The following is a 60,313-nucleotide window of genomic DNA, read 5'->3' on the forward strand; positions in this document are numbered from 1 at the left end:
CATTCTTTCTGAAATGAGGTTGAAAAGGAGTCTCCTGGAAATTCATGGCGCCTGTGTCATGCTCACGTTTTTAGAAGTGACTTCGTCAGGAAGGAAGGGTCTCGTTCCGTCCTGGGAGCCTCACCGTGGGTGTCAGGACATTTCCGAGTCTGGGTCAGAGCGGTCCTCTGCGTCCCCAAGGTTGGTCCTTTACATTTATGAATGGGAGATTTGCACAGAGAGATAGTTACCTGTTTTCAGCAAAAGGAACAGGTTTTTCATGTGAATACATAAAATAATGCTGAAATTCATTAAATGACTATTGATTTTTTTGAGGTTCTTGTGGATTCGTGGACTATGGGGAGCAATCAGTGCAGTTTCCTGTTCTGAGCACCTCTTGTGTGTGCCGAGCACTTAAGATGATAAAAGAAAAACCAGTATTGCTGCATGTTCTTAATCTGATAGCTTGTCATTCAAAAGAACGTATAATTTAAAACAGTGTCTGTTTTTAAGAGTTCAGATTATTTTCTCTGCGAAACAGCTTACTCTATGCTATAAGTTATGGATAACCCAGTGTAAAATGACATTGCGCCCTAGCAATGCAAAATGCTGCTACATTTTTAAGGTCGTTTCAAAGCCTGTAGAGTGGAGGCAGGTGGGCGAAGTGCCGAACCCGCCGTGGCACTGGCGTGCTGGAACTAGCCTAGGTAGCGTTTCCATCAGGTGACCCTCTCTGGAGGAAGAGGTTCAAGGAAAGAGAAGAGACAGGAACAGCTGGAACTCTCTCAGCAGCAGGGGACACTTGCTGATGCCGCTGATGAAGAGCAGACAGCGGGGCGGGCGGCTCGTCGGGGCCAGCACCGAAGCGTCCCCAGCAGCAGCTCCTTCACGTTCTGTTCACGCTGCCTCCGCCCGCTCGGGAGGTGTCTGCCCTCATGCCCAGACGCCTAAGTGCCTTGCTCAGAGTGCTGGGCGAGGCCTGGAAACCAGTGAAGACAAACACGTGTGGAGCACCTACTGTGTGTACTCGCTGGGTGTTTCGATACAGATACAGCAGTGAATGAAAGACGAGGACCCAGTGAAACTTGTCTTCCTGTTGAACACGACAGACACACACAACTTGAGGGGGTGAGAAGGGCTTTGAAGAAGCAGCGAGGGAGGGAGATAGAGCAATGACAAAATTCTTGCACAGGGTCTAGCAGAGCACCTGGCACACAAACCCTTGATAACGGGGGGGGGGGGGGGGGGGGGTAGCGGCTAATGATAGGTGTCAAGGTCGAGCCCTGGAAGCGGCCCAGGGAGGGTTTGGTGGCCCTGGAGAGTGAGGGGGGGGTAGATTAAGAAGCAGATCTCTTTGCGTAGCCTGGACCAGAATGTGATGAAGTGGAGGGGAGAGCAGGAAGAAATCAAATCTCAGTCATTCTGCAGAGTCACAGTTCAGTTAGTTTCTGGAATTTGACCAGGGGGACATTGTGACCCTACAGCAAGGGAAAATGTCACCTGTGGCTTTCGCAGATGACCCGGATGAGCAGTTGGAAGCAGCCTTTCCAACCCATGAGGGTCGGGACTGGAGCCGTGTGGGCACCTCTTGGGAGACCTGCACTCAGCGCCCCATGGACAAAGCGCGTGAGCGCAGCTCTCCAGTGTGGGGTGAGAACTGTTCTCAGTCACCCCGTCCTTGCCTCCAGGTTATGCTGTCTCTGCCCAGCTCCCCTTTAAAAGTGACAGTAAAGGGGGAAAATGTTATTTGGCAAAAATACAGAAACTGAGTCGCACTAGTAAACTATGAAATCCTAATGAGACAGCCATTAATATTCTGGAAAAAAGTTTTTAACTGCACTAAGAATTGTTTGGGATATACAAATGCAAAAAAATGAATCATGACCTCATGTCCTACATAAACATGAACTGCACATGGATCGTGGTCCCAAGCATGAGAAGTAATAAGCTTCCACGGAAAACAGACAATCTTGGCCTTGGACTAGCCAAAGGCTTATTAGAATGCAGGAAGCACTAACTGTAAGGGTAAAAATGTAACAAGTTGATTATCATTACAATTAAGAACTAAATCAAGTTACCGTTGAGAGTGCAAAGTCAAGCCATGAAGTAGAAGAAATCTAGCAAAGAATTCAGGAGACTACTGTTAAACAGCTATAGGAAAAAGGTAATACATTTAGAAGCAAGCAGAAGATTTGAACAGGCACCTCACAGGTGTCCGGCTGGTTTATTAGCATTTGACAGCCAAGTTCATTCCGTTTCCATCTTCAGGGAAATGTGACCTAAAACCGCAGTGAGATGCCACTAGATGTCCACCTGGGCGGCTAAACCAATGACAGGTTGTCAGCCCCTGTGTGAGGACGCAGAGCAAGTGGGGTCTTCCTGCCAGCTTCCTTCCAAGCAGCCTCCCACCAGAGACGAGCCAAACGCCCACCCACAGGGCAGTGGGCCGGTTGTGGCCACGCCGTCTGTGCTGCGGGACTCTTCCACACAGCACAGTTGGCACTCAAACGTGAAAGTGGGCCAAAGCAGCCAGGCGACACAGAAGCCCATTTACGTGAATGTCAAGACAGGAAGTGGGGGGTGGGGGGCGGGGTCAGGGTTGCCTCTGAGCTGATGCTGCAGACCAGGAGGGCCTCGAGGTTGCCCCCCGGGGCTCTGGAAATGTTCTGTCCTGAGCGGAGTGATGCTCTGCTGAATGCACCATTTGGAAAAGTCACAGAGCCGTACATGTAAAGTGTGTGCTCTTCTTTGTACTTAACTGTTTTCATTACACAACAAACAGAGAAAAGGGGACAATGAGAAACCTGGGTCCAGGAGTCTCAGGGTCACTGTGGCCCCCCCGCGGGTCTGGAAGGCTCACCGTCCCTCACCTTCTGGCACCAGCCTTGGCCAGGCAGCTCCTCTTCAGGAAGCTGCTCTGTGGGGCAGCGAAGAATGTGAGCCTGGTGCCAAACGCTGGTGCTGCCAAACCCACAGAAAACAGCCCAAGATCCTGGTGGTGTGTGTGTTGGGGGGTGACGCAGGTTGTCCCTGAGTTGCCTGGTTCTGGGAAGTGGGGCCCTCTACTCTGCGAGGACCGGCAGGGGGTTGCCCTGGGCCGGGTGGGGTCTTCAGTGCTGGAGGAGCTCCCACTGCCCCAGGAGCAAGGGCCCATTATCCAACTGTCAGGGATTTTGCCAGCTCAACACAACTATTGAAAAACGAATAATATAAACTTTAGGTTGAATTATATGAAAAGCAAAAGGCATTTGCTCCCTGTTACAGTTTATTATTGTCCGTGCTTTGGGGGTGACCCGAGTCATGGAAATAGCATATAACGGGACCCCCTGCATCTCCTTCCCCCTCTGAGCAGTGGTGCAGGTCTTCACACCACGGAAATGGGCAGATGCTACCTGTCCCGGCTCCCCCCACCCCCGGAGAAACAGCTCACCAGATGGCGCTGCAGGAGCCTCTATGCCTTTCTCCCTCCACATGTGATGTGGCGGTTAGAGGACTTCAGAGATGACTTCCCACTGCTCTGTTTGGTGAGGGTCTTACCCTCGCTGCCTTGGGTGCCCTCTGCTGCCCCCCGCCTGGGCCTGGACCCCATCCTGCTCTGATTCTCTTTCTCTGCCTCCTGGAAGGAAGACACTGCACTCACTGTCCGGGGCACTTGCCTCAGCGCAGTTCCTGCTCAGCCCCTCCCAGCAGAAGCCTTGTCCCCCGTCACACCTGGTGGGGCTGCAGGTGCTCTGCTGAAAACCCTGGAGGGCACGTTTCCCGCCCCTGTGCAGGCCCCGCCCCTGTGGAAGCCCCGCCCCAGCAGCACGCAGGTAAGCCCAGCACAGGTGAGCTGCAGGGGCGCCAAACCAGAAGCAGCCCTGAGGACACCACCACCCCGGAGGGCCCTCTTCTTGCCTCCCCCGGGGGCGGGGGAGGACGGGGCTGGAGGCTGGGCCAGCCTGACCCTGCCAGGAGCCCTCAGGGCGCGGGGTGGTGGTGGTTGCTCCGCCTCTGCGGCCGGCACTTCAAAGAGAAGGCTTGCGCCCTCTAACGTGTGCCTTGGTGTTAACAGAGGCGCCGTTGTTTGCAGCCGGTACCTTGGGACTCGAGAGGATAAATACCTTTCTGTTTTCAGATTTTCTTCCCCTACATTTTTCAGAAGTTATGTATAAAGGCACGTTGCCTAATTCCTCCAGCACTGTGTCTGCTTCTATTTATTTGGTGTGATCAAAAGGTCTTAATTTAGCTCTCCCTGCTAGCCGTTCCAAGAAACCTGCCACCAGCTCCAAGCTCCATGTCCTGAAGAGCCGCCCCATCCCAGCGGGGTGAGCCAGCAGCCTCCGAAAAAAGAAGCAAGTGAACAGACGGACATTGTGCGTCCAGCCGCTGGCCGCGCCCCAGCGCCGCTCTGCTTCCCCTGGGGCCTTGCTAGAGGCCACGTTGCTTCTGCCTCCCGTCGCAAAGGCCAGACCTCTGCGAGCTGTGGCTCAGCACTTGCTCCAGCCGTTCCCTGTGACGGACGTGGCCAGGAAGCCCGGTCCCCAGGGCCTTTCAGAGGCTGCCCAGCCAACGTCACCTCCTTGTCCTGACCTCCTTGTCCTCCCTGGGGCAAAGTGGCCTTGCCCCATCCACCTTCACACCCCCCAGGGAGCCTCGTTGACCCCAGCTGTGCTCTCTGGGAACGAGCCATGCGGCCCTAGTCATTGGACGGCCGCTGAACTCCAGCGTGTCCCCTGCTCATTGGTTCATTCAGCCATCCACCAAGTCTTCATTAACACCCCTCCTGTGCGGGCCCAGTTCCGGGGGCTGGAAGTCCACGAGGGACGGGAGAGATGGAAGGCCCACCTCACGTCTTCAGCTTTCCGTGGGGTAAACAGCCATCGACTAGGATGGTCAGATACATGGTATGTTGGGGGGCGGGAGGGGGCAGGGAAATGGAGCCAGGAAAGGGATGAGGAGGTGGGGGAGTAGAGGGGCCAGGACTTTAGGCCGGGGAAGGCAACATGGGGGTGTGGCCCTGGAGGGGTTGGGAGGGGCCTGCGGAGGTAAGGGGGAGGGGCTGGCGGCCTAGGCCAAGCGGATGCGGGAAAGGAGCACAACGGAGAAGAGAGCGGGGAGGTCAGGGTTCCCCTGGGTCAGGTGAATTGGGAGGAGGTGGAGGTTCCCGGAGCAGGGCATCTGGGACCAGCAGCGGGTGAGCGCTTGGGCCTTGGGCCTGGGACCACCCGGAGTGAAGGCCGGTTGACACCTGGCTGGCAGTACAGCTGGCTGGTGAGCACTTGCAGATCTTGGTTCCACCTGCGGGCGCGGACCCCCAGGGACTGGCGGGGGGCGGGGCGGGGGGCAGGCAGCAGGCGTTTCTCATGCGTTTTCAGCTGTGCTCTTCGCGCCTCCGCACCGACCTTTGCTTCCACACTCCACAACCCCTGCCCTTCTCTGTAGTCGCCCGAAATCCTGGACCCACTCAGGACCTGCACACTCACCTTCAGGGCTGCGGGGACACCAGTGGGCCCTGGCACCCCTACTGCCCCCAGTCCAGGTCATCAGCCTCAGTCTCACTTCGCCTCTTCACGTCTGGTCTTACTGGAGCCCAGACCAGTGCTGGCCTGCAGAAGCTGCCCCTCCTGGAGTTGCTACGGGGGTCCAAGATACCCCAACCTCCCCTCTCATCCTGCCTGGCATGTGGCATCCTCCCTGCGCCCTGTGTCCCTTCAGCAGTGTGGCCTCGGTAAATCACTTAATGTTAGAGCCTCAGTTTCCATAGTTGTCATAATATGACTATGAGTGTAAATGAGTGTGCCTTGCACATAGTACCTTCTCAATAAACACATAACTTTTACCCTCATTTTACACATGAGAAAACAAATCTAAAAGGTTAAATGACTTCCCCAAGGGCACATAGCTAGAAAGTGTCTGAGTCAGGATTTACACCTGCTTGGCCAAGTCGTAACTCAAGCCATGCACCTGCTGGCCACTTCTTCCCCTTGGGCGACAGCATCGGTTTTCACGCCGCAGCAGAGTCGGGTCCATCCACGTGGGCCATGACACCCTGGGACTCTCAGCCAGCCTGCCGCTGTACCCATGCTTCGGCAGCAGGGGGTGTCCCCTGAGTGCTCCCTCGTGAGGCCAGGGCAGTGGTACCCCACAGTGACAATCCTTGTGTCACTCGCGGCTTTGTCGGGAAGAGAAACGCGCCTTCCTCACAAACCCCTCACGTCCTCCTGTGCCACTCTCCTCTGTGGGCGGGCGCCCACTCTGTCGTTCCAGGAGCCCGCTGACTCTGGTTGCAGTTAGGGGTTTTTTTCCTGAAATTTTTGGCTGCCTTTCTTTCTTTGACGCTCTCTCCTTCCACCACGGGTCTTTGGCCCGTCTTCTCGGACTCCCATCCAGCTTCCATCCCAGAACGATCTCTGCCGCTGTCCTGGAGTGGCCCCGAGCCTCCCTCGGGGCAGGCTCCTCTCCTGCTCGGGTCACAGCCCGATTCCACTGGCAGGCGTTCTGCACAGGCTTGAGCACAGGCCGGCACCGGGAGAGAGTGCTGAGGTCCTAACTGACAGCCAACTGACGAGGCACGTGACATCGCAATGCCTGTAGGGTCAAGGGTCAGGGGCCAGGGCCTGGCTTCCAAAACTGTGGCCAATTTAGTGACTACACTGTGGTGTGTCTTTGGGATTTGGGTTTGCCTTTCCTGAGGAGCTAGAGGTGTGGGGCATCTTTTCTTGTGCTGATTTGCAATCCTCGTATTTTCTTTGTTGAAATGTTTATTTAAATCTTTTTTTAAACTGTCTAAGTCCTGATACCTGGTCTTCAGGGCTGAGCTGACCTGAAGTCCTGGAGGCTCTTTAAAGACCAGGACGTCTGCTGTGTCCCATGAAGTCGATGGCATCTATGTCACAGGAAGTCCTCCTCACCCTCCCCCCACCCCCCGCAGGCCATCGGGTTTTTGAGGGAGGGGTGAACAGACAGGGGAGGGGTTTCGAGGCTCCCTGAGGTGTGGAAAGAACGCCACGGCAGCAGAAACCTGGAGCAGGCGCCGATCCGGAGGACAGGCCCTCCCTGGAACCTGCTTGCGTGTTCAGAGGGTCTGCCCTGGCGCCCGGCAGGGCACAGAGATGGATCCTGAGTCAGAGACCCAGGGGATCCAGCCGGCAGCTGCGTTACAGGAGCATTTACCCTGGGCGCCTTAGAGAGCCACCACCCCACACCTGGAAAATGACAGGAACTTGTCATCCAAACACAATGAGTAAGTGAATGGAGTACGTTTACATCCTCACTTCAAAGACAAAGGAATAGTTTCATATGTGTTTCTGCTGGGGTTTCCCACAAGCAGTCAAAGATCTTAGATTTGTTTGACCTTCCGATGTCAAACTCTCCGGTACCCTAACACGCTTCCCCTGCCACACTTCCATAGAGGCCACCTGCTTCTGCCCCCGGAAGCTTCTGCGTGCAGGTCAGCCTGGCTGCCCAGAGCGGGTCCCGGAGCCCGCTGCCCCCTCCCCCAGCACGGAGACATTGGAGCCTGTGCTCCCGACCCACAGGCGGACAGGGCGCCTGCCGACCGGGCCTTGGACGGGGCGCGGGAAGGAAAATGACTGTGCAGAATGGAATCCGCCGCTTGCCTCCAAGTTTCTGCTACTCCGGCCCAAAGCCTTTCAGGCTCTGCCAGCCTGGGGGCCAAGCCCCGTCCAGCGGAGCCTGGGGAGCGCCTAATAAGGCATTCCCACCTCTGGGGCGAGCGCCGCCACAGAGACCTGGCTGGGCCTTCGAAGGGAGGACGGAGGGCGGGCTGCCCTCCGGCCGGGAGCGGGCCCTTGAGCCTGCCAGTCCCTCTGTCCTCCAGGACTCTCTCCTTCCTTCTCGGCCACTCCCTGCCCGCCCGCCGGCCGGTGGGGGCAGCCGCGCTGTGAGCCCTGTTGGGGCCCGGGGAGCAGCTGAGTCTGCTCGTTTGAGCAGACAGAGCCAGGGTGTGCGGGGGAGGGCACAGCGCGGGGCTGAGGGGCTCCTGGGGCTCCGACGAGGGGCTGTGGAAACTCACCGGCCCCGACAATGCCTCTCTGATCCCAGGGAGGCCACGCGGGGAGACTCTGACAGTGGTGGAGTCTGGTGTAAGCCCACTAGCTGTCGGACGCCCCGCGGTCCTCGTCTGACCTCGGGGGCGGGGCAGTTGGAAGCAGAAGGTGGTTCTAGAGCACCCCGAGATGGCCTGGGCCGGGACGGCTGAGAGAGGACCGAACGCAAACAGGACCTTGGGGACGAATGAGCCCAAGTCCACACTCCGGGCTCCTGGCTCAGTGACCTGGGAGGGCTACTGCTCTGTCCCCGCTTTTCCTGCGCGGTTTCCCCGCAGCAGCCCCCACGAGAACAGGAGGGCAGAGGGCGGAGCCTGGCTCCGGGAGGACCTGCCCAGTGGCTCCCATGTAGTGGGCGTCGCTCAGGCCTGACCTGGGGCTGGTCCAGGACCACCGAGGTGGGGCGAGTGTCTGCAATAGCGCTCCCCCCCGCCCCACCCCCCCACCCCCGCCTCCACCCCTGGCACTACCTCACCGAGGACCCTGCAGGGCGTCCAGCTGATGTCCTCAGTGGCTGGGAGTCTGCAGGGCCCAAGTGGGCTTGGGTTAGTTACTTCAGCTGTTACCCAGGTTGGGACCTTCCTCTGGGCCCAGTGTCCTCAACCGTATTGCGTGTTCGACTCTCTGGAAGTATTTAAGCAGCCTGTGACCAAGGTCCGGAGGCCAACTGGGTCAGACTCCCCTGGGCTGAGACCCGAGTTACAGACCGAACTGCATTCCCTCGGAGGGTGAAGCCTTGAGCCCAACGTGACAGTGTTCGGCAGCAGGGCCTGTACGGAGGGGAGGAAGCGTGAAGGGCGTCATGAGAGTGGGGCCCTCACCCAGCGGAGCTGGTGTCCTTCTGAGAAGAGGAGATGCTGGGACTCCAGCACACAGAGCAAAGGCCCGGGCGGGACCAGGGAGGAGAGAGGCCGCAGGAGGAGCCAGACCAGACGACACCCAGACCCGGGGCGTCCAGCTTCCAGACCTGTGGGAAGGGAAACTGCGTCCGCGGAAGCCAGCCGGTCTGCGGTATTTCGCTATGGCCGCCCTTGTATGAGCAAACGCATGCAAGCCAGCGTCAGCATTTTTCCTTTTTAAAAAGAACTTTGGCTATTCCAGGTTTTTTGCATCTCCAAATAAAATTTAGAAGCAGATTGTTGTTTCCTACGTAGGGCCTGCTGGGGCTTTTGGGATTGCATTGAATCAATGGATCGATTTTGGAAGAATAAACAACAGCGTTGATTATTCTAATTTCCGATCATGATATATCCATTTGTCTAAATCATTTTAAATTTCTCTCATCAATGTTTTATCATTTTCATTTGGTCTTTCATATCTTTCATTGAAGGCAATCCTAAGTATTCAATGTATTTTGATACTACTGAAAACGCCATATTTTAAAATATTTTATTTATTTACCTTTTTTTAGAGAAAGGGGAAGAGGGGGAGAAGGAGAGGGAGAGAAAGATCAATGTATGAGATGTACAGTGATCAGTTGCCTCTCACACGCTCCCCTCTGGGGACCTGCCCTGCAACCCAGGCATGTGCCCTGACTGAATCAAACCAGTGTGACCTTTCGGTTCACAAGCCAGCACTTAGTCCACTGAGCCACACCAGCCAGGGCAAAAATATGCTATTTTTAAACTTTATTTTCTAACTGTTTTTGCTGGCACACAAAAATATATAATTTTTGTGTATTGATCTTATATCCAGCAATCTTGATAAATGTTGCGCATTCTAGTAGTATTTTGCCATTCCTTAGAATCTTCTATGCAGACGATCGTGCTGTGAATAGAGACATTTGTACTTTTTCCCTTCCAATCTTATGCCTTTTTTTTTTTTTGGTCTTAATACATTAGCTAGGATCTGCCACACAAAACAGTCTCACCTTGTTCTCAGTTTTGGGGCAAGAATTTAGCTTTTCACCATTAGGTTAACCTATTATTAAGTATAGGTTTTACATAGGTGTTTCCTTCCTGCCCTGTTGAAAGTTTTTAAAATTATTAATAAACATTGAATGTCCTTGATTTTTTTAGTGCTTGCATGATTTTTCTTTTATTCTGTGATGTGGTAAGTCACATTCATGTTCAGGTGTTGGACTTCCCACAGACTCTGCTTGCTCACGATGTGCATCTGTATGTTGCTGAATTGTGTTTGGCGGCGCTGTGTTGAAGAGTTTCCAGCTGCGTTCATGGGAGATGCGCAGTTTCTTTGAGGGCGTCTTGGCCGGGATGTGGTCTTAGGCGTTGCTAACCGCATAAACGAGTTGTACAAATGTCCCCCCTGCCGGAGGAGTTCGTGTAGATTGGTACCATTTCTTCATTAGGCTTGATCGTTTTGATTTTTCTCCTTGGAAAAGCTTTTTATAGTGAATGTATTTAATATACCTGGGACCATTCCGATCTTCCATTTCTTTTTGAGTCAGTCATGGTCATTTGTATCTTGAAAGGGGTTTTTGCAGTTCATCTAAGTTGTTGAATTTGTTGGAATAAAGTTGTTTAAATATTTTATTATCCTTTTAATATAAAAAGAACCTGTAGGTATTTATTCATTTCTACTATCAGTTATTTGTATTTTCTTCATTAGTATTGCCAATTTAGTAATTTTACTAATCTTTTCAAAGAATCAACTTTTGGCTTTGTTATTTTTTTCTGTTTATTGCTATTCCTTTTCTAACTTCTTAGCTAAATCACTGGTTTTAAACTTGCTGTCTTTTCTATATATGCATTTAAATGATAAATTTCCCTCTAAAGTGTGTTTAAGCTGGTCTTACTACTATTAGTTAGTGTTGAATTTCCAATATTTGGAGTTTTTCTAAATATCTTGTGATATATTGGTCAGTTATATTGAATTATTGTGATCTAATATAACTCCATTGTGATCTGAGAGCATACCTCGTGTGATCTGAATCTTTTTAAATGTGCTAAGATTTGTTTTACTGCCCAGCTTACAAATTAGGTTGGTGAACATTTTAGTGGTTTACACCTGGGCGACCAGAGGGGGATTGCGAACATCGTCAAGGAGGCGCTAGGGGGCGCACTGGGGGCGCAGGTGCGCCTGTGGAGCTCTGGGTGATTGGAGCGCGGAGGTGGGAGGACCCTGGGGCAAGTAGGTGGGAGCTTCATCCCATCACAGAAAGGGTGGGCCATGCCCCTCCCCCAGGCCCCCAGAATGGGTGTTTTGGAGACAGACGAAGATGGTTTGGGCTGAGGACTGGGGTTCAGGTGGCGAAGGCTCAGAGTGGGAGACACCGGGCCGGGAGCCAGATACCGCCAGCGCGAGGACCGGCCCCTCCCCCAGGAAGACTCCCCGAAGCCCCCCACCGTCCTCCGCACATCCGCGCTGCTGTGCAGCAAGTCATTCATAGCATGTGGAATTTCCCAGTAGCAACATTAAAAAAGTAAAAAAGAAGTAAAATTATGGGGACGATGTATTTTATTTAAACCAGTATACCCAAAATATTGTATCAGTGTATAATCAATATAAACATTATTAATGAGATACATTACTTATTTTTTAGTGATCCTAAGTCTAGCCCACGGCATCCGGAGTAGCCACATCGCGCAGGGCAAGTGGCTTGTGGCGACCACCGCACAGCACAGGCCCATCCCCCAGACCCTTGCTGTGTAGGCACCACCCACCTTTCGGATTGTAGGTACCGGAACCTACACCGAATCTCCCAGGAACAGGTTACTGTGCAAACAGGGGATTGAGGTTTGACTGCCATTGTGTTTTCTGGCACTTCCCAAGAGTCGTTCACCACTTTAGGAAGTGGTGTCATCCAAGGGCGCCCCCTTCCTGCCGTTGGAGGCCCCCACGCGACCGACGCCCTCATCAGCCATGTTCTTAGTGGTCATGTTCGCGGCGATTCTGCGTGTGAGCTCCCGCACCTTGCTGTTCCCTCGTTTATTTGTGTCTAAGCATATCACTGCATAATGCATTGCTTTTATTTCTTCTTTGTATTAGAGCTGAGCATTATATTGGCATTTTAAAAATTATAATTGGCCTGGCTGGTGTAGTTCAGTGGATTGAGCTCAGGCCTGCAAACCAGGCGATTGTGGTTCGATTCCCAGTCAGGGCACATGCCTGGGTTGCAGGCCAGTTCCTGGCAGGGGACCCACGAGAGGCAACCATACATTGATATTTCTCTCCCTGTCCTTCCCTTCCCCTCTGAAGATAAATAAATAAAATCTTTAAAAAAAATTATAATCTTAGGTGGCTTGTATATGTATACATTTCTTATCAGGTTTTCTTATAGGACATATTGAAACCTTCATCTAATATTAAACTATTGCTAGTCATGAAAATATTGGTTATAAATAAAAATGTCTAAAAATACTAGTTATAAAGCCCTGACTGATGTGGCTCAGTGGATTGAGTGCCAGCATGTGAACCAAAGGGTCACCAATTTGATTCCCAGTCAGGGCACATGCCTGGGGTGCAGGCCAGGTCCCTGGTAGGGGACACACGAGAGGCAACCATACATTGATGGTTCCCTCAGTCTCTTTCTCCCTTTCTTCTTCCCTCTGTAAAAATAAATAAATAAAATCTTTTTAAAAATACTAGTTATAAAAAGTAATATTGTGTCCCTGCAGTAGAGGTTTTTCAGTCTCTCTCTGTCTAGGAACAAAACAGAAACCAACACTGGTCTCGATTGTAGGAATGAGGAAAAGGCACAATTTGCTTTATTATCTTTTTATAGGAAAGTCACAACCAAACAGTGATTGTAGAAACTCTGATTGTAGAAAACTTGATTATTTTACAAGGTAAATAGCTCTTCCCAGAAAATCCATCACATAAAATGACTTTTTAAAAAATATATTTTATTGATTATGCCATTACAGTTGTCCTATTTCCCCCCTTCATTCCCCTCCACCCTGCACACCCCCTCCCCCACCATTCCCCCCTTTAGTGTATGTCCACGTGTCTCAAGTTCTTTAGATTCTACATTTCCCATACTATTCTTGCCCTCCCCCCCATCTATTTTCTACCTACTGTCTATGCTACTTATTCTCTGTAACTTCTCCCCTGTTCTCCTCCTCCCACTCCACTGATGCTAACCCACCATGTGATCTCCATTTCTGTGGTTCTGCTCCCGATCTAGCTGTCCTCTTAGTTTGCTTTTGTTTTAGGTGTGGTTGTTAATAACTGTGAGTTTGCTGTCCTTTCACTGTTCATATTTTTTATCTTCTTTTTCTTAGATAAGTCCCTTTAACATTTCATAAAATAAGGGCTTGGTGGTGAGAAACTCCTTGAATTTGACCTTATCTGAGAAGCACTTTATCTGTCCTTCCATTCTAAGTGAAAGCTCTGCTGGATAAAGCAATCTTGGATGTAGGTCTTTGGATTTCATGACTTGGAATACTTCTTTCCAGCCCCTTCTTGCCTGTAAGGTCTCTTTTAAGAAATCCGTTGACAGTCTGATGGGTACTCCTTTGTAGGTGACTGTCCCCTTATCCCTTGCTGCTTCTAGGATTCTCTCCTTCATTTTAATCTTGGCTAATGTAATTATGATGTACCTTGATGTGTTCCTTCTTGGGTCCAACTTCTTTGGGACTCTGTAAGCTTCCTGGATTTCCTGGAAGTCTATTTCCTTTGCCAGAATGGGGAAGTTCTCCTTTATTATTTGTTCAAATAAGTTTTCCACTCATGGCTATTTCTTTTCCCCTTCTGGTACCCCTATAATTTGGATGTTGGAACGTTTAAAGATGTCCTGGAGGTTCCTAAGCCTCTCCTCACTTTTTTGAATTATTGTTTCTTCATACTTTTCCATTTTTTTCTTCCTTCTGGTCCACTCCCTTGATTTGAGTCCCAATTTCCTTTCCATCACTGTTGGTTTCCTGTGCATTTCCCTTAACTTCAATTAGTTTAGCCTTCATTTGTTCCTCTAATTTGTGACTAAAATCAACCAGTTCTGTGAGCATGCTGATCACCAGTATTTTGAACTATGCATCTGATAGGTTGGCTATTTCTTGGTTGCTTAGAGTTATGGGCTCTGGGGCTTTGAGTTCTTCTTGAGCCATAATGTTTTGGTCTGTTTGCACCTGTTATGTATGAGGGGCAGAGCCCTAGGTGTTCACCAGGGTGGGGCAACCCAGGTCGCTGGGTTGTGACGCTGTATGTGAGGGTGGGGTCAAAGAGGGGTAATGGCGGCCCCCTCTGCTGCTTCCCGCTGCTGGGGCCCGCGAGGTCTGTCTCACTGCTCGCTCCTTCACCTGGTTGATCTGCGCACGAATGTGTGACTGTGGTCAGGTGGCCTCCTTGCACCCCCACTGGGTCTGCCCGTTGCCACCCCACACCTGGGATCTGCCAACCACCACCCGTGCACCTGGGTCGGTCTGGCCGAGTTTTCCTGCGCAACCCCGATCCGCCAGCCACTGACTCTGCCCCTCTTACTGGTCTGGCTGAACGGTTCGTGTTGTTGGACTTCCGTATAGTTCAATTTGTTGTGTTTGGGTTGTGTTTTTGTTACTATAGCTTTGTTGTCTTTAACCTTGGTTGTGCAAGGAGGCACAGTATTTCCACCTACACCTCCATCTTGGCCAGAGGTCTAAAATGACTTTTTAAATGCCATTTTTCTTACTAAACCAAATACTTACTTTTAAAGTATCATTCTCACAGGCGGTATCCCACTGCGGTTTTGATTTACATTTCCCTGCTGATTAGTGGGGTTGAGCATATGTCCCTTGGCCACCTGTATGTCCTCTCTGGAGAAGTGTCTGTTCAAGTCTTCTGCCTATTTAAAATTGGATTGTTTGGGGGTTTGGTGTTAAGCTGCATGAGTTTCTTATGTATTTTGGATATTAAGCTCTTATTGGATGTATCATTTGCAAGCATCTTAGCCCACTCAGCAGGTTACCTTTTTGTTTTGTTGATGGTTTTCTTTGCTGTGCAAAACCCTTTTAGTCTGATGTAGTCCCATTGGTTTCTTATAGCTTTTGCTTCTGTTGTCCAATGAGACATGTCCAGAAAGATACTGCTCAGACTAATGTCAAAGGTTTGCTCCACGAGCATATTTTTAACAGGTGCTTTAAATCTGTTGTCTGCTAATTTGACCACGTCTGGCCCTTCTGGATCAATTTCTTTGACGGACTTTCCCCTGTTATGGACTACATTCTTCTCCTTCTTGGGGTGCCCAGCAATTTTGACCGATGCTAGTGTGTTGTGTATTACACATCGAGTGTCTGAAGCTTGTGGCCTCAAGAGTGTTGAGTTTGTCGTGGCTGCAAACTCATGGCTTGCAGCAGCCTGACCCATTCAAGGCTTAACCAGTTAAGCTTTGTTGGGATGGGGTTCAGCTCCTACTGAAGCCTGACCCTTCCGGAACCTTCACTCTGGCTGTTTGGAATTCACACATTGCCAAGCAGTGTGTCAGCTCTGAGAACTATTCTGTTCACAGACACCCTGTATTTCCTCGCCTTTCGGAGTTTCACCCCATACATACACAACTAAGACTTTAGCAACACGACTTTACGACTTTCTCTACGACTATCTTGCCTTTCCAGTATTCTGATCCCCAAACTCCAGCCACCTCAGTTCCATTCCGACTCCAGTCTCTGCCTCCCCAACTTAGCAAGGACGCGCTGGGCTCAGGTTACTTGCTCCAGGTGTCATGGCCCACGTGTTCTGAATGGACTTATCTTTGTTAAGTCAATTAGCATTATTGGGCCTCCTCTGTAAGCCACAGACTACCCCAGGCACGTGGGATATGTCGGCAAGTCAGACAAAACCAAGGTCCTCCTGAATGAAGGTAGTCTGTTCCAAATTCAGGCCACAAAGTTTCTGCAACTTGGAATATATGAAAAACTATCAAACTGTGCACTTTAAAAGGGTAGATTTTATGGTCCTTGAATGATATCTCAAAGATGTTAACAAAAAAAGGTGTATGAAAGATATCTTTTGGGTGGAATAATCTAGATGATTCTCTCCCTTATATATGTTGGAAATTTCCACAACAACAAAAAAAAATGAAAGAATGCGTATTGTGTGGCGTCCACAGAGATGTCCTCCTTCAACCCACCTATGTGACAAATTATATTAATAGATGTTCTATGAACTCTCTTTTTGTCTCTGAAGTAAACCCTCCTTTTTGGTCATGGTATATTTCTTTTGTAAACACACGGAAAAATTAACTTGTGCACATCTTACCTAGGACTTTCGCATCCATAGTAGTAACTGATCTAGGTTTGTTGGGGTTTTTCCCACGTTGTTAATACTTAATTTTCCCTTGTTGTAAAACCTCTGTGATCTTAGCTGGCACGTGACCACACAGAACAATGCATTTCTTGTGTCTTTGCAGCTGTTTGTGGCCGTGTGAGCTCTTGATGATGGGACACAGGCAGAAGCCTCCTGTGGCAGCTTCTAGACCCCTTCCTGAGTAGAGCTGGCCCCTGGCCTTTGCCCAGTTTCCCAGCTCCACCCTTTCCCTCGCCCTGCGGGAGGGTGGATGCGATGACAGGCACTGCTCACTTAGACCCTGAAGACAAGGGCCACGCCTGACCGAAGGTGCCACCATGAGCGGGAAGTGGCTTGGATTGCTGAGGACGTCATGGCTCTGCGCTGCCGTGCCAGCTCCGGACTGTCTACCTGGGCGCACTTATGTGCCTCTAGTTCGGGCCGCTCGACCTTGGCTCTCCCTCACTCACAGCCAATGGCTGTGAGTCCTAATGCCAATGGCTATGTTGGATTTCGGGGTTGGGGCTAAGGTGGCCTCATACAACCAGCTGGGAGGTTTTTCATCCTCCTCGGTGACCGGTGAGCTGACCGTTTACAGAGCGGAGCAGCTATTGGGCCCCCGAGGCCGTGGGGCCCGCCACCCATTTAGTGCTGTTTCCTCACCATCCTTCCCACTTCTGTCCGAAGGCCATTTGATCAGGTCACCTACCTCCGCTGGAGTTACTCAGCACTTTACTGAAGTTCGCTAATTTATTGGCAGGAAAGGTACCTCATTTAGTATTATAAATCTTTTTTTCCCTTTCTTTTTTCTTTTGCTGCAAGAAGCTTTATTGTTTCCTTGGGGCCTTGGCAGGGGGAGGATCCAGGGGCATGAAAGGCTGCCTAGTGGCTGCAGGGAGGGGCTCGGCCAGACCCCAAGGGATGTAGACGAGGCCCCATGAAGGCCTCTGGGCTCCACAGGCTCCTGCTCCTGCCTGAGGGGGAGCCTTTGGAGGAGACACTCGCCCAGCAGGGCGCCGCCAGCCCATGGAGGGAGCCAGGTGTTGCCCATCTTCTTGGTGAGCTTCACCTGCTCATTCAGGCTGGGGCTCAGCAGGAAGTCCGGGAGCTGAGGGGCTGCGCACGCAGAACTGGGCCTGCAGGTGCAAAGAGCCTGCGTCAGGTTCTCCTCCAGGACCAGCAGCCTCCCTAGCGTCTGGTGTCACCCACTCATCCTGGGATTGCTTCTGCTCATCCAGGAAGAGGGTGCAGCTAAGGCGCTGTTTTTGCATCTTCAAAAGACGCTGGGAGCCCTGGGCTTCAGCCCACGCCCTGCAGGGGCGCAGTGGACAGAGCCCGGAGCAAGGTAGGACTGAGAGGCCCGCAAACGTGGACAGACCAGGCAGTTCGAGGGGCCTCCACCTTGGGGGATAATCCTGGTGAATTGGGGAGCTCAGGTTGGTCGGCAGTCAGGAGTGAAGGTCAAAAAATGGGGTTGGCTTCTCTGGTAGGCTGAGGGTGGCTGAGGTGGTTCTGAAGGTGGCAACTGGACAAGAGGTTGGTGGGTGGTTGGAGGCTGGAAGAAGGGGCGTCCTGGGTCCATGTCATCCAAACACTGTTGAAGCAGGAGCCGGGTCCAGGGGACCTCCAAGGGCACTGCTAATATTGGGCTGGCCAAAAAGTTTGTTTGGTTTTCCCGGTGCAATGAATGGCTCTAGTGGTGCTTGGTTGTTTTAACTTGGTGAAAAATTGGTGAAAAATCAAAATTGGTGATTTTTTTGAAACCATTTTAATATTGAAGATGAAAGAAAATATACATTTTGGCATATTATGCTTTATCATTTCAAGAAAGATGAAAATGCAACTGAAATGCAAAAAATGCAGTGTAGGAAGAAGGTGCTGTGACTGATCAAACATGTCAAAGTGGTTTGTGAAGTTTCTTGGTACTATTGACATTTTGGCCAAATAATTCTTTGCTGTGGGCTGTCTTGTGCATTGGAAGGTGTTTAACAGCACCTCTGGCCTCTACCCACTGGAAGGCACTAATGGAGATAGCTGGCATACTCAAAGTATTCAAATCAATAAAGTAGTGGTGAAAATGAAAAATACCTTTTATTTTATGGAACCCACTAAATGGATATTTTGGCCAACTCAATATAATTCTTATTGGGCTTCTTTTAATCTGAAGTTGTTCCTAGTGTTACATATTTCTTTCTTTACATTTTGTTTTGCTCTATTTAAGATCTTCCACTTGAGTTAGTCTTTTCAAAGTACCAACTGATGGACTTATTTATACATTTTTTGATAGTGTTTTTGCTTTCAAATGAATTCGTTCTTTTATCATTCTTTTCTCTTAGGTTTTTTTTTTTTTGAATGCCTAAACTCACTAGTTTTTAATCTGGTGTCATAACCACATTTAAGGCTATGAATTGTGCCGTGATTGCAGCATTGGCTATTGCTGTTCAGCGGGTTCCTTCTCATTGGAGTATAAAAGGGCCTGCAGCCCTGACCAGTGTGGCTCAGTGGGTCGAGCGTCATTCCACAAAGTGAAAGGTCACCAGTTGGATTCCTGTTAGGCCACATGCCTGTAGTGCAAGTTCAGTCCTTGATCAGGGTGCATGTGAGAGGCAACCAATTGATGTTTCTCCCCCTCTCTTTCTCCTTCCCTTCCCCTCTCTATAAAAATAAATAGAATCTTCAAAAATAAAAGGGCCTGTAAATGAAGTTTTGGATTCCTCTTTGATGGATGTTATATAATTTAAAGTGTTTATATTGAATTCTGATTTTTGTTTGGTAATTAATTTCTAATTTTATTGCACTAAAAGAGAGTGTATGGCTTGGGCAGTTTCTGCTTAAAATTTTATTGAGAGTTTTCTATTTCTTTGTGGCAAAAATATATAATTGTTGAAAGTTTTCTATAGATTAAAAATAACATATTTTCTGTAAGCTATAAAGGCACATGGCAGTGAAAATTTTAGGAAGTAAACACTCATTTCTTAAATTTGATCATGTATTGGGCTTTGAATTTGGGTGTTCTTAATGCATACTAATGTTGAAAGTATTTTTTAAATGAATATTTAAGACTTTATTTTTCGGCTGCTTCCCACGGCTAAGTCTGAGCACAGCCTTTTCTTGGTGGCCCCAAGCGGCCCAGCCACTGGCTGCTCATCTCCAGACAGGAGAGTTTGTCCCATTGCTGGCAATTAAGACCCAGAGGTTGTAGCATCGACGTCCTTGAGGAAGGTGGGCAACAGTGACCCGAGAAAGGAGTGACACCCCTGTCCGGGGACCCTCGCTCCACAAACTGTACCCCTCAGAAGCCCTCCTCTCTGGGGCTGCTTCTCCCCGGCTTCCATGCCAAGCCCCCTGCCACAGCGGGCCTGCGAAGGCCACCAGACGCAGGCCTCTTCCTGGAAGTGCCCGAGGGTGCAGAGCGTAGGCGTGCTGAGCCTTTCAGTGCCCCGCCCGGCCTTGGGCAGACGGGCGCTCCCTCCGATCTGGGGAGCATCTCGGGGCAGCAGGGGCAGATTGCGTCTCGTCCTCCTCCAGGTAACAGCCTGCTGCGTGGCTTCTGTGTGTTACACAGGAAGCCCTGGGGGTACTGGCCGGGGTTGGGGGTGGAATACCCCACAGCGTCAGAACCCGGCCTGCTGGGCGGGGGCTCAAGGCCTTCCCATTTCCCCAGCAACACCCACAGAAAAGCAGAGTGGGGTGCCAGGGAGCCTGGCCCAGTCTTCCCCCCTCGGTTTGCCGCCCCCCACCCCGCTGAGTGATGCACTGTAGCGATCTGACCGCATTTTGTGGTGGGTGGGGTCAGGGCAGCTTTGCCTGCACACGCGAGCTGCCCTTGGCGTTGCCCTTGGCACTGCCCTTGGTGTCCTGAGTAAAGGCGCGTCCTCTGACTACCACCACCGCCGCCGCTGGGAGTGTAAAGGGCTCTCAGAGGTTGGAGCCCGTTGCCCAGGAGGACTCCTCCCACCCCCACCTGTGGCCACACGTGGGACTTTTTCCTACTCAGGCGGCTCGTTTGGAGTCTTGTGGTCACAGGATTATTTACATTTAAAAGGTGGCCTTCCCTCCAGAGAGCATTTTTCTAGGCGGTTGTTCTGCTGTGCGATTTTTCATCTCCTCTCATTCGGAAACATAAACTTCCTTCAGCCCTCTTTGAAAACTAGCTGGGGGTCAGAAGGGTGGTTGGTGAAGAATGTGGTTCACGAGAGCCCCGGGGACAAGGTCCCACGCACACCTCGGTAAGGGGTGAGGGCGGTGTGGGGGACACCGGCCCACAACTCGGCTGTGACGGGGACAGGGAGGGTCCTGGCCACTCTGCTCCACGGTGAAGTGGGGGCGACAACCCCTCAGATGGCTGCTGTGAGGTCACACACTGCGCCAGCTCCAGTGCTGAGTGGGGTGGAGACGTTCCTGACACCCTCGTCGATGGAAGGAATTCAGGACTCGAATGCGATTTACCTGGGACGCTGGGGCCTCTGTCCACCCACCTCGTTCCTACACTGGATGCAGCCGCAAACACTTCCTCTGTCCCCGAACTCTGTCTTCGTTTGCTCCAGCTGATCAAAACTGAGGTGACTGGACGTCAGCAAACACAGCGAAGTCCTCAGCTCCTCTCACCAGATGACGTGTGACAGGGAAATGGAAGGAAACTGGGCCGGGGGGCAGGGGGGGGATGTGAAGCCCTGACGAGGCATGGTGAAGGGTAACCTGGACTGTGGCAGCTAGGCTGCTCCCTGGGGGTGGTGGGGACGCGTGGGGACACCGCTACCCCTCTCTGAGGCCGCCCTACCGTGTCGGCCGGTCCCCAGCACCCAGAGCAGGCCTGACCCAGAGGCACACCTGAGGCTCCCCTGGCACACACTCTCATTAGACCCACACCCGCAGTTGGTGTCCGTCAAACACCCCAGCGACTTGACCTGCCAAGGCGGAGCTCCCAGAGCAGCGCAGGGCCCACCCCTCTGGGTGGGGGGGGGGGTTCAGCCTCACCTGATGTAGGGCTTCCCGGCAAGTTCCAAAGATGCCTGGCACCAGGGGGTGGCAGCCAGCACACCATCAAGTCTGCAGCAGCAGCTGTCTTCCCAAAACGCAGGCCAGAACTGCTGCATTACAGCTGTCATCACAGAAGTTCATACTCGGTAGTAAGTTGACACTTTTTTCTGGGAAAACCGTAACTTAATCGTTTTAATTGACTGGAGAACGAGTGACTGAAAACCAGCCCATTTTCCTCAGTAACTAACTACAGGCAAGGCACTCAATAATCCAGAGGCTAGAGAGCAAGTCCCTTTTCTTTCTCTCTCCTGTGATGACACGGTGATGACAATGACACAGGTGAAGAGGTGAGGTGTTATGCTTACTTGTGGCCAGCACAGTCTAGGTTGGGATGCAAGCCTGTGGGATCTGGCCTCCAGGGGCCCACATCCTCCATCACATGACCACATGTAGCTGCAAAGGAGTCAGAAACAGGTCTCTTGCCAGGTGGGCATGGTTCCACGGCAATACAGCCATGTTTCTGAACAAACGGTGGGCAATCAGAGGGATTGTGGGAGAGTCTGGTGACCTGCTACAGCCCCAGTCACAACTGGCACATGGGAGTGACTCAGCCCCATAGCTTTTAAGGGGTGAGTCAGACTCAGATTCAGCCCCCGGGGAAGTAGAACATTCTACTTCTGTCTGGTTTGAGAGAGCCTCTGTCCCCATTTCTACCAAATGCCAGAGTTCTACCTCCCACCAGCTATCACAAAGGTGGGCTTAGGACAAGGACTTTGGACAAACTCAGGCACGATGTTTGGCTCTTCTAACATTTTACTTCTGATTAACTTCTCGGCCTTCTCAGGAATCTACAACATGTCTGAGAACTGGACCCAAGCCCTATTTCTTCTGGAACTCTGATGGCCAAAATGTGTCCCTGCCCGAAGGGACATTTCCAAAGTAGTAAATTCATAGTTCAGACTCTCCTTCACCGCCCCCCCCCCCATCCTCAAATGAGAGTCTGACAACTCCAGCCTCCAGGGGTGGACAGACCCAGCTCCACCCAGGGCAGCTGGACACCCGAGTTTCCCTTAACAGCCTCTGGTGGAAGTCCCCAGCCACAGAGGAGGCGGAACGTCTGGCCCCACGCCCTTGCCAAGGAAATGCAGCAGATGGCTGGGCTGTGGCTCCTCCAAAGATAACAACTGCTCCCTAAGGAGTCATCTTACTGGTATCTGTAAAATGGGCTTACTAAAGAATTGACATAGCATTACACATTTGAAAGCATTTCTCAAAATTCTCATTTGGCTTTTTTTTAATTAAAAATGATTTCTACCTGTGAAATATCCCCCCAAGTAGAGGCTCCTTGTTTTCCGCTGCTTTAAACACATCAAGGAGAGATGGGGCGTGAGCGGAGCCCTGTGAACCGGCCACGTGTCCTGAGGAAGCCAGCCCTGGATGGCTCTGCACGCGTGGGCTCCCTCTCCCTGCGAGGCCCTGTGGCGAAGCTGTGCCCGGGTCAGGGTCGTCTGCACTCAGGATCCAACGTGCTGTCCGAGGACAATGGCCGTCCACGTGAGCCCGCCCAGGCCAGGGACTGGCAGCAAAGGCCATGCGGGGCTCAGGGCTTCCTTCTGAGGGCTGGTCACTGGTGGACGATGGGAGGAAGGGCAGGACGGGAGGGAAGAAATGGGCTGTGACAGGCTCACCTTACGCTGTGGACCACAGAGCGGGGCTAAGGAGGAGGTGGCTCCAGGCCCAGCTCCCTGGCCAGGACACAGGCAGGGCTGGAGAGAGGCCAAGTTCATTGAGTCCAGGACACTTCTGGCCCCAGCCAGTGTAGACACGTGCTCACCTACCACCCCGGAAACGAGCCTCCCAACACGACACGGACTCATGCCCCCCACATAACGTGGCTCTGAAGGGCATTCTGGGAACGCAGTGGCACACAATTTTACACCAGGTCCTGAGACTTCAGAAATACGTCAGCCACTGTCACCAACTCCCCTCAGTCCTAGGGCAGCAAGAAAGACTGTCTTCCAGTTCTCTAAGAGCTTCAAGGTCATGAACAGTGTGGGAGAACGACAGAGCTCAGTGGAGGCAGCTACTTGGCACCCTCCTCGGAGGGCACCTGTGGATGCCACCAGCTAGGGGGTCCCTGCCCTGCCGCCTGTCCCTGCCCTGCTGTGGCTCTGCAGTCGCAGGCCCAGGACCTCGCTGCCCAGCAGAACTCAAACTGCTGTCACCGCTGCCCTCCGCCCCACACAGCGGCAGCACAGTCAGGCGGCCTGCGGAATTCTGCTTCCTGAGTGATCCTGCCAATAACGCTGGGAGACCCTGATGGATTTAAAGAGAAGGTCTGACTAGAGGCGCCCGCTGGGAGCAGAAGCCTCGAGGAAATGAGGAAGAAGGCGACTGTGATGTGAGGGGCCAGGTCTGTTTCTGGGGCAGAATCATCGAGAAAGGCGGCGTGTGCCGGGCTCCGCCTCCCCGCAGGCCCCCGCAGGTCCCTGCAGGCCCCAGCGGCTGCATCTCCATCGGCAGCTCCGCCCGGGCTACATCCTGCACAGCCTCAGCGGGAAGTTCTCCGTGATGAGGTGGTCACCCTGCAGCAGCACGACGACGTTCACCTCGAATTCTGAGAAGACAAAAGGACAGACGGCTCCACTCACCTGCCCGGCTCCACTCACCTGCCCGGAGCCGGAAGCGGACAACGAGCCCTCCGCAGGCCCCGCCCGCTCTGAGCAGCGAGGGGCCAGTGTTGGGTCCTCATGCACCCCCTGAGCTTCCGGGAGAGGGGACCTGCTGGAAGTCCCCTGAACACCTGCTCAAAGTGCATTTCTCCTCACCTGGGGACAGGCAGACATCAGCTTCCCCAACCACACTTTCCTGGAGGGGAGCTTCTGGAACCCTTCCGATTCACTTACCCTCCTTTGCTTTATTTTTACGTTTCCCACAGTTGTTAGTGGAATGGCGGACCCCAGTGGCCTGCAGCTGCTCAGGTACCGGCTCCCTCCCCAGTGGGAAACAGTGGTCTGAGAAGCATTTGGCTGAACTTGTTCTTCTGGATACCCAGAGCTTAACTGGAACACCTGCCAGTTGTCTGTCTTGGACCTTTCGGCAAACAGGGTCCTTTCTCTCTTTGGCTGCTACGTGTGGGCCAGCCTTGTCAACTAGGCAAAGGGGCTGTGGGGGGGGGGGCAGCTCCCTGAGCACGGGGCAGCCCGGCTCCCAGCTCATGGGCAGAGGGAGGTGGCAGGGCCTGTGTGGGCAGAGAAGTGGCTGGGCTGCAGGGACAAGGGTGCCCGTCCCACCCCGTGATGCAGGAGCTCAGATGTGGAAGGGGCTTGGGGTCACCGGGTCCGGGACCCCACCTGTGCCTGGAGTTCCAAGGACAATGCCCCGTGTGTGACTGTCATCTGCCCCATGAAGTGCCTCCCCTGCCTTTGATCAGTCACAGAGCAAGAAGGGCCCCCGGGCTGCCGGCATCATTCCTCTACCTTCCTCCAGCCACCTGTTGTCCCCACCCTGAGAGACCGCTGTGGCCGACGTGCACAGAGAGACAGGTCAGGGAGCGGGGACCACCTCAGGCAGCTGGTGCTGGCTGTCCTTGTGGCACAGGACATGGCAGAGCAGTGGCATTGGGGCAGCCAAGCCCCCAACTCTGGCCTGACCAAGGCCATGAAGTCACCTGTATGGTTGGCACCCAGACACTGCCGCCTTCCAGCCTGTGGTGCCAACCCCACCTTGGCTCTCGAAGCCTAACCCCGGCTGGCCAGGCAGGGCCACTCCAGGCCCAGCGGAGGCTGCCGCTCTCCACGGTCACACACCCATCCTTTGTGTGGGGACCCTGCCCCCCACCATGGCACCTGTTGTTCTATAGCACCGGGCATGAGGAAAGGGCATGGCTGGTGCCTTGGCTGGGGGACTGAGGGAGTCATAGGGTGTCATCTCCGTGGAAGGACCAGAGGCCCTGAATGAATGGTATATGGACACTTTATTATAAATCCGACAGAAATAACATTAAAAATGTAGGTGCCTTATGAACCGCATAGCAGACAAACATTTTTTGGACCTTCTGAAGTCTGTGTAGGAAAACCAAACGGAGAAATCGACAGAAATCCTGCCTCAACTTAGAACCAAAGGCCTTGGAGGTCAAGTTACAGCACCTTCAGGCCTCGTGGTTGGGGTGCCGACAACAATGCTGTCTTTGGCTGTGGGCACACGGCCTGCCTGGAGCCTGGGCAGGACTGGGAGGCTGTGCTCCGGGGCGGAGCCTGCGTGGCTGAGGGCACGCCCCCTGTTCTCTGCCTGGGCCTTTGGCTTTTGTGCCGTGGGCAGGGACACTACCTCCATGATAGACATACATGGTGTTTTAGAAACACTGTGGTACCTTGGCTTGGGTCAAGTTTGACCAATGTCACCTTTGAGGTGTCCTGACCCCACGTGCTCTCAGTGTAATGTTTCTGATGACGCACTCAAGGGGCCCCACAAACAAACTGTGCTCCCGACCCTGGGGGGCTGAGCCTCAGGCTTCGCACCCACGCGGAGGCTCCCAAAGGTCCAAGAAGTGCCCAGGGTCAGTGGCAGGTGCAATAGCCTCCATTAAAACTACCAGTGCACTCGGCTTTGGAGACAACCTGTACTTCCTCAAATTTTAAGTTGTATTATTTGGAATTGTTCAAAGTGAAATCATGATCTCATTTTAAAAACAAAGATTCTCTCTGGACTACTAATAATGCACCTTACCAGATGTAGGGGGATGGGACACTGATGAAACACGCTGGCCTTCCGGACCACGTCCCCGTTTCCCAGGGAACCAGGCACAGCAGCAGGAGCAGCTGCTGAACCCCCAACTTATTTACCAATGGGCCCCGGAAGCAGTGCACTGGCTTGTCCCCACAAAGCCCAGCCTCGCGATGACTCATGTTCATAGGACTGTCACACCTTTGACATCTCCGTCCTGACCTCTTGTGCACGAAGCCGGCTTGTCCCTGCTGTGTTAGTCCCCTGCCCAGGTTTCCATCCCCTGCCCACACTGACGAGGTTGCTGGAGCCTCGTTGGGTGACAACGCAAGTGTCCTCAGAGCTGGGGCTGTTTGCTGAAGACCCTCAGCCTTCAAGCAGTGACTGAAGGTTGAGTGCTCAGAGCCGATCTGACCCAAGCAGACAGGTGTGTCTGTCCTAGGCTCTGGGTGGCCCTTTCTGGGGGCCACACCTGTCCCAGGACCTCGGGCGGCCATGAGGGCTGGGAACCGGCACTTACCCACTTTGAAGTTGGTGGTCTCCAGCGTGGGGCAGGTGAACAGCCGGGGGAAGACCATGTAAATGGGGATCGAGAGGCCCCGACAGACATCCCCATCGGCGATCTGAATGTTCTGAATCTCAGTGGCATCACGGGCATAGCCTTCTGCACACCCTGGAGGAGGGGGAGAGCACCATGCGGTCAGAAACCAGCCAACGTCCAGCAAGTGATTGACGGCGCTCTGTGACTGTGAGGACCTGCATCGGTACAGCTTGGCTTCTAGCCGAGGCTCCCAGGGCCCCCAAGCCCCGCACCCCCGTCCCTCCACCTCTGCCTGCACCCCCCCCCCCCCCGCCACCGATCTGCAGGCAGAGCTGGGGCCTCACCGCAGGTCTCCACGCGAACCAGCTGCAGCTCTATGCTGCGGACAGCGGCCTCCGAGCTCTCTACCACCAGCTCGCCCGTCAGGGGCTGTGTGATGATGCAGCTGGTCGAGTTCAGGTGTCCCCTGATGAGAAACTTGGGGAGCAAGGCTCTCTGAAACCAGACAGAGGCAAAGCCATCAGAACCGGAGATGATTCAACAGTCACTGTGGTACAGGTAAAACTGGACAACAAAGTCAGATCGTTTGGATAAAAACCCTGGAATTGCAGTTTTACAAGATGCAGTAAAAGGTGTGGCCGCAATTTCTGCATCTTTTGTCACCGTTACTACCTGCCCAACTCTGTCACCTCTCCCGACACCAGGCACTGCCTGACACCTCTCACAGCCCTGCTCAGAACCCCCAGGTCAGACAGGACAGCCGCTCTGGACTGAGGAAACAACCAGGGAACTACCGGTGAAATGCCCAAGGAAGTGTTTGCAGACAGCTAGCCAAACACATGCAGAAAGGCTTTTACAAGATAATCAATTTGAAAGTGTTCTTAATAATGCAGTTTTGAAAAGTCAACACACTTATTTGACTTCAAGGGAATTTAAAGAGGAGAGTGTTCTTCAAACCCTGACTATAACCTGTGGCCCTTTTCTCTGTCAACAGAGGAAACTGGTCCCAGGCAAGTGACAATGGTCCCATGGGGACGCCAGGGAACCAGAGGGAGCCAGCTGTCCTTCACCGCTGGCTGCGTCCCAGGAACTGAGGACAGTGCAGAGCCAAGGACACCACCGTCCAGCAGAAACGTGCTGCAAGCCACGGAGGTGGGTTGCATGTGCCACCTGAACTTTCTGGTAGCCACGTTTTAAAAAAGAAAACAGGTAAAATTAGCCAAGATATCCAAAATATTATCACTCCCACATAGAATCAAGATTTAAAGTTTACAACGTTCCCACTCTCTTTCTCACACTGAGTCCTGGGCTCCCAAACCTCACAACTACAGCTCGCCTCAAGTCGGACCAGCCGGCCAGTGGCCACCATCCTGGAAGGCGCAGGCGGGAAGTGGGGCACCCTGGAAAAGGGCAGTCAGTGGGTGCTCCCAGGACGTGCGTTGGAGGGTGGGCCCGCTGGCTGCAGCCGCTGGAGCTGGCACTTGCCCCGGGGGCCTGCAACTTTCAAGGGGTGCTTTCCACCCAGAAGACCCCCACAGCAGGCTGGGCAAGGCAGGGCACCTGTTCCGAGTCACTTACAGTTACATCTCGAAGGCCCGAGACTGAGCAGATAAACCACCTGCTCACCTACCCAAAGAGAAGGCCCCCAGGGCCTGCTGCCTCCTCCCCGGTGCAGCGCTCCCAGCAAAGCTGCCCTGGCCGGAGCGCCCGCCCGTAACCAGAGAGGACTCTCGTCTGGGCTAAGGACAGAGAGTCCAGTTTGCAAGACCACATGTGTGAGGTCACCATCTATGAATATAAACTAGTAACTGAGATCAATAAACACTTGAGGAAAATAAAGCACGAAAAGGAGGCACTCACTCTATCAACAGAGGAACTGACCCCCTAAGAAACAGCATCAGCTGGCCAGCACTGCATCGGCATTAAAAGGAGGGGCTGCGGGGGAAAAGGGGCCTTGCTGGGAAACGGGCCACGGTGTCGTGGAGTCGACTCTCCGACAGAAGGGCTGAGCCGAGGGCGTCTGTGAGCCGAGTGCCCAGAGGGACGACAGGGCCGTCTTCGTGCTGAAGGCGGGCTGGGCCTTCAGGAGGAGAAAGACCCCCAGATGCCAGGCACGTGGAGCGAAGCAAGATCCGAACCTGGGCAAGCACTCTGACGTTTTAGAGCCTGAAGGAGCGAGATGCTGGGGGATCTGTGGAGGAGGAGGGGTGAGGGAGGAGGGGAGGGAGCAGATCAGCTCACACAGACCTGAGGACCAGGTTGGCACGGGTGTCACTGGGCACTAGACGACCCGGGAACTCTTTCTCAAAGTTCTAAGGGCAAATGATAGTAAGGCTGGAATTTCCTGCCTAGACAGGATTCAAGTGTGGGAGCAAAGTAAGACAATTTCTAGACACCCAAGGATTTCAGTTCGCTCCTCACCCTTTCCGAAAGCACAACTCTAGGGTGGAGTCCAGCTAAACAAAAACCAAATCAAGAAAAGAAGAAGACATAAGTGAGCAGAATCGACGGTGAGCAACAACGATGGTGAAGCCTCCAGTTACGGCTACAGAAAGTGACTGGGACACGTGAGATGACTATGAAGGGCTGGTGGGTGAGCCAGTTAGGGGTTAAATCGGGACGTAAGACTGGGGACGAGCAGACGTAGATTTTAAATGTAACAAACAAGGTGGTGCGATGGCAGGAAAACGCAAACATGTTACAAACTTCTGCTGGAAGGTGCTTATTCTCAATGCTGTGTTTGCACGTAAAACTGCACACGACACTGAAGGGCAACTACTTGGGAAGGAGAGACGAGATGGTAAAGAGAAAAGGAGTCAACAACAATAAGAACAGAAAAAAGACCCTCGCCACCTTATAAATCAGAGTGAAGAGAGGGAACAGGAGACAGTAAAGCACCACCGAGTGCAGGACGAGATGCAGGAGCAAAGCCAGACAGCTTCAGAACAGGAGAGCGGGGTGCGCACGCTCCTCTGCTGGAGACACTGTGCTTCAAGAACTCTGGCTAGATGCTGCTTCCCAGGCAAAGCAATGGAACTGTTCGTTCCTATCTGTTCAGCACCTCTTCTCACCTGTTTTCTATCACGAAGATTCTTCAGAAGTAAGATATGCCAACTTATTCTAACCGACGTAAGAAACGGTGGGGCTAATGCAACCCACTGGGAGTCCGCAGGGTGGAGCGGGGCACCCAGCCCTGCCCGCCTGCTGTCCCTGCTCGCTCCCCCTGCTCGCTCCCCACTCAGGTTCAGGGCCCTGCAGGGGGAGCAGTGGACTGGCGCACTAGTGCCCCGTGCTCCCCAGAAGCTGGAGGAGGCAGGGGTGGGTAACGGACTCTGAAAGGCCGCCCACAGCATGGCCCTGCCTTGGCTGTGTCTCCGAGGGACTAGGCCAGCATCGCTCGTGTGCCCCAGTCCCAAAGCTGCCTTCAGCCCGACTAATCAAAAGGTCCAGAGAGCAGGCTGTGGGGTGAGGGCGAGGACGAAAAGCCACGTCCATGGATGACAAGAGACAGGTAGCCAAGCATAGGCGGCGGCCAACAATGAGAAACAAGGGGGCACGGCCACCAGCACAGGTGGAGACCACCCAATTACAGGACAGGTAGCGCTGGGGACCGCGGCTCAGGGGAGAGTCTCTGACCACAATGCAAAACTGGAAGACATAAGAAATAATAACACATATCCCGCGGAACTTTCCAAAAGCATTAGTCTTCTAAGCGGTTACGGAGTTTAAAAAAGTCAAGACTATTCTGGATTTCCTCTGGATACCCAAGTAAGAATTTGGGGCCCAGTCACCGAGAAAACACCCCGCATCACTCGGGCGGGGGGAACACAGTACCTCTTTGACGTTCTGCAAGGTCTCAGGTGTGATGGTGAAGTCCACGGGGCTCGGGGTCAGCTTCCCCTTCTGAGGCTAAAACAGGAAAAACGGGCATCAGTGGCTGGGCAGCCAGGAGTCCTGTGGTCAAACCTGCCCGCTCCCTGCACCCCCTGCCTTGGAAACCAGGGAGGAGCAGCAGTGAGAGGGGGAGCCTGGCACTGAGGAGGGTGCTCGGGTCCCAAACGCAGGCCTGCCCCAAACACCTTCGCACTCTGTGCCCAGGATGCTCACCCCACGGCTCAGCGTCCCCACCTGTAAAATGGGAGGGCGGACTTAACCTCTGAGGTCTCCTGAAGACCCGGAGTTTGAAAGTTGGACTTAAGATACAGGGAGGTATCCTTGCGAGATATTTTAAACCTCTCAGAGCCGACACCAGAGCACCTACAACGCGCCACCAAATCCACACGCTGACCCTGCGGGGCATGGCAGCTGTCATTGGCCCCACTCCGCAGGTGAGGACAGTGAGGCAGAGAGCGTGGTGACAATGTGTGCAAGCGAGAGGCGGAGCCTGGGCGAGAGAGCCTGCAGTGGCCCGAGAGACACCCGGGAACCCAGGGCTGTGAGCAGGAGCATCTCTCACCATGCGTCACACAGAGGGCAGGCACTGCCCGTCACTGCGAGGTTCCGCGTGCCCAAGGCAAAGCACAGCCGGGCTGCAGAGGACTCCCGAGAATTCACACGGAGTCACTGGGGGGTGGGGGCCTGGGGAGAGGATCCAGTTTCCTACGCTGACATGTGAATGTTCTACGACATTATGTCATTGCCAAATACCAGCAGGGGGTGTTAGAAGGGGCAACCCACCTTGGCCCTGTGTGTCCCCTTACGTCCTTGCTGAGTATGCCAAGAACGCAAGGCCCAGACCACCTGGTACCAGGCCAGGCCATCTCTGAGCTGTTTGCCCTGCAACCCTGAGGGACGAGGCGAGTCCCCTCTCCGGGCAAGGACCAGGCTTGCTCCCTGCTGCGAACAGAGCAGAGGTCCCAGCCGGCACTCCACTACTGGGGCACAAACTCCCCATGATGCAGTGTCATTGGGTCCACAGGACTCTGGCCCAGTGGAAAGACACCCATGGTGCAGCACAGGCTGCTGGCTGTGCTGGGAGAGTAAGGTCCCTGTGCCTGACCCAGGAGCCCGAGCATTTCAGTGGCAGTGGGACGGCGCTGATAGGCTGGCTTGTTGGTGTGGAAGTGGGTTGAAGCCTGGACCCCATAGGAGACCCCTACGATGAAGTCCCGGAACCCCGAGGACAGCTTACGGCAGAGTGGACGATGAACTCGCAGGTCTTCGTCAAGTCCTTGGCCAACAGAGACCGCTTCATGTCACAGCGCAGGGTGTACTGGGTGAAAAGTGGGGAGAAAAACATCGTGTTGGGGTGATCTGCTCTCATCTCGGAATTACAGTCAGAGACAAGTCAATATTTTAGAAAAACCGCCTAATTAACATGTGCATGAAATCAATACACACAGTAGGGGGAGTTAGTGCTCAAAATAAAGGCATTTCTGTTTCTCAACACACGTCACAGTCACTCCTCAGCCTCTTCCTGTGGGTGGACCACTCGGAACACGGGCACAGCCCCCTCTGCGGCGCGGAGAAAGGCTGGGGTGGGGGAGAGGTGCGGGAGCCAGGACGCAGAAGCCGGTTCAAATCCCGTCACCGCCTCCTGTGTGGGCCCCAGTGACCACAGCTGCCCTGAGTGCCAGCCTCCTGTCCTGCACGACGGGCATGGCACTGCCTGCCCACGGTGAGGACAGCCAGCCTGTGCTGAGGCGCAAGCGCAGGCCTGAGCAGCAGCTCCTGCGCATGGCAGCGGTTTGGTGAAGGAAACCATCCAGCAGGGACGGGAAGCTGGACCAGCCCAGCACCGCAGACCACGAGCCGCCAAGGGCTCGGAGCAAGAGCAAGACCAGTACAAGAACTATCTAACAGTTCTTAGGACAGCCATAAGGGCAGTCACCATCAACAGGTTTATTCAGTCACTCAGCAAATACACACTTGGCACATTCTTTGTGTCAGGCACGATGCTAACTAAGCATGTCTCACCAAGTTCTCATTCATTCCCCGGGAGGAGAGGTCGAGAAGGATGCTGGGGTCACAGAGGGGGATCTGCATGGACACTTGCCTGTTGCCAAAACCCACGTTCTGATAGGAATTTTGAGCTCAGATTTGTCTGATGCAAAGCCCTTGATCTTTCCACTTTACCACGATCTTTCCTAATTACTAAGGCGTGATCCAGGTGATATGAGCTATAGGAGGTCAGAGGGGGTCAGGGTGGTCAGGCTTGAGCAGGGCCCCAAGAAGCAAGGAGCAAGACTCAACCTTTTTCGACTCTCAGCAGACACACACCGGACAGGCAGGAAGACAGACGATGCACGTCCATGGAATGAGAGCGGGTCCCAGAATGGGTATCATTTTATCTGTGAGAAAGGGTGACGGCCATCGCTGTGGGTTAATTCTGAACACACAGTTTCAGCAGACACTCGGGGACTGATCTAGGGTGTGTCACTGCATAAAGCCTTGCTAGGGTGGCCATGAGAGATTCTTGAGTGCACTACCTAACCATGGAGGTGAGACACGAACGCCTTGTGACGGAGAGGCAGGGTTAGAGCCAGCGTCATCAAGCCCCCCCACCAAGCGACAGCAAGTAACCCAGCCCTGCAAGCTGGGGCTTTGATGCTGGAGGTGGGGGGGGGTGGCGGTGAGAGGCAACCACATGTTGATGTTTCTGTCCCTCTCTTTCTCCCTCCCTTCCCCTCTAAAAAGAAATAAATAAACTCTTTAAAAAATAAATACAGAAATAATGAAGACAGCGAAATACTAAATGTTGAACCTGGGTGACAAGTATAAGGGTGATAAGCCTGCGTAAACCCGAGGTTAAGAGGAAATCTGTGATACGAGGGGAGGTGCGGAACTGTCAGCAGCAGCGGCACTCCGAGGTTAGCCCCAGTGGTAAGAGCTGGCGAGCAGAATGAGGGGCGAGCCAGGGGGGGTTACTGGCCTTACCAAGGAACTTACCACAAGGTAACTTTCCTTTGTGTTTTGACTTTTTTTATTTCCTTTTTTCTCTCTTTAAAAGAATACATTTTATCAATGATGCTATTACAGTTGTCCCATTTCCCCCGCTTTATTCCCCTCCGCCCTTCACACCCCCTTCACACCAGCATCCCCCCCCCCCCCCGTGTAGTTCATGTCCATGGCTCGTACATATTAGTTCCTTGGCTTCTCCATTTCCTGTACTATTCTTAGCCTCCCCTATTTTCTACCTACCATCTATGCTGTTTCTTCCCAGTACTTTTCCCTCTCTGCCCCCCTCCCATTCCCCTGGTGACAACCCTCCACATGATCTCCATTTCTGTGATGCCGTTCTAGTCGTATGCTTAGTTCCTTCTTGTTTTTTTTTTTTAGGTTCAGTTGTTAATAGTTGAGTTTGTTGTCATTTACTGTTCATAGTTTTGATCATATTCTTTTTCTTGGATTAGTCCCTTTAACATTTCATATACTAAGGGCTTGGTGATGATGAACTCCTTTAACTTGACCTTATCTGGGAAGCACTTTATCTGCCCTTCCATTCTAAATGATAGCTTTGCTGGATAGAGTAATCTTGGATGTAGGTCCTTGCCTTTCATGACTTGGAATACTTCTTTCCAGCCCATACTTGCCTGCAAGGTTTCTTTTGAGAAATCAGCTGATAGTCTTACAGGAACTCCTTTGTAGGTGACTGTCTCCTTTTGTCTTGCTGCTTTTAAGAGTCTCTCCTTATCTTTAATTTTGGGTAACTGAATGGTGATGTGCCTTGGTGTGTTCCTCCTTGGCTCCAACTTCTTTGGGACTCTCTGGGCTTCCTGGAAGCGTATTTTTTTTGCCAGATTAGGGAAGTTCTCTTTCATTATTTTTTCAAATAAGTTTTCAATTTCTTGCTGTTATTCTTCTTCTGGCACTCCCATGATTCAGATGTTGGAATGTTTAAAGATGTCCTGGAGGTTACTCAGCGTCTCCNGCTGGTTGTGGGGGGGGGGGGTGTGTGAGAGGCAACCACATGTTGATGTTTCTGTCCCTCTCTTTCTCCCTCCCTTCCCCTCTAAAAAGAAATAAATAAACTCTTTAAAAAAATAAATAAATACAGAAATAACAAAGACAGTGAAATACTAAATGTTGAACCTGGGTGACAAGTATAAGGGTGATAAGCCCGAGTAAACCCGAGGTTAAGAGGAAATCTGTGATACGAGAGGAGGTGCGGAACTGTCAGCAGCAGCGGCACTCCGAGGTTAGCCCCAGTGGTAAGAGCTGGCGAGCAGAATGAGGGGCGAGCGGGGCGGGGGGGGGGGGGGGGCTTGCCTNAAATAGGTCAAAAGCAGGAAATATCAATAACAGAAGGAGCTTACAAGCATCAAAGGCTCTTTGAAGAAGCCCTGCATGAGCCGAAGGCCCATCTTATCCCCCCCCCCCCCGTGTAGTTCATGTCCATGGCTCGTACATATTAGTTCCTTGGCTTCTCCATTTCCTGTACTATTCTTAGCCTCCCCTGTCTATTTTCTACCTACCATCTATGCTGTTTCTTCCCAGTACTTTTCCCTCTCTGCCCCCCTCCCATTCCCCTGGTGACAACCCTCCACATGATCTCCATTTCTGTGATGCTGTTCTAGTCGTATGCTTAGTTCCTTCTTGCTTTTTTTTTTTAGGTTCAGTTGTTAATAGTTGAGTTTGTTGTCATTTACTGTTCATAGTTCCGATCATATTCTTTTTCTTGGATTAGTCCCTTTAACATTTCATATACTAAGGGCTTGGTGATGATGAACTCCTTTAACTTGACCTTATCTGGGAAACACTTTATCTGCCCTTCCATTCTAAATGATAGCTTTGCTGGATAGAGTAATCTTGGATATAGGTCTTTGCCTTTCATGACTTGGAATACTTCTTTCCAGCCCATACTTGCCTGCAAGGTTTCTTTTGAGAAATCAGCTGATAGTCTTACAGGAACTCCTTTGTAGGTGACTGTCTCCTTTTGTCTTGCTGCTTTTAAGAGTCTCTCCTTATCTTTAATTTTGGGTAACTGAATGGTGATGTGCCTTGGTGTGTTCCTCCTTGGCTCCAACTTCTTTGGGACTCTCTGGGCTTCCTGGAAGCCTATTTTTTTTTTCCCAGATTAGGGAAGTTCTCTTTCATTATTTTTTCAAATAAGTTTTCAATTTCTTGCTGTTATTCTTCTTCTGGCAGTCCCATGATTCAGATGTTGGAATGTTTAAAGATGTCCTGGAGGTTACTCAGTGTCTCCTCATTTTTTGGAATTCTCATTTCTTCATTCTGTTCTGGTTGAATGTTCCTTTCTTCCTTCTGCTCCAAACCTTTGAGTTCTGGTTCCCGTCACTGTTGGTTCCTTGCACATTTTCCTTTGTTTCACTTCACATAGCCTTCACGCTTTCCTCTATTTTGCGATTATACTCAACCAGTACTCTGAGCATCCTGATTACCAGTGTTTTGAACTGTGCATCTAATGGGTTGGCTATCTCTTTGTCACTTAGTTGTATTTTTTCTGGAACTTTGATCAGTTCTTTCATTTGGGCCTTTTTTTGTCTTCATGCACCTGTTATGTACTGAGAGTAAGAGCAACCCAAGTCACTGTGTTGTGATGCTGTCTGTGGGGGAGGGGTCCGAGAGGGAACAATTCTGCTTGCTCTGCTCTCTGCCAGCTTTCAGTGGGTTCTGGGGCTACCCACAAGCAAATTGGGCCCCTCTGGTGCTGATTCTTGGGTGGGTGGGTTTGTGTACATTCTAGGACCCTGTGGTCTCTCCATTAAATTCTCCTGTGAGGCTGGGAGTTTCTCCCACTGCCTCAAACCCCAGAGGTGTTTTCAGTCAGAGGCTTTGAGGCTTTATTTCCCCCACTGGAATCCTGGGTTTTGTGGTCTGTCTGGCTCCCCAGTTGTTCCTCCTGGTTTATCTGCATGCCAATGTGGTACCGCCTGCTCCACCAGTCACCACCCGACTTGCTCCACCAGCCACTGCCTTGCCACAAGTCCTCTCTGTGCCGGCTGCCCGTCTCCACCCCTGCTACCGATTTGGACGAGTGTTTCTTCTTTAACTCCCTGGTTGTTGGACTTCTATACAGTTTGATTTCCTGGCAGTTCTGGTTGTTTTCTGTTTTGAAATCTGCTGTTGTTGTTCTTTTGGTTGTGTGAGGAGACACAGTGTGTCCACCTACGCCTCCATCTTGGCCGGAAGTCTCTCCTCTGCATTTTAACCAGTTTCCAATCCCCATACAGCCATGCGGGGACCAAGCGCGCAGTTTTGTGTGTAGATCTGTGTGTCTTTCGTGGCAATATTTGGAAAAGAATGAAATTTCCAACTTTATTTTAAACACATGAATCTTTTAACAAGAATGACAAACACAGGAGAAAGTAACGAGAAATTAAGGCCATGACAATTTGATGTTATTCTACTCAGTTTCTAATGAACACATGCTTATGTTGTTAAATAAACAGAATTAAAGAGCTGTGTGGGTAAAGCAAGTTGATGCTGATTCAGGAAACCGGATAAAAATAATTTTCAAAATGAAATATTCATGATACTTTCAGTCTTGCTAAAGAAGCATTTTTTCATGGACTTTTGTTCACGGTGAACGTATTCCCAACCCAGAATGTTGGTCAGAGGACCCGTGTCTGTGTACCAGCACTGGGGAGTCGACGCTAGCAGCTTCCCTGAGTCTGGGCGCCTCTCCAGTCACTGCTGGCCCTGCTAGGGGCTCCCTGGCCCCTTAGTACACCGAAATGGGTGCACCTGCACTAAAGGGGGGGAAACGTTTCTTCCAAACAGAAAGAAATTGTTTGCAACAGGATGCATTGTGTACAATGTGTGATTCTTGGCAGATTCTTTAGGCAACTCCTAAAACCCAGAGGCTTTGGTTAAACTCTCACACGTGTTTGGAGGATTTTTGTTTTTATACTGCTGCATGTTAAGCAGGGGAACAGTTTCTACAAAGATCAAATTATCAGCTGAAACTTTATTAGTAAATAATAAATATCTAACTTTCAGCCTCCTTGCCCCTCCGTAAGACAAAACAGCACGTGTCACCCCTCTAGCAAGGGGGACTGCAGCAGGGGGGCTGCAGCGAGCGCCACATCACAGAAGCACCTCTCTTCCCCTGGATAAAGGACCGGCTCTCTGTCTCCCTCTGAGTCAGGCCTCCAAACTGCGCCCGAGACAACCGCAGCAACTATGAAAGACATCCCCAGCCACAGAGGTAGACCGGAAGTCATAAATTCGCTTCCCCCTCCTTTACAGGGTTGGTCCAACAAAGACTGCAGCCTGTTAAAGCAGTAGCCTTTGGGCACTAGACAAAGAGATATTTATACGGATAAAAACAGGCAGGTTGGTGCGGCTGCCAGAGAGAAGCGAGGGCATGTTGCTACCCGACAGGGAGAGCTCCGTTCACAGGGTCCGCGCGGCCGCACAGCCGCAGGGCAGAGGAAGGGCTGCCGAAGAAGTGGAAGTGTGGGCCCTGCAGGACTCCTGACAGAACACGGTCACACGTGAAGCGTGTCCCTCGGGGCTGAGTGAGAACTGGGCACGGAGGATGCGCGGGAGGTCACGGCCTGGGTACTGGCTTGCAGTCCTGGGGCTGTCAAGCAACGTGCAGTGGAAGGGAGGCTGTCTGGCAGGAGAAAGTGACAAAGGCAGCCAGGAAACTGACCTGGATGTTGACGAACACGCCGTGATACGTCTCGTACAGGACTTTGTTGCCCTTCCCATGCAGAGGAAATTCAAAAGGAATCTCCGTCTTGCCGCTGGGGAACTTCCCCGGCTTCACCATTTCGATGGTGCTGTTGATGATCTGGATGGGCTGCAAAGAGACATCAGCTGGTCACCGCCATGAACACTCAGAGCCCCCTCCAGTCACCGTGTCTCATAATTCACGTGACAGGCACAGCCCGAGCCGCCACCATCCTGAGCCCGCGCGAGTCTCTGGCACCAGGTCACTTAGGTGTTTGGTGCACAGGAGGAAGGGACCCGCCAGTTCCCTCCTCTCTCTACGCACCTGGTTAAGCTCCAGGGCCGCCCTGCCCAGCTTGTGCTCAGTGGGCTGGCGGAAAGACCGGGTCCCCAGGGCCCAAACGCCACCAGCCTGTGCTCCTGTGCAGGCCTCTAGGAAGGACGACAGCGCTTCCACGTGGGGCCTGACTAAAGGCCGCGCGACACCTTCGTCGGGAAGGTGCTCTGGGTCGTGGTTCAGAGTTGCTGAGAAAATCCAAAGCGTCTGAAGGGGATCGCCTTGAGCCACGGAGGGGAAATCAGGACCGCACACCATGCGGGAAGGCCCTGATGGGAACACTGTTAACGAACCCTTCTGTCCTCTTCACTCTTTCTCCCTCAGAACTTAAAGAGTTACTATGTCCTTCAGGGAAAGGAGGCTATAAAGAAAGAGAGTTTCCGGTCTGGAATGCAGACCTCTACCCTGAGGGACACAAAGAACGGCCACCGCTCCCAGCTGAATGTCCAGCCCAGAAGCGGCCACCTCCGCAGTCACAGCAGCAGCTCTGCTGCGAGGAGGTGAGTGCCAGAAGGCACAGGTGCTGCTTCTCTGGACAGCGCTGGCTTTGGTCGTGGCTGGACTGAGTCTCCTTCTGGTTCCCCTAATCCTTGCTAATGGGAATTAAAGCAAGTGGACTTTCAATACAGGATCTATTCAGAATCAACCTATTTTTCCAGTTTGATTAGGAAGCATTAAAAGTGTGGCTGTCACCATACTACCTGCAAAACTGTGACAAAGCCAAATAGCAAGTAAAAAAACCACCACACACATTTCAATAATGAGCCAATAATGTGCAACCCAAGCCTTCTTACCTTCACCGAATTGTAGAAAGCTTCGAACACACCCACACTCTTGGCACTGAGCTGGAGGTTCACGGTTCCTTCCACGGTCAGAGAGACGCCCTGGTGCTGGACGGAGTCCTTCCCGCATATGACCACCACACCTGACAGCATTTCCTAGGAGAGGGGCAGCCACCAACCACGTTAGGAGGCCTCTTCCTCACCGTGAAGCAAGAGGAAGCCTCCTTCACAATCAGTCAATCTGTTCAAAGATGCAGACATTCCCTGAGCACTTACGACAGACCAGACGGCTGAAGGCCAGGGGGAGAAGGAAGGGCCCTGGGTAGAGGTGGGGGCGGCCCAATTACAGGGCAGGCTGGACACACACCATGGGCAAGGAATCTCGTCCCACTGTGGCCTTCCAGACACCCGCACCTTCCAGCTGGGAGAGCTCCAGCAACATCCGACTCCAAGAGGGCAGAGAAGGGCTGCGGCAAATGGCAGTCACAGCCACACGGATGGCAATGATCTCTTCGGGAGGGATGCAATGAAATAAAACCCTTTTTCTCTGGGTTGTTTCTCAAGTGCGTTGATGAAAATGGCCACACATTTTCAAGTGCTTCGGTAACGGAACGCAATGGTTAGCCCAGCAAGCCCCGGTGCAGAGATCCGGGGTCACCGGTACAACGCACGAGGGCAGCACGGCCTTTGCAGGACTTCCCGGTCTGGCCCCGTTCTGGTTCACGCTGGCAAACGTTCCAGCCCACACATCCCTGGTTCATAAATCATTTAAGAAAGATTTCACAACGGATCATCTATTCACTTATCTGAAGATAATTACCAAGTAAGATAATATGGACATTAGCTACACTCCTTCCTGGATGGCAGTTTCTTCCCGTCACCACAGAATCTGAGAGTCTCGGTTTGCTCTGGGCGGAGGGGGGTCGAGAGGGAAAGGAAGTTGAGGAGACTGAACAGCACCCCCCAGAACGGAAGGGGACTCTGCAACAAACACAAAACAATGGGTTTCTTAAATGACCTTCAGAAATGTGGCATGACTGTTGCCAGATGCGACTACAACAGAAAACTGCTGACAACTAAACCAAAAAAATAAAGAAAGAAAAAACTGCAAAAATTAAAAATGGCCTGCATGGCCCTGGCTGGTTAGCTCAGTTGATTAGAGCATCCTCCCTATATGCCCATGTTGTAGGTTCAATCCCTGGTCAGGGCACATACATGAATCAATCAATGAATGCATATGTAAGTGGAATAAATCAATGTTTCTCTCTCTGTGTCTCCCCCCCCACCTATAAATAAAAAGATAGAAAAAAAAGTTAAAAATCAAATGGCCTGCAGATCAAAGCATTCAAAAAAAAACCAAACACCTGTCCTATGGGTGTTTAAATCTTCTTATCCTTTATCTCCTCTAGTCATCCAGTGAAAAAACTTCCACCAAGTCCTCACCTTATGTGAAATTTTGGGAGCAGGAAATATTCTGTGTCCCTTAAATATCCTAAGTATTTTGTTTTTCTTTCCCATTCCCCATCCCAAAGCCCTTAAGTCTAAATTAAAACAAACAGCCCCCGGCTGGTGTGGCTCAGTTGGTTGGAGCATCATTCCATAACTGAAAGGTTGCAGGTTTGATCCCGGCCACAGCACACAACTAGGTGGTGGCTGGATGTGTGTGACCCCTGGTCTGGGTACATATGGGAAGCAACCAATCCATGCTTCTCTTTCTCGCCCTTCCTCTCTGTCTATAAGCAATTAGATTTAAAAAAACCAAACGGCCCTAACTGGCGAGGCTCGGTGGATTTTTAACAGGATGATCTGGTCAGACCAGATCACTGGGGAGCAGAAGCAGGGGAACCCCAATGCCCCAATCCAGCATGAGAAGCTGCCCCATGACAGGAGAAGAGGGGTGGGAAGAAACTCCATTGCAAGGGACTGGAGCAGCAGCAGGCAAAAGAGCCCCCTTCCCAGGGAGGAGATGGGGAGATGGGCAGTGCCGGGGGCAGTCTGGCACTGAAACTGGAGCTGGGGCAGGCCTCCATGTCCCTGGGGAAAGGAAACAACACAGGCTGCACAGAGCCATGAATGGGCTGGGGAGGTCACAAAACTCATACGTAACGGCTCAGCCCTGCCCCAGTCACACACAGTGTGCCCCTCTGTGTGGCTGGGAAACTCTGCCCCTTTCTGCAAAAATGGCGGCAGGAAGAAGGTCAAGGACACTGGCTGACAAACATGGAGGACATCAATGTGCACTGGTTGAAATGCCAGACGCTCCATGCACATGGATTTCTGGGCTGAGTCTGTAAAATGGAACATGCTGGGGAACATGGGGTCTTCTCCCTTCCCCTCACTCGACTGGCCACAGTGGGCTGAGTTCCTGAGACCGGTAGGCGCTGGGGGCTGCAAGGTCTGGGAACAGACTGGCACCCCTCCCACAAAGAAAGCAGCGGCAGTGCTGGCTGTGCTGTGTGGCCCTACCCAGCCGGACGCACATACTTGTGGGAGACGCCTAGGGCCGAACTGTGACCAGGAACTGGCCAAGCAGCCTGAACGAGTCTCCTATAGACCTGTGTTCCCTGGAGGACAGTACTTTAACTGGGAAAAAGGATTTCAGGTGCGTTCTGGGGCTGGTCTGGCCTGGCAGAGGGTGGCAGGATTATCTGTCTTTGGGTGTTTTAAAGGGAGTGGGGCTCTGAGGCAGAAACCTGCCATTTTCTCAAGGTAAACAGCCTTTAAGTAGACAACCCCTTCCTTGTCCACCAAACTCCCGACTCCAGAGTTTTGCCTAGAGGTGCCTAGCAGTGGAACCCCACTGACTGCTCTTCATGAGCACTGGCTGTTCTGTAACAGGCTGGCCACCAGCCCATGAACCAGAGGCCACCAGTTCAATGCCCTATCAGGGCACACACCTGGGTTGCAGGTTTGGTTCCCAGTTGGTACATGTAAGAGGCAACCAATCAATGTTTCCCTCTCATGTTGATGTTTCTCTCCCTCTCTTACTCCCCCCGCCCCAGCTCTCTAAAAAAAAATCTTTAAGCAACGAACAACAAAATACATGATCATCCATCTCTATTTTGAGCAGATTTCAAGGAGCAGAGAATTCAGAGTAGAAGTCATTTGGGGTTTTTTATTTTTTTTAAATAATTTATTTATTTATTTTTAGAGAGAGGGGAAGGGAAGGAGAAAGAGTGGGAAAGAAATGTCAATGTGTGGTTGCCTCTCATGTGTCCCCTACTGGGGACCGGGCCTGCAACCCAGGCATGTGCCCTGACTGGGAATTGAACCGACAACCCTTTGGTTCACAGGCCTGTGCTCAATCCACTGAGCTACACCAGCCAGGACATGGTTTTTAAAATTTTTTAAAAAGTTTTTACTAATTTATTTTTATTTTTAGAGAGAGGGGAAGGGGGGGAGGAAAAGAGGGAGAGAAACACCAATATGTGGTTGCTTCTCATACACCCCCAACTGGAGATCTGGCCCACGACCCAGGCATGCACCCTGACTGGGAATCAAATAATTGACCTTTTAGTTCACAGGATGGCACTCAATCCACTGAGCCACACCAACCAGGGCAGAACTCATTTTGTTCTGAACGCAAAAAAACTCATGAGTGGCTCTGGCTGGTGTAGCTCAGTGGATTGAGAGTGGGCCTGCGGAAAAAAAAGAATCATAGTTAGATTCCCAGTCAGGGCATATGCCTGGGTTGTGGGCCAGTTCCCAGTGGGGGACACATGAGAGGCAACCACACATGGATGTTTTTCTCCCTTTCTCCTTCCCTTCCCCTCTAAAGATAAATAAATAAAATCTTAAACAAAACAAAACAAAAAAACTCATGAGTGTATCTAAATGAAAATTCTTTTGAAATAATTTAACTTTTAAATTTAATTAAAATTACTTTAACTTTTGTATAACCCAAATGTGATAGAAATCTATTTTTTAAAGATTTAAATCCACCAGTATATTTTTAAAAATACACTTCACTGGTATGTCCCAGAAACAACATGATACAAAATAACGTCATGAACTTTATCAACCGGACAACACAACAGCACTTGGGGAAGGTCTGCTTCTATTCAATCAGAACATTTTTCAGCTAACATCTTGGGATCGGGACCTGGGCCCCACTGGTTGGCAAATTCCCGTCACGACGGCAGTAGAATCTGCCCTTCCTTGGTTTCTGTGCCTAGGAAGGAGAAAGCAGTGGAGTGCCTTGGAAGTAAGCACAGTAAATATTTTATGACCCAAGGGACTCTTCTGTCACTCTTTGATTTTAATTAAGAAAGAATATAGTGGAGAGAATACAAAGTTAATAAACTATTCGTAGATACGTTAGGCATTCTACCCACAGACAGGTCTGTTCAATTCCTACCAATAAGAGGAGGACACAGAGTTAGTCCGGGTGGAGCCCAAGGAGCCAAGAATGTAGCAACAGAAGCTATTTCAACCAGCTGAAACCCACAGTAATGAACAATCCTGTTTCTTGTTTTTTAATTGAGATGTAATTAACATATAACATTGCATTAGTTTAGGTATACCAGACAATTTTCTTAATTTTTTTATTGTCGTTCAATTACACTTGTACCCATTTCCCCACATGGCTCTCCCCTGCCCTGCCCACCCTATGTATTAGGCAACTCTGGATTAATCCTGAAGAGGAAAGAATGAACTTGAAAAATGAAAACTCGAGGAGGACCCCAGACTTTGTGAGGACCTTCCCCTGCAGACACGTACCAACAACTCTGAGGAGGGGGAAACAGGTTACGGCCCTGGAGTGTGCGGCACTTCCTCCAACAGAGTAAGTGGGAGTTGTTAACTCAGGGCCATGACTGCAATGAGAGGCCAGCCACAGATTTAAGGATGACAATGAACCCCAGACACAGCATACAAAGTCGAGCACATGTGTGCTCTCTTTCAGGGAGAAGAGCCATAGCTCTGGCCTATCATCAAGGAGGTCCTTGACCTGAGAAAGGTTTAAGAGACACGGACGAGAGCGTGCAGGTCCTACCTGGGCATGCGCAAGACACGAGGCATCGGATGCCAGAGCTTCCGACTACACATCTTGCCCCTTACAGGGCTTGGACCTGTGCTGCCCTCCACGGGCAGCGCAGACACCTGGGGTCCCCCCAGCACTGCGAAGCCGTGTCCCTCCACGACACTCCAGAGACCCACACCACACGGAGCCTGCCGCTGATTAGCACCCTCTCTATCCTGGAGCAGCCTGGTCTGGAGAAAGGCCCTGGGCAGTATCTTCAGCCGCACCCCAAACAATGGGGCTGGAAGTCGGTGCTTGGAGGCGACTGGCCACCGCTGGTGTCCTCAGGAGACACCACTACTGCAGGGTGAGAGGGATGTTTTCTAACTCTGTCTCCTCTAAACATGAAAGGCCACCACCACACCACACCGCTCTGTTCTTTCTTGTTCTCAGGAATTAAAGGCCAAACCCATAATGAGGACACCAGGTTTGAAGATGGTGACGTCTCTAGCATGCCCCCTTGGTTTCCTAGAAGTCACACAAAAGAACAAGAAGCAAAACCACAAACTCCATTTTCAGTGAAGCAAGGAGACAGTTAAATACCAAGAAATAGGTGGAAGAACTGCTAAAAAAAAGTGAAGACGGGGTGTGGGGGCTGGGAGGAGGGGTGGGCACGAATGGGGAAAGGCCACAACACAGCCCCATGGCTGTAGAAATGTGCTTCTGGAGGGTGAGGGCCTGGCTGGGGGGAGTGGTCAGGCTCCAAGGGGCAGAGCAACCCCAGCGAGAGGTGCTGAAAATGTGCCCCAAAGGGAAGTGGGAAGCGGGAAGCAGGAAGCAGGAAGCAGCAGCAAAGGCATTGAGCCCTCCATGCTGTGAGAACCTCCCTCAGCCGCTTATCTCACAGGGAAAAGGGAAGGAAATCACACAGAAAACCTCAGCTGGCTTATTCTAGGAATAAATTCATCTCCTGCAAGAAGGCGACATTGAAAGAACCAGCAGAGCAGCACAGGGCATGTAATGGATTTAAAAACGAGAGCAGGAGAGAGAGCAGCCCCAGCAGCCGAGGGTGCACACACAAGACAGGTGGCACCAGTTTCCCACTTCAAGTGATGCTGCAGAGGCTCCCAGCTCACGCAGGGTAAGCACAGGCCAGTCATCTCCATGGCCCACTGAGGGGCATGTGCCGCCCCCCTCACTTGTCTGACCTCATCTCTTAGAAAGGCCCACAGCATGCTGGCTCGCCCCGAGCGCCTCGCTGCTCCTTTAACCGGCCTGCAGGGTCCAGTGTGGGCACTGTGGGGCACCGGCACCTGCTCCTCCCTCCACCTGCACGCTCCTCCCCCTGACACCCACGTGACTCGTGACGGAGTCTCTCCTCGACCAAACTCTACACAGCCTCACCTGAGCTCTCTTTCAACTAGGGCTCGATTCTAGGATTTCCATGTTCATTTCTGCCTTGCCCAATTTTAGCAAGGATTCTAAGTTGGTTTAGCCATCCTCCTGTCTGATCTTCTTCTGCTGGATTCCTCATTGTCCACCTCCTCCCCCAAATGACATCTGCACCCTGGCCTGCCTTCAGCAAGAGTCCTCTTAGGTTGGTCTGGCAGAATCCCCCCCACCCATTACGCTTCCTCCTCTCAGTGACTTTCCACCCACTGATGCCCACCCTGCTCGCTGGCTATCAATTCCCACTTGCCCACGCTCTACTCCAAGTTGAGGCCAATCTCTTCCTTGCGGCACGAGCCCATGCAGGGGTCCCTGAGCCCTCTCAGACTCGGCTCTGCAGCACTTGCCACTTTCTAAAATAAGTTTGAACCTATTTCATTTATTATCTGTGTCCCTGTAATGTCAACTCCAGGGCACAGGTGGTCACAATAGCAGGTACTCAAATGTTTACTGGATGACTGACCCTTCACCAGACAACACAGTACCATCTAAGGACAAAAACCGTGACCATGAACTTCATCATGAATGTTTTTTTTAATCCTCATCTGAGGACATACTTATCGAATTCGAAGAGAGGGGAAGGCAAGGAGAGAAAGAGAAAGAGAAACATTGATGTCAGAAACATCGATCTGTTGCCTCCCATATGTGCCCCAGCCTGGGACTGAACGGCAATCTGTGTGTTCCCCCTGCCCAGAAATCGGACCCACAACCTTTCTGTGTGCGGACGACGCCCCACCAACCGACCCACCCAGACCAGGCTCACCGTGGATTTCTGACATGTGATGAGGCCCCTGCTTCTATGAAGGACGAACAGGAAACAGTGCCGTAAGAGCTGAGGGCTGACGAAATGCTTAGGCAACAGGGAGAGAAAAATGTACGACGAGCTCAGGAAAGAAGTGGAAGACTAAAAACCATCACAGAAATTCCTCCTTACAGAATTTCGTACGAGAAGTGATTGTTACAACTATTCCAACCCCACTTTCCACCTGTCGGGTTGACGGAGACAAGGAACATGCTCCTGTTATGCTGGGGGTGGCGGGGGGCGTGGGAGGGGAGTCTGGAAAGCCCTAACCTTGGCAGGGCCACGTGGCAACACTGGATACATTTTATAAACACGTGGGCCCAGCAAGTCCACTTTTAGGAAACTTCCTCAGAGGCACACGCACATGTGAAATGACTTACGAACACAGCTACTCACTGCAACACTGTTGGAATAGCAAGGACTGTGAACCTAAAGGAACGCTAAATGGTCTCTCCCTGTACCTTAGAGATCATTCACACTAGAAAACATGTTTTTTTTTTAAGGCTACATATCACACCACTGGTGAAAAATGAGGGAGAAAAAGAACACTGTACATATTTACTTGTATGAGCATAAAATATCTTTGGCAGGAATCGCAAGAAACTGATAGCGTTGGGTTGCCCCACAGGGAAGACCCTTGATCGGGGGAGGGGTAGAGGCAGCCAGGAATTTTGAATTGGTTGACTATTAACACAAGAAATCAACTTTTAAATAAGATCAACTCCAGAATGAGTGCTCTCTAGACTTCAATGTACAAAACTCTAAGCCTCTTAAATTTTAATACCCTAAGGGCATAGTGGTCCCCCTCGGAAAAGAGGTCAAAATTTTATGCTACAAAGTCACATTTCTCTGGATTCTCTCTTACTTCGGACTCGAACACACCTGCCAGAGATGTAAAGGCCCCAGGTCTCAGCCGCTCTCTCTCCAGCGTCTTCCCTCTCTGATGATCCCTGCAGCGCGACGAGCCCGGCAGCCGAGCTGTTCCCAGGGCCTCTGTGCATCTGAACAAGTGCCTCCTCCCTAACGCTGCTGTGACTTTGAGACCCACCTGGGACTCGCACTCCACGGCTGGTCTGGAGAGCTTGTGCGTCAATGGCGAGCTGCCCTTTCACTCACAGACAGGCAATCAAATGCACCAAGTGGTTAACTGAGATTAAAAACATCATGGTTAGCCTGAGCTAGGTGGGAAACACAAGTCAGACAATTAATTGCTTGTTGAAACACTCTAGTCTTTCTCGTAGCACTCAGAGACCCGTTTCGGTTGGAAAACGGAAATGAGAACCGTTAGGTATCCCCACCTCCACTATTCTGTGTAACGACTATTTTCCATCTTGTTTGGAAAAGACATGATCGCCAGACATTTCTCCGTGTGGTAAATAATGGCCAAGATTATGTGTTGACTAAAGTCCTAGAAAGGAGGACTTCGAAGAGAACGCACGTCTCCAATCTACCAACCTACTAAAACAGAGGGGAGGTAACGTGACCAAGAACACAGGGCCCACCCACGACGCCTGGGTGAGGGGCCCAACAATCCCTGCTGGGAGAAGCAGGCTTTGATACAACATCCCAACCCTGGGGGCCCTGGGAGCCCCTGTGCTCAGAGCCCTCCTTTCTTACAAGACCCTGCATTTTCCTTGCTTCCCAAAAGGCTACAAGCCCAAACCCCCAAAGGCAGAAGTTCTCCATTTCCTTAGCTTAAGCCGGCTGTGCAAACGACTCTCTGGTGATGTTATAAGCCCAGTTCTGACTTCCAGACGAAAACACACCGAAGACAGTAGCTGCACTAGTCCAACGTCTGGCCCTGGTCACAGTGGTTTTCCCTGATTCGCGGTTTTTCTCCTTAGATCACCCTTCCCTGTCATTAAAGGGATGGCATGAAGTCCAGCTTTATTTCTGTTCATTTGCATAAATACAGTAAGAGCACCAATTGACCACATACGATCTTTAAGCTGGCTTTGCTGGAACCCGCACAAGGAATCTCCAGATTGCCTCTTCAGTCCACCCTTCAGGGCACAGAAGCTGAGCCACACACCTGCCACCTGGCCTTGCTTACACCACCTGCTTTGCTCAAGTCTTTGAGGCTTCCACTGTGTTCTAAGGTTCCTCCTTGCCATCTTTCAGGAAAGCAACCTTCCATCCTTCCCTGGAAAGACTGCCATGAACCACACAACCAACCAAGGTACCAGGTTTTTTCTTGTGGGCTGTCTCTAGCTTCGAAAGTCAATCCCAGTTCCTCAGGGCTTTCTGATGACATCCAGGCCCAGATGTACCCCCTACAGGTGTGACACTCCAATCAAAATCTTGGTTGATAAAACCACCATTAACAACTGGTCTTATTGGTTTTATGCAAAGAAACTTTATGTCATTATTTATTCCTTCAGAGTGCCAAATTCTGGAGGGAGCAGGTAAGGAGAAAAATATAAAGTGTGAAGGAAAACCCTATTTCTAAATTTTACTCAAGTAAAGTGAAAGATTATGTTCATGCAAAAACCTGTTTGCAAATATTTCTAGTAGCTTTATTCAGTCACCCAAATGTCCTTCAGTGGGTGAATGTACCACAGTTCATCCCTACCAGGGAAAATGACTCAGCATGAAAAAAGAACAAACTACAGAAACAGCAATTTGCAGGACTCTCAAAGGCTAAGTGACAAAGCCAGATTCAAAAGATTCCTTATCATATAATCATATTTATGCCATTTACATGACATTATGGAAAACTACAGGGATCAAAAACATCTCTATCTTGTCTCACGGGGTCCGCCAGCCCTCGTATCTCAAGCGCCTGCCTTTCCCCAGCAGCCCTGGGGGCCAAGGGCATCCCGTGCTGTGGGGCCAGCTTCCACCCTCCAGTCCTGGAGTCGGCCTGCGCCGGGATCCGCCTGGGGTCTGGCAGTGTGACACAGGGCACTGGACCAGCTTCCTGCAGGAGATGGGACTGCCAAGTGTAATTCTGGGGCGTGCTGATGGAGCACTGGGGGAGGGGCAGGAGAACCTTACCTTGCACCGAGACTGCTGTGCACTCCTGCATTTTCTTAGCCAGTGAAAATGAACTTTAAATTTACAAAACTAATATAAATCTTTTTGAAAGACCAGAAATATGTGGTGATATTAACACTGTCTCTTTCAAATTATAAAAAGTTTTGTCGTCCTGATGATTAATGAAGAGAATGTCTGCTCATCAACGCCTTACTTTTCATTGGATGGGACTTCTGCTCCTTTCCCAAGATGACGGGGCGGGTTTTGGAGCACTGGCCCAAAACCGTCCTTTCTGATCACACAAAGGAAGGGCCAGTATCTGGGGGCCATCACGTCTGGTGCGTGACACTAAGACTGTAGGCGTACGTGAAAACACTGGCGTCGGGGCTGGGGTAGGGAGGACTCGGGGAACCCAGCCCCCATCAGAAAGCACAGCCCCGACATCGTGCCCCCTTCAAGAACCTGCCTGACAGCTGGGGGGGCAGCTGGTGTTGACCTCGGATGCTTGGAGACAGGCTCTTTCTGAGCCTCTAATGGCTTCACCGGGGGGAGTTTCCTATGAACAGTCGAAAGCCACAGACAATCTCACAGCGCCCTTCACAGGGAGCCTTGGGACACGGGTAAGGAGACCAGCAAAGGTGGCCTGCTGGCCCAGCACCCCAGGCGAGCGGTCTGTCAGGGAGGGCGCTGGCAGGGGACCAGCCACGGGTGGTGGGTCTACCGCCTGTGTAAAGTAGGAGGCTGCCTGTTTCGGTTTCAACCCCCCAGTAAACAGAAGCAAAATGCTTTAAGCCTAGTTGCACACACTGTGTTACATCTGAGATTTAATAGAGCTCCAGTCCCGGCGCAGGGCAAATCAGATGGCTTGGTGTACAGAACGCTCAGTTGCGCTGGCTCTGGCTGGCCCTCACGCCCCACAGCCAGCACTTTCCCTGCTGGGAACCACCGGGCCTGGGCCCCTGCCAGCGCCTCCGCAGCCACTTTGGGATTTGAGGAAGAGCTGGAAAGATAGGGAAGGAATCACTTCAAATGGAAATGCTCTTTTATCTGCTCATGAAACAATTTTAAGAAATACTGTAGTTATAAAAATTGACATATTAGGATTCTATATAAGATTTCATTTAATAAAAAAAGTTTCATGGCCTAAAATTTTGGGGGGGGAAATCTATATTTAAAACAAACAATATTGTTCATTTTCTTGAGCTGTTTATGAAGAAACACTTTCACTTGAGATGAAAAGGTCTATTTTCCATCACCTTGAGAACGACACTATTTCTGAGCCTGAATTGTCTTCTGCTGGCGAGGGAGAGAACAGACTGCCCCTCACAGCAGGCGCACAGCAGGCCGTGCTGGGGGTGGTTCTGGACCGCCCAACAAAGTGGGCCCCACAGGGTTTTTGGTTTTCTAGTGCATATGTTATGTTCCAACTCTAGTCTATTAAATGTTTAACGACATTATGTCTAAAAAAACCAAAAGTACAGACCTTAATTTAAACCACCTTATAGCTAAGAAATGCTCACCATCACCTGAGCCTTCAACAAGTCAATTTTTTTGCAGAGGGAAGGTCCTGCCTTGCTGTCAAAGGCTGCTGATGGATGGCGGTGGGGGCGGGGAACCAGGGGCAGAGGGTACCGGGAGGTGGAGGTGGCAGTGGCAATTTTTGAAGTAAGACAACAGTGCAATTTCCCACATCAAGGGACCCTCCTTTCCACAGGCACTTTCTCTGCGGCATGCGAATCTGTGTGACGGCATTTACCCACAGAACTTCTGAAATTGGAGTCAACTCTCTCAGACTCTAGGTGGCATCTTCTTCCAATATAAGGACGTTTCACTTGAAAATCTGTTGTTTAACGTAGCCGCCGTCACCTCTCCTCTTGGCTGATCTTCTGGGTAACTTGCTGCAGCTTCTACACAAGCACTCAGTGCTTCACCTCGAACTTGGTTTTATGGAGACTGCTTTCCTCAAACCTCATGGGCCAACCTCACCCAGCTTCAAACTTGTCTTCTGCAGCTTGCTCTCTCCCAGCCATCACAGACGTGAGGAGAGGTAGGGCCTGCCCCTGGATTAGGCTTTGGTGTAAGGGAATGGTGTGGCTGGGTTGGTCTTCTGTCTGGTCCACTGCAGCTTTCTCCACATCAGCAGTAGGGCCGTTTCTCTTTCTTATTCACGTGTTCCCAGGAGTAGCACTTTGTACTTCCTTCGTGGATATTTCCTTTGCATTCACAGCTCGGCCAACTGTTTGGTGCAAGGGGCCTCCCTAGCTTTTGGCATATCTTGGCTTTCAACATGCTTTCCTCACTAAGCTCGACGTTTCTAGCTTTTGAATTAAAGTGAGAGATGGGTGTCTCCTCCTATCATTGGAACACTTAGAGGCCATTGTAAGGTTACTGATTGGCTTGATTTCAATACTGTTGTGTCTCAGGGAACAGGGAGGGTTGTGGGGAAGAGCTGGTCGGTGGAATGGTCAGAATACATGCGACATTTATCCATTAAATTCACCATCTTACATGGGTGCGGTTCCTTGTGCCCCCAAACAGTTACAATTGTAACATCAAAGATCCCTGACCACAGATCACCCTAACAAACGTAACAGTAACAATGAGTCTGAAGTATTGCAAGAATTACCAAGATGTGGCACACGGACCCAAAGTGAGCAAATGCTGTTGGAAAACTGTCCTGATGGGCTTATCTGACACAGGTTGGCCACAACCTTCAACCTGTAAAAAAGACACAGCATTTTTTCATGGTGCGCCTGTAAAGGACCATAACAGACCTGTGCGCCGGGTGCACGCCGAGTCCGAGTCTGCGCACGGGAATCCCGAATGGGTCTGGAGCAAGTCACCGCGTTAACTGACCTCTCCCCAAACCTCCATCCAAATAGGGCAGAGTTATTTCCGAGCTTTGGAACGCTGCGCTCTCTTGTTGGCGCACCAATTCGTCTGCTAACATTGTTCTTCGGACGCAGTTTGGCCTTGCTGTGCCCACTGGGAGGGCAGCCCAGCCGGCCAGCGGCTGGTGAGCGAAGTCGGTTTTCTCAGCAGAAACTGAAGCTGAGCAAACTGACTGGGGACAGAGTGGTGTCACGGATTTGTCGAGTGAAAGAACTGCCGTTACATACCGGGTCTGGCAGAAACAAACCCTGCTTAAGGGTGGTTGGTGGGGCAATGATACGGGTGCAATGATTTAGAGTTTTAATGTGAACATTTCACCTAAAATGTCACATGGTGTGCTTGAGTGTGATGCTGTTATGTTACAGAATTACATGCTTATGATTGTGTAATAAAAGATGTTGTAATAAAGAGGGGGTGTTAGTTGTGCCAGACCCTGTATAACTACCTGATTAAAAAGATGGAATGACAAGAAGAGGCCTTCAGAGCCAGGGGGTTAAAAACTCTGAGTGTAGCTGAAGTCAAAGTGGAAAGCGGATGGAAAACCCCCTCAACCGACACCTTTCCAGAAGGTGCTTGTGCCAAAGGGCAGAGGAAGGACAAGCCAGGGTGACACCAGGGTGACACAGGGCTACGGAGACGTGGGAGCAGAGGTGCCGTTAGAGTGACGAGAGAGGGGGGTGCCAAGGAGCGGTCGGCTGAGCCCAAAGAACCATGAGGCGTGGGAAGACACATGGTTCAGAGGGGCAGGAGGATGAGGGGCCGAGGAGGCGGGGTAACAGCAGGAACAACCGTCCTGGCAGGCTGAAGGCTGGGGCCAACTACAGAAGAGACCAGTGTGGCTCTGTTGACTCTGGCTGGGGGCAGTGGGAAAGGGTCAGTGAGGGCAACAACAGAAGGGAGAGAGGGGCCGTCTCTGCAGAATCTGCCTGGGCCGCCGCTCTCCAGCGTGGGGACGCACAGCTGGGAGTTTGGTGTGGGACAATGACTGCCGGAACCCGGCAGAAGGCTAAGACGGCCACGCAGGGCTGAACCCAGGATGGTGCAAGGTCAGGAGGTCCAGCCTGGAGACTTGGCATCAAGAGGAAGGCAGAGAAAAACCCAACTACCAGCCCTGGCTGGTGTAGCTCAGTGGGTTGAGCACAGGCCTGCGAACCAGAGGATCACTGGTTTGATTCCGTCAGGGTACATGCCTGGGTTGCAGGCCAACTCCCAGCAGGGGACACACGAAAGGCAACCATACATTGATGTTTCTCTCCCTCTCTCCTTCCGCTCTAAAGATAAATAAATAAATAAAATCTTAAAAAGAAAAAAAAGAGTGGTGAGATCGGACATCCTGAACTTGATTATTAAAAAACAAAACAAAAAAACCCAAACAACTACCCTGCCAAAGTCTGGAGCCTAGAAGTGTCCAGGGCGCTCCCAACATGCTCGGGCTTGTCTGCAGGCCCCAGCGTCCAGGGAGGGACACACCCACAGCGGTCAGGGAGGCTTCACTGATGCTGAGGCTGGCAGCCACTCGGCCGCACCGCACCCCACGTGGAGACCTGCCTGCGTAACTTCATCGCGTCCCAGCTTCCCATGGGCTTGGGTAATTCTGAAAACACTTCTTCTGCAGTGTATGATGGTTAGGGGGTGATTCTGGAGACGAGCCTTTTCGGGAGTACTGCATCAAGTGGGAAGAGAGGCCCCTTCAAGGTTAGATGACTGTGTCTCCTAAAAGGTTCACACCTCCCCCAAAATGAGATCCCTCCCAGAGCAAAGATCTGTATTTTTTTAAATATGTTTATTAATTTTAGATAGAGAGGCAGGTAGAGAGAGAGAGGGAGAAACAGCGATGTAAGAGAGACACGGATTGGTTGCCTCCCACTTGTGCCCCCAACTGGGGATGAATCTGTAGCCTAGGTAAGTGCCCGGACCAGGAATCAAACCCAATTCTGGTGCACAGGATGGAGTTCTAACCAGCTGAGCCACCGGCCAGGGCTCAAAGGTCTGTATTTTTATACCCTAAGTCCTCGCCATAGCATTCACTGTAATTAACCATTCACCTATCAAGAATCCAGTAACACAAAGTAAAATAGTTACGCTTTTTTTTAATATCATTGTAGCTTTACAAGTTTTCTTCACAATAATGAACTGTTGGATATGGGATTTTTCCTTTTTAATATTTTTAACAGGAAATTACATGTAAGCCAAATAGAAATCCCTTATCATTAAAACCTGGCTATGCTGGGCAGCAAATCTTGTTTACATTTTTCACAACCATAATATTTAAGTGTCATTTTCATGAGCACATGTACCTGTATTAAAGAATGTAAACCGTTCTGAATTTATAAAAACAAATGAACTCCACTTACATAAAAGCATTCGCCCCAGATGTCTTTTAACTGAGAAGCCCCTCTAACATGCCAGAAATACAACATGCGCTTGCCACGCATGTGTCAAACTCTCTTGTCAAGAACACGTCCACTGCAACAAGCAGACCAGTGCACAGCAACACCAAAACCACTCTCAGCTTTCGGTGCCAAAAACGCTGTCATCTATCTGCTCACCTCAGCCACTGGCCCTCCCTGCTCCAAGTCCGCCGTGAAGCGACATCCAAAAATCTGTCAAGTGCCTGATAAGCCCTGGCTGGGCCATTTGGAGGGTGTGCTAACAACCTCATTAGCAGTGGGGCAGACAGAGCAATTCCAAGTGTGCAAAGACCTCATGGAAAAGCTTGAAGGCATCTCTACCATCTACCATTCAAATCAGAACCTATAAAAATGTCTTTTAAAAATAACATAATGTTTATTTTCCAATTACAGTTGGCATGCAGTATTACATTGGTTTCAACATGGGTGTACAACATGGTGATTGGACATTTATACGCCTTACAAAGTGACTGCCCAGGTAAGTCTAGAGCCCACCTGGCACCACAGTTACTGCAATATTATTGAGACTATATTCCCTACACTGTGCTTTGCATCCCTATGACTATATTTATAATGGACAATTTGTTCTTTATAATAAATGTCTAAAAACACCATCTCATTCAATCCTCACAACAGACCTTCTGAGTGGGTGTCATCTCCAGCTACAGATGAGAATTTAGACCCAGAGAAGGCACACGGAGTCCTGGACTTTGGACTAAGAGAGCATAGTTCCAAATATTGGCTCTTACTGGAAAATTCTCTGAGCCAAGTCTCCTCAGCCAGACAGTGAGGGGAAATGCCGCCCCCTCAGTACACGTGAGCACTCCATCGCTAGTGACCGAGTCTCTCCCAACACAGGCGAGAGGCAGAGAAAACTTAGATCTTGAAATTCGATGCAAGAACTGCCCCCTCAACAATGACCCAGGAGCTGCCTCCCCCGAAATGACCGTCCTTTGCTCTGTGCCCTCACACGCCAGGCGTGCACTTTCCTCTCTCGTTTTCCGTATCTGCCTTTCCTTCTCCACTGACCTGTAGGCCTCTTGAGATCTGAAGACACTGGCTGAATGACTTCGTTCTAAGTTACAATCTAAACAAGGATGACACGGATGAGGATGTGATAAGGAAAGGTACCCAAGACAAAGACACGCTGTTAAGCAAAGAGAACAAGCAGTGTGTGTGTGAGTGTGTGTACATGTGCGCCTGTTGCTCATAAGAAATATCTAGAAGGGTGTGCAAATTTCGGTGGATACCCCCAGGGACAGGAAAGAAGGTTGGGAAGAGGAAGAAAGACTTAACTTTTCACTTCCAGCCTTCTGTAAAATGTTGGTAATTTGGCACACATTATGTTTATATCTTCAAAACTCATTCCACTGTGATTAAAAAAAACACAACTCTGTCATTTTGTCAATGGGCATCTTTTTCTAGGAAGAACCCCAAATGTCAGTGTTAAACCCAAGCATAACTTAGGTTCTCCGGTGACAAACAGAATCAGCTATTCTCAAATGTATCCACAGTTAAGAAGCTGTAACGCACAGCAACAAAATCATCACATGTTCTGAGTTGAAGTCTTAGCAGTTTTTTACAGGGCTATTTATAGCACTCCGAGGAAATGACATTGTGCTTTTGGCCCTGGCTGGTAAGGCTCAGTAAATTGAGCACCAGACTGAACCAAAGGGTCACACTAGTTCAATTCCTAGTCAGGGCACATGCCTGGGTTGCAGGCCAGGTCCCCAGTAGGGGGCGCTCAAGAGGCAACCACATACTGATGTTTCTCTCCCTCTTTCCCTTCCTTCCCCTCTCTAAAAATAAATAAATAAAATCTTTTAAATTGAGACATGTTTTTGAAATGCACAATGAAAATGATACATCAGTTGATATGGAACCTAACAAAGCTGTTCCATTAAATGTATCTAAACAAGATGCACCAATGCCAAAACCAGTGTTTCACTCGACACTGAAACAAAGAAACTCAGGGAAGAGTGTCGAAGACCTCAGGGAGAAATAATGAAGCCATCAGAAGAAAATCAACACCTGAGGGATGAAAGCTTAAGGCTCAGAAAGGTAGCACGCTCAGAGAAACCTGCTCAACCTCAACACACCCTCCAGAGATGGTATCACCAGTCCTTCCTTCACGTCTGCTCACAATTGCAGCCATTTTCATTGGATTTGTCCTAGGGAAATTCATCTCGTAGAGTGAAGCATGCAGAGTGCTATTCCTTTTATCTTCTCTGGACCAGAAAAAGATGTGTTTACGTACTATTTCATTGGTAGTATGGCCCACGGTGACCATATTTTTGTGTGTGTGCAGTGTCACATGGGCTTTGCTTTTAATTAGCTCTTACGGTTAGAAAACACAATAAAAACAAACTGTTCGGCTACTGGACAAATTGTATCACCAGATCATCACTAGTGGATGTCAGCTGCACATTCAGTCCTTTATGAAGTTCACAAAAAATTGTTCTTTCTCTGTGGTTTAAGAGTTCATTTTCTTATCCTTTGTGAGGCAGTCATTGACTGAGTGTTTCATCCTTAAAATCCTGTCCCGTGGTATTTAACACACAAAAAATAAACCTGTTAACAGATTCTTGCTCAATTAAAAAAACAGTACCAGCTACTTAGGAGGTTACACTGGTTCTTCTTTTACAATCATCATATAAAGTCTCCTTTAAAAAGTGTTTAGTGTAATTGACTGAGAATTGAGAAACACTGCCATCAGCCAGTAACTGCAGATTGTGGTCCTAACAATGGCACCAAACACTGTGTACTACGTGGACACAGCTGATACCACCTTCAACTCTGCCACCCACAGGAGGGGTCCCAGCTGCACAAGGCTTTCAGTTGGGTCAACTTCCCAGTTCCATTTCTCACGTCTTTTCTAAGTGTGCTTTTTATTACTTGTACCATATTTCAAACCACAGAAAACATGTCAGCATCCGAGCTAGAGTAACATCTCTGAATGGAATGCGCTGCCTTGCTAAATAATGAGTATTAAAGCGAAATGTACCTAGTCTCCTGTCACTACTGTCCCCAATTCTTATTTTGGTATTTCCAAGCTATAGGAAAAGTTGTAAGAATACAAAACAGAGAACTGTCCCCGGCATATCCTGCTGGGGGAGGGTGAAGTGGTACAGGTGCTTGGGAAAAGGTTGGTGGGTCTTCAAAATGGTAAACAGAAAGTTGCCATGTCACCCAGCAGTTCCCCTCCTTGGTATCTATTTTAGAGAAATCAAGACATATGTTCACACAAAAACTTGAACTAGACTGTTCCTAGCAGCAGCATCCACAATAGCCCCAAAGTGAAAACAACCCAAATGTCCATCATCAGCTGAATGGATAAATAAAATGTGGTACATCCACACAATGGAACACCATCCATGAGCAGGAATGAGGGACTGGTACATGCTAGGACACGTATAAACACAGGAAAAAACCATGCTAAGTGTAAGAAACCAGACACATAGGCCACACATTGTAGGATCCTGCTTGTATGAAATATCTAGAAGAGGCAAATCCATAGAGACAAAAAGGAATGAATACATCTGTGACAGCCAGCAGCTGGCGGGAGGGAGGGCGGTGAGTGACTGCTAATGGTTTCTTTGGGGGGGTGATAAAAAATGTTCTAAAATTAGACGATAATGATGGTTGCACAACTCTGCAAATATGCTAAAACCACTGAATTCTATACTTTAAAAGGTAAATGTTATGGTATTTGAACTGGGTCTCAATAAAGACATTATTTTTAAAATAATACAAAGTAGACCCATATAGCTTTCAATTGGAGTCACCAATTAATATTTTAATTAATATTTTGCCACACTTGCCTTCTCTCTTCTTGTCACATGTGGGAGTGTGCATGTGCATCAATTTAGTTATTGTGATACTTGACTTCTAGATATTTCAGTATTCTCCTCTGGAACCAAAAATGAACATTATATTCAGGAAATTTAATACCAGTAGAAAACTATTATTTATTATTTAGCCTATATTCAGATTTATCAGAAATGATGCATTGTATTTGGTCATCATATCCCTTTAGTCTCTTGATCTAGAAAAATCCCTTTTTTCACGTCACTGAAATTTTTGAAGGATCCAGACCAATTATTTCACAAAACGTTCTGATTTTTGGCAATGCCCAATAGTTTCCTCATGAACTGGTTGAGGTCCAACATTTCTGGAAGGAATACTGCATGGGGGAGCTGTGTTCTCCCAGGTGCATCCTGCCAGAACCCTCCATTGTTACACCAGAATCCGTGGGTCAGCCTCCTTAGTGGTGATGGTGAGGTGGTGTTCAGGGCTGGTCGGTTTTGGTTAGTGTGGGGACAACCATATTCTTCCATTATAAATGCAGCCTTTTCCCTCGGCGATTAAGGTAACTATTTGAGCCTGGGTAAATATCAGATTTCCCCAATAACCTTGAACTCAAGGCTTTTAGCATCCATTCATGATCTTGGCCGGGTATTCTATCCCTTTTGCGACTAGCTGCATTCACGTGACTGACCACGACTCTCAGTTTTATTCCGCAGAGGGCGAGAGCACCTGTGATTTCAACGCTGGCTGCACACTAGAATCACTGGTCTCCCTGGGGTGGGACCTGGACAAGCGCATTCTAAAATCCCCCCAGGGTGACTGCTTCTGACGAGGAGGAAGGGATGACATTTCCCGAGTTAGAATCAGGGAATCTTGCAACAGCTTCATTTTGCAAACAAAGAATGAGGCCCAAGGCGGTTAAACGGCCAGTGGCACAACAATTATTGGCGGCATGGTTTAGGTTTTTTGGACTTGCATTTTAATATGCCATCCGTTCTGTATGATATTCAAAAAATAAAACCAGAGAAATGAGTAACTTTTGCATGGTGTTAGAGGTGACTACAGCCTGAAATGCATATTTCCCTTTTGAAGGTGAATTCTGCCTTTCGTTCGTTACATCTTTGCAGTCACCTTAGGAGTGGGGGAACGGGTCGCTCGGTCATCGAGCTCCTCCGCCCTCAGTGCTGCACACTGCGACAGCTCAAGCCCGGGGCCCAAGGCGGAGCCAGATGTTCAAGGAGCCAAGCGGTTGGCGCTGCAGCCCCGGAGCCGGCCCCTGGGCCCCGCACACCCTCCCCACACACGTCGGCGACTCCTTCGGGGGGGCCTCTCGGTAAGACAGCCCGGCGCGCACCAGACGCACCTGACGGGGACTCACCTGGCAGCGCGCCCCTGCCCCGCCCAGGGACACCCGAGGTGCGTGGGATCCTGGAAATGACAAAACCTGCGGGCCTGCCCACCCCACTTACCCCGGCATGGTAAACCTTGTTCGCTCTTTTAATCTTAATGTCCAGGGAGGTCCCCATCTCCAGAACTCCGCTGCAGGGGTCACTTCCTGCCACACGTGACCAGAGAAGAATGAAGGATGACCCGCCCCTCCGGCACAGGCCCCGCCCCTTTCTACTCTCCGCGGGCAGCTGCATCACGTGACCTCACGTCCTACTTTTGATCGGCTCCCCCGCCTTCCATATTCCGGCGCAGGGGCGGGCCGAGGGACTATCACTCTTCGTCACGCCTCCACCGGGCGTGAGGGGCGGGACCAATATAGCCCCGCCCCTTCCGTAAAAACAGTCATAACGCCGGAAATACCCCGCTTCTGTCCCGTTTGCTACAGGGCGGGGTAAGTGGGCTCTCCCGGCATTCGCCGCGGCGGAGGCGGTGCTG

The 60,313-nt window shown here is 50.9% G+C and overlaps 1 protein-coding gene across 2 annotated transcripts; it reads right to left on the minus strand.

The window, feature by feature from the left end:
* Positions 1 to 22,467: 22,467 nt before the first annotated feature.
* On the minus strand, positions 22,468 to 60,019 carry VPS26C (VPS26 endosomal protein sorting factor C). 2 transcript variants are annotated; one of them, XM_037040632.1, is made up of 9 exons: positions 59,899 to 60,019; positions 39,145 to 39,288; positions 37,994 to 38,143; positions 31,565 to 31,645; positions 30,268 to 30,342; positions 26,778 to 26,928; positions 26,413 to 26,565; positions 23,666 to 23,784; positions 22,468 to 23,623 (listed from the first exon to the last, which is right to left on the minus strand). In XM_037040632.1, the coding sequence occupies exons 1-8, from the start codon at positions 59,953 to 59,955 to the stop codon at positions 23,702 to 23,704; spliced, it is 894 nt and encodes a 297-aa protein (XP_036896527.1). In that variant the 5' UTR covers positions 59,956 to 60,019; the 3' UTR covers positions 22,468 to 23,623; positions 23,666 to 23,701. The 2 variants fall into 2 exon arrangements, with proteins under 2 accessions (XP_036896527.1, XP_036896526.1); XM_037040631.1 differs by having other exon boundaries at positions 22,468 to 23,784.
* Between the last annotated feature and the right edge of the window lie 294 nt (positions 60,020 to 60,313).

Source organism: Sturnira hondurensis, unplaced genomic scaffold, assembly GCF_014824575.4.
Source record: "Sturnira hondurensis isolate 20B ecotype Veracruz unplaced genomic scaffold, ASM1482457v3 Scaffold0002640, whole genome shotgun sequence".
Lineage (NCBI taxonomy): Eukaryota > Metazoa > Chordata > Mammalia > Chiroptera > Phyllostomidae > Sturnira > Sturnira hondurensis.

What these genes read in the sequence shown, in the direction of transcription:
- VPS26C (XM_037040632.1), bottom strand. Translation starts at nt 59,955, where the DNA reads ATGGGGACCTCCCTGGACATTAAGATTAAAAGAGCGAACAAGGTTTAC. An exon ending in ACAAGGTTTACCATGCCGGG is followed by an intron (nt 39,289 to 59,898) that starts GTAAGTGGGGTG and finishes CCCCTCTCCTAG; the next exon opens with GAAATGCTGTCAGGTGTGGT. An exon ending in AGTTCATCGTCCACTCTGCC is followed by an intron (nt 30,343 to 31,564) that starts GTAAGCTGTCCT and finishes TTCCTGTTTTAG; the next exon opens with CCTCAGAAGGGGAAGCTGAC.